The sequence below is a fragment of the Uloborus diversus genome, unplaced genomic scaffold (assembly GCF_026930045.1).
Source record: "Uloborus diversus isolate 005 unplaced genomic scaffold, Udiv.v.3.1 scaffold_11, whole genome shotgun sequence".
NCBI lineage: Eukaryota > Metazoa > Arthropoda > Arachnida > Araneae > Uloboridae > Uloborus > Uloborus diversus.
This window is the reverse complement of record NW_026557765.1, coordinates 8,525,619-8,597,707: the sequence shown is the minus strand read 5'-3', so window position 1 is coordinate 8,597,707 and position 72,089 is coordinate 8,525,619. Positions and strand designations below refer to the sequence as shown.

The window sequence follows — 72,089 nt, the reverse complement described above, 5'->3', positions numbered from 1 at the left end:
CTATTTCTTTTTTCAGCAAAATTTATGTTATAGCGTTATTAGCCCAGTGGTTGGGTAGTTGAATACGGAAGTAATTGGTGGAAAGCTGGAAATTGTTTTAATTTATGCCGTATGGGTCTGTAATGACCATACTAAGTTTTCCCCCTTCTACTAAGTGAGCTTTCGCCACAGCGTCCAAATTAGTGCCAAAAAACACCTGTTTTTTCATTAGTGTTACAATATCTCAAAAATGGCTCTTAAAACGACCAAAAATACATGCAGGTTTCTTGTAGAGCACAAAATACTGAACAAAATGAGTACCTACAACCTGCATTTTTGTTAAATATTAAGCTCACAACTCTATTTCAAAAATTGGCTTAAATTACTAATTAAGCGCTTAAAGCCAGAACGCACCTCGTTCCTACGCTCCCTAACGTAAAAAAATGGCAGGAAAACTTTATTATGTTCATTATTGTAATAGAAATATATCGTAGGTGGAATAAAAGTATGAATGAGAAGGAAGGAAGTTGAAAGTAAGGAGGGAGGGGGGGAAACGCGTATCCAGGTTAATTATGCTAACCCCTTCCCACTCCCACCGGCTCTCCCTTTCTCCACTGAAATACCTTCGTTCCCTCCCTTCCGTTCACTCACCCCTTTCTTAGAGGCCGAATAAACCTTTTTATGCTGAAATTTCTCCCATTCGCTAAAAATTCCGGAGGGTGGTTTCTTACAATCGAAATTTTAATGCATTTCCAATGGGAAACTATTATACAATATATTTAACAACACAGCTTTTATATCTAAGTAATTCTTAAAAGTAATTCTTCTAAGAAATTAAAAATAGTATAAAAGAAAATAAGTTCAGAAATGCAAAATTCGCTTCTCAGAGTATGTATGATGAAATTATACTCGAAACAGTATTCATATATCACTCATAAAAAGTAATCTTCTTTTTATCTAACTATTGACGATAAATAAACAGTCAGACTTATTTCAATGAACACTCAATTTTTGCATTCTAGTAGTGCAAAATGAAATATTGATCAAATTAACACACAGATAAGAGTAATTAAAAAGGTACTAGACACGTAATTGTAGAAAATATATTCAATTACGAAAACGTGAGGTACAAAGGGCAACATTCCAGATTTCAAAACAGCTCTTATTTTCTTATGTTAAATAAAGAAAGACATTAGATATTAAAAGTAAAATGCAATATATACATATGGGTCACCTAAAATGATACGTTGAGCATCGCTAAAACATTTGACAACATGTGAAAGTTTCACATTGTGTGGAATTGTGATAAAAACTACAATAATTTTCTAGCTTAATGAAATTTAACATAAACAATTTTGTTACACATAAAATAAACAGTTAAATGAACTTAATTTTTTTTCTTGACGCTGAAAGTGTGTTGCAAATGTCAGTGTCAGTTTGGTCATTGCCACTTTCATTATTTTGCAAATGATCATATCGCTCCTCCAATGAGTCAACTTCTTCTAAATTGTCCTCCAGTATATCAATTTCCGCTTCTAAGTTAGTTGAGTTTGAAGTGCCGTCATCATCCTCCGGAGAGTTGGTGCATGCGTGCCCTCTGCAGCTGTAGCATATTGCAGAGCACTCTATGAGTTATTAAAAAGCAATTCCTACCTGTGTATAAGCCTGTGTTCTATATGAGATGTTTCGTCCTTGCCTCAAGCTAAAAAATAAATGTATAACCGGAAGTCGCTAATTCCCCTCAATGTTACCATTTCTAAGAAAAAATCTTAATTCACTCTACAAGCCTGGCACACCAAATTTTCTGTTATCTCAACGCTTGCAGTCAAGTTCGTCGATAATTTAGGATCTGTTACCAATTATTCAGGATAAGATTTTCGATTGCATATTGCAGCTGGAAAGTTTACTAGAGTTTTATTTCATAATTGCACATTGCAAACATCGTTTTAAGAATAAACTAGATCGTATCTTCAGTTTTTGATTTCAGATGCATGAAATTTGATTAAATTTATTTCAGTTATTGTATCACACAGCAAACTTATGGGGATTTTTCAAAATGATATAGCATGTAAGCAGGCAACAATGAACTTTCATTTTCAATATTAAGAATTTTGAATTCCTTCTTGCTAAATTATTTCGCAAGAACAGTTAAATATTCTGAGTTAAATATTCTGGCTATTATGTACATTAAAAAAAAAAAAAAAAAGAACATTACTGTATCTGAATGATAGGTTTTAAATGATTTCGAGGAAAATCCACGAAGAATTTATAAAAGATTATAACAAACTTAACGGTAAATATGTCGTCCCCCGCTTTTTTAGTTTTTTTTAAATGGTTATTGTGTCAAAACGAATCGTTAATTATTGAGAGGATGATATAATTAAACAACTTCTTAGCCATAAAAGCTGTTTTTTTAAATATATTGTATAATAGTTTCCCATTGTAAATGCATTAAAACTTCGATTTTAAGAAACCACCCTCCGGAATTTTTAGCAAATGGGAGAAATATCAGCATAAAAAGGTTTATTCGGCCTCTAAGAAAGGGGTGAGTGGACGGAAGGGAGGGAACGAAGGTATTTCAGTGGAGAAAGGGAGAGCCGGTGGGAGTGGGAAGGGGTTAGCATAATTAACCTGGATACGCGTTTCCCCCCCCCTCCCTCCTTACTTTCAACTTCCTTCCTTCTCATTCGTACCTTTATTCCACCTACGATATATTTCTATTACAATAATGAACATAATAAAGTTTTCCTGCCATTTTTTTACGTTAGGGAGCGTAGGAACGAGGTGCGTTCTGGCTTTAAGCGCTTAATTAGTAATTTAAGCCAATTTTTGAAATAGAGTTGTGAGCTTAATATTTAACAAAAATGCAGGTTGTAGGTACTCATTTTGTTCAGTATTTTGTGCTCTACAAGAAACCTGTATGTATTTTTGGTCGTTTTAAGAGCCATTTTTGAGATATTTTAACACTAATGAAAAAACAGGTGTTTTTTGGCACTAATTTGGACGCTGTGGCGAAAGCTCACTTAGTAGAAGGGGGAAAACTTAGTATGGTCATTACAGACCCATACGGCATAAATTAAAACAATTTCCAGCTTTCCACCAATTACTTCCGTATTCGACCTTTTTTCACTCCCCAACCACTGGCCTATATCTCATGTTATAGCTTTTAGGAAAAATGGAAACTTTTCTATTCATAAATTTTAAATAAGTATAAAAATATTCCTATTATGATTTAATATTGCAATTTATCTGTTACCTTTTTTGTTTAATTTGATGACTAAAAATGTCTACGTGCAATCTTTCCACTTTAATTGCATAATTTGTGGACGGTTTCATAGTTTTATTCTTAATGTTTTTTTTTTTTGAATGATTAAACAACATAGTTTAATGTTTTTTAACTATGTTTAGTGTACCTAAATCCATGCATTATTACAACATTACTGAAATCTTAGTTATATGTTCAATTTAAAAAAAAATCAATTGGTTATTAAACAATCTCTTTGTTTTTCTTCTTTTTCTTTTTTTTTTTTTTTTTTTTTGGCTGTTGTTCTTTCTCTTTCATCATACAGCAGTCAAAAAAGGAGAAGCATAACTACACCCTATACAGATTGAACGCAGTACGACCCAAAAGTTCGGGGGACAAGCTGTATAAAACTTTACCCAGAATAGTTCGCATTACCGAAGCACATCCACCTTCAAAAGGTCACTTTGAGGGACTATGTACTTCTGCCAGTGTTCATATAACGTTTGGAAACACTCCTGGAAGCCAATATCCGCTACCTTCTATGATGCAGCTTCATCTTCTCCTGACGGAAAAAAGCGGCGTCTATGCAAATTTTTTTTGCTGGGAACAGGTAAAAGTCACACGGAGCTAAGTCCGACGAAACGTTATGTTATTTCTTTGTCATATCAGAGTATTGACAAATCGAACCTTGCTTCCCCAACATGAAAGTTTCCTTCTTCCTCACGATGAAGTTAAAGCAGCAGTACAAGACAGGAGGTGCTTACAGGAGGTTGCGAAAAATGTCTTCCAGGAGTGCTTCTAAGGCTATACGAACGTTGGCCTGGTGCATAGTCGTTCAAGGTGACTATTTTGTAGATAGATGTGCTTCAGTAATGTGAACTATTAGGATAAGGTTTTATACAACTTGTCCTCGAACTTTTAAATCATACTACGTACGTATGAGTTTTCAACTTACTATTTCATAACGTTTTTGAGTGATGCAAGTTTACGCGCATGAAGACATCACAAGAGAATTTGGGATAATTAACTGAGGAGGCGTTCAAAAAGGATATTTCGGTCATCTATATATTCTTAGGTACATATGCATATACAGATGTGCCGGTAAAACTTGTGAAGTTTAAATTGGGTAATCGTAAAATAGAAATTTAGGTCGAAATCTGATTTTTTTTTTTTTTGTGATTACAATTTCTTATTCGTAGAAAGTAAGTAAAGTGAAATGAGTCAATCATCCTTTAAATCCCTGACAATCTTATCAATTTATTTCTGTTTGATTTTTTTTGCCATCGGCCAACGGCATCGGCCATCGGCCATCGGCAATCGGCCATTTGGAGGAAAACAATCGGCCATCGGCCATCTTTGAACAATCGGCCAACAATCGGCATCGGCCCATCGGCCAAAAAATGCCATCGGTCGAGCCCTAGTAGCTCTAACCTTCATGTCAGTTTGAATCAGAATTAACTCATTTGCATTATTTACACAAATAAAAAGATCCATTCTTTTTTTGGAAGGAGGGGACAGGGGTTAATGGAAAAAACTGATGGGGGATTTTTTGGTTCCCATCAACTAAGAAGTTTTAGCTAATATGAATGATATGATATAGTACTCAAGAAAAGTTGTTAAAAAAGGTATTTGTAGGGATAAATATTATATGTATTATTAATTTATTATTATTCTTTTTAATGCCTACGGGTTTTTTATGAATGAAGGATCCTAGGACCTTCAAAAGATGAAAGTTATACCTTTTTTATCTCGTGTCACTCCTTCTAAGTCACAAAACCTGTTCGTAGCACAAAGACTAAATTCAACCTTGTATAATTGATTGTCATTTTGGTATACTATAGAAAATAAAGCTGCTTTTTTATTTGTAAATCAGGGTTGGGTTTTACCTGTGAGATTGAAAAGAGTGGTAAAAACCAGGCAAAATGGAAAAAAGTAAAGATAAAGTTTCACTTCCGTTAGTCATCTCATAAACTTTTACTCTTGATTCTTCATACTAAGCTTTAAGGAAGTCCTTTAAGTGTTTTTAAATTACAAAATATTTAGTATCACAATAAATGAATGATTCAATTGAAAAACCAAAATACAAAGCAGGGCTCAAAAATAACAGTGGTCTGCTGGTCCAGGACCACTAAAACATCCATCAGACCACAGACCAGCAGAATATGAGCTTTAGTGGTTCATGGGACCAGTGAAGTTTCATTTTATTTCCATTTCCTTCTCAAATTTTTTAAGCATCATACTTTCTTTTGCAACTGATTAGAGGAACTGAGCTTCTTTGTTCAGAATGTTTAAGGGCCATTTCACAGCATTATATCCAAATGTCGAGTCCACAACATGACACTTTTTTGTCGTAACTATTTCATTTACTGTTTGATTTGCATATCATTTATTTTGAGCTCGTTCTACCAACGCACCAACTCAAAATAACTAATCAAATAGCAAACTGAATAGTTATGGCAGAAAAAGTATCATGTTGTGGACTCTACATTTGGGGAAAATACTGTGAAATGGTTCTTTAACCTTAGTAAGAAAATAAGAAATTTCTACTGCATTACAACATATTATTTAGACCACTCTCGCCCAAAAGCAAAGATAGAGGATTTTGTTTGCTAAATTCTTGACTTTTATTACTCTTAGTGTCACACAAAGATGGCTGCTATTTCCTTCTCTTCCCCAGTCACTCCGACATATAGAAAACTATCGATTGACTGTTGAATTTTGTTACATATGTTTGTGTTTTTTTAATTTTTCATAAAACCAGGAAACAAGAATGGACCACTAAAGTGTGTGCAGACCACTGAAATCTTGTAGTTTGACAAGCTACTTAGTTAAAAACAAAATTATCTTTACAGAAGCTTCAATTTTACTTTTGGAAAGCAAGAACAAGATTTCAGTCAATGTATTGTTTTAACTTTTATCTTCATTTCGTAGCAAGATAAGAGTTTTGAGAGCTTCTAGAAAAAATTTATTCATCGGAAATAAATTTTCATATCGAATGAAAGAAAAACTTGAAAATTTTCTTTTAATACATATAGAACAGGGACAGTCAATTTGTATTTGTAAATGTCTAATAAGGTTGCAAAAGGTTTTTGAACTGTCATAAGATGCAAAAGACATTCTCATCATATTTAAGCTGAAAGAGATTCAACAACACAAGTAGAAAAGTGTGTTCAATTTAATGGTAACTCTTTTCAATCAAATTTTATTGGATTCTCCTTTTGTTCATAATTCAATACTTCTCTTTCATATTTTGATTACATTTTTTAGTATGACACTAAATGACATGGTACAACACTGGAACCTTCTAATTTTTCCAGGGGGCATCACAAGGTCAACTTATTGACTCAAAACAACAAAAGCCATGCCTGTGGAAACTAAATTATAGTTGACTAAATTAGTAAACAGTAATTAAAGTTTATTCACCAAAAGCTGGTTTACATTTTGACTAATTACTTACTGTTGTAAATGGATTTGATTTTTAATGCTAAAATTTATTTAAAAAATTGGTGCATGCCTTATATATTTATTTTCTTTCATTTAGACTGCATTAAGTCTTTTTAACCAACTTCTTTAGGCAGAAACATTTCTACTTATTAGAAGAAATGTATAAGGCAATATCAAAAATCATTGTAAAACATATGCTACATCTTTTGGTAATTATAATAAAAATTATTTAAAGATCAAATAAAAGTAGCTTTGTAATTCCTTTTATCTAAGTGTAAAAGTAATTAACCCGTAACAGGGGAGGTGAAAAAGTGGGATGCCACAGGGGACGGGAGGTCTCAGAGACCGCTGTATTTACATTTTTTTTAAAATCGTGTAATTAAGATACATTCCTGTAATTTTCCTTAGATGTTCTTTGAGCTTTTATTAGCATGGCAAAAAAATATTTTTGAATTTTCAATAGAAATATACCTTTTCAGAGAAAATTTTGCTAGTGTCTTAAGATTTTTCGAGAAACTCATATGCTGCAGTAAGTAACTAGCTACTCATAATAAAAATGAATCTATTATTTCTTAATGATTCAATTTAGTTCTTTAATACATACAAAACATTTCAGTACCAGATGATTAATTAATGTCACGTTATGGGAAAATTTTAACAGTCGTTTAACTATTAGTATTTCGCCTCATATTTTGAGAAATAATTCAGCCTTCATTGTCCCTAGAACATCATTGCGTAACGTTTGTGAACTTTTTAAACACTTCTCAAACTCATCTAGAATATTTTGCATCTCTTCCGCATAACATGGATAAGATAAATGAACCTATATCCGCAGTTCTAACATTTAGAGCCATGTCTACTACTGCCGAAAATTGTAACACTGAAAGGAAGGTGCCGTCTCACAAACTGCTTGTAAAGAATGCAATGAAATTTAAACAAGATGCACTTGCTTAAAGATACTGATAAGCAAATGGGGTGTTCAAGGTCACAAAACAAAAAGCCATTGGGAAAAACCATTCAATCGGTCTGAAAATAAAAACGGTTGATCGGATGAACTTCTGAGCAGTCTGTGAGACTGCATCTCCCCTGTTAAGGGTTAAACCCTTCTACATGTTTCCATCTTTGTGACTGAAATAATTAGGTTGTTTACTGGTGAAAAGTATAATTATCTTCCATGTGTGTTGAATAATCTTGGATAACTGCTTCTCCAAACGTTAGCTTAAAATAACAGAAAGAAACTGCTAGGAGTGTGCAAATCACAAAATCTTTCATTCTACCTATGTGTTACTTCATTTGTTCATATTTAGTCATATCCCGTGCACCCCATGACATCAAGAAATTAACTTGTTAGGCTTCTTATGTGACATGAAAGTAGCCGAAGGTTATGAGAAATGAGACAAGAACACTAGTCTAGTCCTCCTGGCATTGGACAACAGCCTACAAGTGTGGAAAATTGAACTTAGAATAGCTGAGGTTTTAAATATATTATTGTAACACGAAGGACTTAAGCAAAAATTACATCCTTTATATCAAAACATTAAGTGTTAAATATGAAGAAGAAAAAAAAATAGGTGAATGCAATTTTGTATTACATACAGAATTAAAAGATGACTTTTAATGTAATAATTGCAACTATAAAAGAGTCTGCAGATCAATAACAGTTCTTTTCTTTTCTTTCACAGGATTACTTTTTTAACTTTGGAATATGAAACAAGTTTTTGTGTGAATTAAAAGTGAGAAAATGTATGCTTTTCTTTTGATTTCCATGCATTGGTAAAATTTTGCATTATATATTGTTATGAATGGGAAAAATAACTACAGTTATGGAAGTCAATTTGGTTTTCTGAAAAAAAAAAGGGAAATAAGACTGCGTAATCTTTAAAAATATTGAAATTGAAGTTTAAATGCAACAAGAGAAGGTTTTATGCTAGATTTCTTTGGAGAACAATATTATTTGTCTCACTGTTTTAAGATATTTGTTTTCCATGCAAAAATATTCTTTGAAAAGCACAATTTTTTGAACTGAGTCATGGATACTTCTAATTCCAACAGCAGTGATGCATCCAACATTTGTGAATACTGTAAAAAGTCATTTTCTCGGCAAACTACTTTGCGAAAGCACATAATGATCATTCATACCAAAGATGCACCCTTTCCTTGTGATTTATGTGACAAAGTGTACCTTTATCAAAGCGATCTGAAAGCGCATCAGGTATCACATTCAGGAGTGAAGCAGTATTCTTGTGAGGTTTGTGGGCATTCCTTTGTTTATGAGAAAAGTTTGACCACACATTTAAGAACTCACACCGGGGAGAAACCTTATTCTTGTCAATACTGTTCCAAGTCTTTTGCAGTTAGTGGAAATTTAGGTACTCACTTGAAAATTCACACTGGAGTAAAGCCTTATGCCTGCGATCAATGTGATAGAGCATATCTGACAAAGAGGAGCCTTAGAATGCATTTGAGTACTCATACTGGAGGAAGGCCCTTTCCTTGCGAACAGTGCGGGAAAGCATTTCCGGTAATCGAAAGTTTGAAGAAACACATTCGTTGTCATAATAGGGATACAACATATTCTTGTAAGCATTGTATGAAAGAGTATGGAACGAATGAAAGTTTAAAAAGGCATTTGAAAATTCACGAAAGAGAATTGCTTGATCCTGAGGACTGCAACGACAATACAAGTATAAAAAAGCCTTTCCCTTGTGGTATCTGTGGGAAATCTTATGGGGAAATGGGAATATTAAAAAAGCATATTAGGATTCATACTGGAGAAAAGGCTTTTTCTTGTCAATACTGTGATAAAGCATTCACACAAAAGACGAATATGCTAAGACATCTAAGAGTTCACACCAAGGAAAGACCGTTCACTTGTGCATATTGCAATGCATCATTTGGCCAGTATGAAACTTTTAAGAACCATGTAAGGACCCACACTGGAGAGAAGCCTTACTCCTGCGAATATTGTGAACGAGCTTTTGCTCAGAAAGGCAATTTAACTGCGCATATGAGAGTTCATAGTGCTGTTAAGCCATATTGTTGTCATCTTTGTACAAAATCTTATACCCAGAAACGCAGTTTGCAAGAACATTTAAAAACTCACACAGAAGAAAAAACTGATGTCTGATATTAACCTCCTTGCAGTTGGACAGTCCCAGATTTACCTGTTAAATGGACGAGATAGCTCGTCATAAATTGCATGGTGGTTAAAATGCATGTTCTTACTTTCAGGATTTTTTTAAAAAAAAATTTTGTTGCTGAAATTTTGATAGAGTTGTGTGCTTTATGTATGCTTTGTAAATATTAAGTTTGAATATTTCTGAAGCTAGAAAGTAAAACATATTTCACGGGGAAAATAAATGAAGCAATGTTGACTCTTTATCATATGTTCTGTATTTATTTGAAGGTTTTGCTTTAAATGGAAATATAAAAATAAAATAACAACACCTGTATAAGCACTGATTCAGATATTTTCGAAAATATCGAAAATATCTGCTATTTTGATATATATGTAAATATTAAGTTTGAATATTTCTGAAGCTAGAAAGTAAAACATATTTCACGGGGAAAATAAATGAAGCAATGTTGACTCTTTATCATATGTTCTGTATTTATTTGAAGGTTTTGCTTTAAATGGAAATATAAAAATAAAATAACACCTGTATAAGCACTGATTCAGATATTTTCAAAAATACCGAAAATATCTGATATTTGATATATATCGGACATTTTGATATATATCCGATATTTTCAATCAGAGTAAACTTAAAACATTGAATAGTAACTGCTTCCTCAAATCACTGTTTATTTTCTTATGCTATTATTATAATACATCAATTCTAAAATTAATGTTTCTTTCATTATTTACATTCGTAAATATACATTTTTAAAAAAATTTAAATACTTTGAATGACATTTATGTATAAATGATATTTACAGTCATTTGTAAAATTTGATAATTTAATCTATTGAAAATAAAATATAGCATAACTGATACATTTCTATTGATTTTAATAGAATTATTTAAGCATTAGATGTTTTACTCATTTTTCTTTGGTTAACTTTTACAAATTTTTAAAAAATATGTATTAGTCAGTACACATCCATAAGACATTTTTTTTTTCTTCTGACCAAATAAAATTGTTACATTATCTAAAATTTTATGAATAAAAATTAAGAAGGAATAGTTACATTATATTAATGATAAATTAATATGTTATATAAATGTACTGTATTAATTTTGATTATTTTTAATAATAAAAGAAGAATAAATTTAATATTTATATTGCAAATGTCGTACTACGAAAAATATAAATAAATATCGAAAATGTAAAAATACGATATTTTTAAAATAAATATCGGATATATATTGTGATATATATCATGATATATATCAACCAATATATATCGGCGAACCCTGCACTGATTGTAATGAAGTTTAACATTACATGTTTAGTGATTGCAGTTTTACAAATCGCTTCTTTTGAAGTTGTTTTAACTGAAAAGCCGTAAAATATCATTTTTTGTTGCATGGTGTAATCATCAGTTTTTGTTTTGGTATCCAATTATCTGCATTGATGCATTTTATTTTCACAAGAATGTCATAGCCTTGGGGTGGGGGGGGGGATATGCAGCAGGTATAGCAAAAAAAAGAAGCAGATTAGCTGAAAGAAACAACAGATTAAGGTTTGTGCACCTTTCAAAAAACTGGAGTTCCACTGTACTTTTATCCAACTAATATAATTAATAATCAATTACATATGTTATTAAAGTTTTGTAAATCTAAATGAGTTACTTAAAGTAATATATGTGGTAATGTAGTTGTTACTTTTTTTTAAATGATAAATTATGCACTAAAAATTAATTTAAGATTTTCCTTGTGTTTCTTGATGTGAGACACTTTTTATGTATTTTATAAATATGACATTTTTGTTTTCCTTTTGGTAGCTGTAGTTCTTGAGGTAGGAAATGAAATTTTAGCAAACATGTTCTCAACTTGTCCCCCACAATATTTATTTATACTTTCTAGAAGCTAACTAAAGACTTCTTCACCATACCTTTATATATTACTAGGAGTACATTTTTTTTTCATACCGCCAAAATGTTGCTAAACTCCAAAATATGGCACGCGTCCTTTCTTCCTTCTCTACCTATTTTAAAGAAAGGGCCCGTTTTCTCAAATGATTGACTAAGATCATTTGTTTGCGGTTCTGACTACATCAAATCCTCAAATTGGAGAAGTCAGGCCAAAACTAGATCCGACTGGAAGAAACTAATGGAAAAGGAGAGGACCCGCAATGGGTTGTCAAGCCAGTGATGTTGTGATGATGATGATGAAAATATTGACCCTTCTATTCCTTTATTTGAAACTAGTGGTACCCGCACGGCTTTGCCCGTAATAGAAAAATCAAAAGGTCGTTTGGTTCGCCTGTATATTTACAAATAATGTATGGTGAATTTTCTCGCCAATTGGTTTGTACCCATGTTAGGGTTCCACGTTAAGATAATTTCATATCTCGCCAATTGGCTTGTGCCCATGTTACGGTTCCACGTTATGATAATTTCGTAATTTATTCGTCCATCTTATATTTTTTTCTTAAAATTGGAATAGAAAAAGAACAAAATCGAATTTTCGAAAAATCGCTTCGAGGTGCACACCCCTATGCTACATACTAACTTTGTGCCAAATTTCATGAAAATCGGCCGAGCGTTCTAGGCGCTACGCGCGTCACAGACATCCTACAGTTATCCTACAGACATCCAGACATCCTCCGGACAGAGAGACTTTCAGCTTTATTATTAGTAAAGATATACACTAAAAAAAGTAAAGGACAATTGAGGCAGTGAGAAGCAAAGGCATGTAAGTGGACATTTTCAAGTTTTGAATAAAACGTGTATAAAGATTGTGTCCTATGTAGGTTTTCATTGATTTTTTTTCCCTAAATCATTCTGCACAGCAGCACCTACCAGGGCGACTAGTACTATCTCTTGCCCCAAGACAGAGGAGGGATTCACCTACTATTTGTACTGGTCATCTCCAAGTCCATCTTTTCTATGTACATATACTGATACTACGAGCACTTCACATAACTTACTTTGGGAACCACTAATACAGTGATTAGATTTAAGTTTTCCAGAAGTTGTACTGAATGTAATCAAGTGCACGCTCAAGGATAAATTTATCCTAATTTCCTTCACCATACATCCTTTGAACATAACATTGGACATATATTATCTACAAGGTTTAAATTGAAGCTTTTGAATAACCATGGCAAAGCTCTAATATTGTTGGGAAAATACTGGACTATGAATACATCTACCATCTTTTTGAAATATCCAGTCTTCTATTATGTCTCATAAGAAAGAAGCTCCAATTCTAGCACTAACAGGTAATCCTAATGGTTTTGTCTACTGTTTAAAAACATTAAACTAGTTCATCTCCCATTGCCTATAGTTCAACACAATGTTGAACTTTCTCCTCTCATTTGATGGCAAATTGTTAAATTAATTTTCATCCTTAAGATTATGTGAGAAATACTAATAACCACTAGGATCACCCAAATTTAATTCATTCTTGTAAGAATAAAATGTGCTGGTCCATGACGTATTAATTGGCACAATCAAATCTATGTATTTTAGACTACTTTGGATGATTTTTTTTTCTTTTGGACTGGAAAGTTGGAGCTTCTTATGGTGTATACAGTTTGCCTAGAAACATATTTTAGTCCTGCTTGTGTTTTGGCCTTTGTAATGATTTCACCTACTAGGCATGTCTTAGTGAAAGTTGGAGCTTCTTATGGTGTATACAGTTTGCCTGGAGACATATTTTAATCCTGCTTGTGTTTTGGCCTTTGTAATGATTTTACCTATTAGGCATGTCTTAGTGATTGGGAAAGATAAGAAAACAACAGCCATCTTTCTGTTCACCCAATACTCGTAAAAAATATAATGGTTATTTATTATTGGGAAAATTTACTTTTGCCTTTGTTTTGGGAACAGGTATTTGGGTGGTAAAAAACCTAATGTTATAATTCTGTAAAAATTTCTTAACCTATCTTTTCTTGCAAAGAAAACCTAAACATTGTAAGTAAAGATAAATAATCTCAACAACTTCATATAATTATGATGCTTAGAATTTTTGGAAGGAAAACAAGAATAAAACTCCACTGGTCCCACAAACCACTAATATATAAATTGTGCTGATCCAGCATATGTTTTTGTGGTCCCAGACCAGTAGACCGCTGTTAATTTTGAGCTCTGAATAATGTTGTTAAAAATTTTCAAAAGGAAAACAAAGCTTTACTGGTCCCGTGATCCCATGAACCACTAAAATTTATACTCTGCCGGTCTGATGGTTGTTTCCATGATCTCAGACCAGCAGCAGACTGTTATTTTCAAGCCCTGCTACACAGAGGCATGCACAGAAATTTTATCTGTCATAAACGACTTTTCTGGGCCCCTTTCATATTGTTTACCCCTATATTTCACCCCTAATTTTGAAAATATTGGGCCCCCTTCAGGCTCGGGCCTTTTGGCAACAGGTGTCCCTTCTCCCCACCTGTGCACGTCCCTGCTGGTGTATATGTATTTGTTTTTAAGAGTCACAAAGCAATGAGTTGGTTAATCATGAACTCAATTGAGTTGTCAGTTTAGAAGGCATACAGTTCTTGTGAGCTATAAATCAAGAAAGATTTTTGTTTAGAGGTTGTTCATTAATGATATAACCCTTTGAGGGGAGATGGGCTTGAGTAGCAGTAGCACACATAGTGGGGAGATGGTTGGCTAATGGTAGAATCTGTTAGGGAATGGTCGGTTGGCAATAAACCATGAGCCAACAATGGCCCTACAATTTTTGGGCTTCGTCGGGCCAACTGTGAATATTTTTCACGGGTCATCCTTGGGAAATTGTTAGGCACCGTAGCAGATCATTTGCAAATGGTTGATTAGGTAACCGTTGCGGATATTTGACTACCTTGAGCTTATGGTGACCTTTGGTCACCATGAGCTCTACTGTTGACCAACCATCTCCCCACCGATTGTGCTGCTAGTGGGTGGGTTGGTGAAATTTCGAGAAGGGAGGTAAGGGAATACGAAGAAGTACTTACTAATACAAGAAGTATGATATCATACATCTTTTTTTAAAACTAAGCTTATGAAGATATTGTGTCGCATGGAGGGGGGAGGGTAAGATGACATTTTGTTGCGAAGTTGGGGGGGGGGGGGGGGTCAAAAGTATTAACAAAAAGTGTGTCACCATTTATGAGCAACCCCTTATTGGATTGCTATTACTTTTAAGCATTTGCATAAAAATTGAAAATTCATGTTTGGAAATTTGTTTCACCTGAAAGAACTGAAAAAAAAAGAAGAGTCGGAATAATAAAACTGTTGCAATGAATGAATAAATAAATGAATGAATTTTTAAACTGTTCAGAATTAATTAATCAAGGTTCTGACGTTAAATGTAAAATTTTGTGTTTAAAAAATCTTCAGTCATTAACAGTTTATTTTCTTTCACAGGAATACTTTGCTAGTACAGAGTGTGAAACAAGTTTTTGATTAAAAAGTGAGAAAATTAGTGTTTTTATTTTCATATATTAGTAAGTTCACATGTTCTGTTCTCGAAAACTTTTTTATGAATGTGAAAGCTAACCAAAGTGAAATTCTAAAGGTCAATTTAGTAAACTAAGATAACAGAATGATTTAAATAGCTGCTTATTCTTTAAAAAAGCTGAAGAAAGAAATAAGCAATCTTGTCTCTTAAAGAATTTTAGAATTTACACATTTTTTTGCTTTGAAAAAAACGAACATTTTTAAATCTTGAACTTTTTATCTTGAACATAATAAAAACAATTTTTGGATTACACTTGGATATGAGTACCTCTAAATCCAACCGTAGTGATGCATCCAGAATTTGTGAATATTGTAAAAAGTCGTTTTCTAGTCAACGTACTTTGCGAAAGCATGTAATGATCATTCATACCAAAGATGCACCCTTTCCTTGTGATTTATGTGACAAAGTGTACCTTTATCAATGTGATCTGAAAGCTCATCAGGTATCACATTCAGGAGTGAAGCAGTATTCTTGTGAGGTTTGTGGGCATTCCTTTGTTTATGAGAAAAGTTTGTACACACATTTGAGAACTCATACTGGGGAGAAACCTTATTCTTGTGAGTACTGCCAAAAGACTTTTGCAGTGAGTGGAAATTTGGGCATTCACATGAAAATCCACACTGGAGAAAAGCCTTATGCCTGTGACCAATGTGATAGAGCATATTTGACAAAGAGAAGCCTTAGAATACATATGAGTACTCATACTGGAGGAAGGCCCTTTCCTTGCGAACAATGTGGGAAGGCATTTCCTGTAATTGAAAGTCTAAAGAAACATATGCAGTGTCATAATAGAGATAAAATGTATAATTGTAAGCATTGTATGAAAGAATATGCTACGAATGACAGTTTAAAAAGGCACATGAAAATCCATATGCTTGATTCTAAAGAAGGTAGTGGCAATGTGAGCGTTAAAAAGCCTTTTCCTTGCGGTATCTGTGGGAAAGCTTTTGGAGAAATGGGGATTTTAAAAAAGCATGTGATAATTCATTCTGGAGAAAAGGCTTTTTCTTGTCAATACTGTGAAAAAGCATTTACGCAAAAGACAAATCTGATAACACATTTAAGAGTCCACACGAAAGAAAGACCGTTCAGTTGTGATTATTGTGATGCAACATTTGCTCAGTATGAAACTTTTAAGAACCATACAAGAACCCATACTGGAGAAAAACCTTATTCTTGCGACTATTGTGAACGAGCTTTTGCCCAGAAAGGCAATTTAACTGCTCATATGAGAGTTCATAGTCCTGTTAAGCCTTATTGTTGTAATCTTTGCACTAAGTCTTACACTCAGAAACGAAATCTGCGAGAACATTTAAAAACTCACGCAGAAGAAAAAACTAATGTCTGATAGTAAAATGCATGTTCTTACTTAGTTTTCTTTTTTTTTTTTAAATTCTTTGTTAGTACAATTTTGATATCTATATAGTAATCAGAATTGTGTGCTTTATGTATGCTATAGTAAGTTTGAACATTTCTGAAGCAAAGAAGCAAAATATATTTTACAGGGAAAATAAATAAAGTAATGTCAACTCTTTATCAGATGTTCTGTATTTATTTCAAAGTTTTGCTTTAAATAGAAATACCAAAAGAAAATAACATCTGTGTAAGCACTGATTGTAGTGAAATTTTATGCAATATGTTTAGTGTTATGATAAATATGCTTTTTTACAAATCACTTTTTTTAAAAAATGGTTTTAACCGACAAGGCGGAAACTCATTTTTTGTGCCATTGAAGTTTGGATATCCAACAAAAGTTGGATGTCTTTTTATCCATAAACCCATTTGTTTTGCTTTCAAAAAAGAAGTTCCTTGTAACGCTGAAACACATGTCTGCAGTAATTGGCAATTTGTGCTGTTTAACATTATTTCTTATTTTACAATATGTTGTAATGTTGTTGAAATTTCTTAATCTATTTTTCTTGCAAAACAAAGCTAAACATTATGAAAAAAGGTGAAAACGTTCCCTCAACAGTTTCAAAAAATGATGTTGCTAAGTTTTTTTAAAAAGAAAATAAATGAAACTTTACTCTGGTCCCATGATCTCATGAACCACTAAAATTTATATCCTGCTGGTATGTTGGTTGTTTCTGTAGTCTCGGACTGTTATTTTCAAGCCCTGGTATTGGTTGTTTATAAGTGTCACAATGCAATGAGAGTTGACTAGTCATGAACTCAATTGATTTAGTCAAAACGCCATGCATTTTTGTGACTTATAAATCAATGAAGATTTTTGTTTAGAGGTTGTTCATAAATGATGTCCCCTTTGAGAGGAGAGGGGGGTCAGTGATACAAGAAGTGTGGCACCACACATTTTTTTTATAACCATGCTTATGAAAAATCAGTGTAACATGTGGAGGGGAGGGGTTAAGGTGACACTTAGTCACTAAGATTGGAAGGAGAATATATTGAAGAAAAATGAGTGCTTTGCCATTTATGAGCAACCCCTTATTAGAATGTGATCATTTTTGACTATTTGCATAAAAATTGAAAATTCAAGTTTGGAAACTTGTTTCACATGAAAAGACTGAAAAAAAAAAGTCATTAATAAAGGTTAAGGCTGGTCAAGCAGTTACTGTTACTGACGTTCGATTTCGCAACACGGTAATGAACAGGTGGTTGTGGACTTGGTGACATAGACCTCTACTTCAAATAACCCCATAAGATGAAATCTAATAATGTTAAATCACATGATTTAGGGTGCCAATTTTGATCACTTAAAAGAGAGAGTACACTACAAGAAAATGCCTCATGCTATAACTGAATTATTCCACTGGCTGTACGGTGACAAAACACTCTATTTTTACTACCCCTAAATTTTCAGCTGTCAAATTGTTCTTTTTTCATTGTTGCCAACAATTTTCGGTAAAAATGGTGGCAAATTCAAATTTTACGTTAATTTTGGGACACTATTATAATAAATGAATGAATGTAATTTTAAAACTGTTTAGATTGAATTAATCACGGTTTTGACTTTAAATGTAAAATTTGGTATTTAAAAAGTCTTCCATCATTAATAGTTTCTTTTCTTTCACAGGAATACTTTTCTAGTACAGTGTGTAAAACAAGTTTTGATTAAAGTGAGAAAATTCAGGTTTTTTTTCATATGTTAGTAAGCTTACAGTTCTGTTCTGGAAAACTTTGTTATGAGTATAAAAGATAACACAAGTGAAGTTATAAAGGTCAATTTAGAAAACTAAGATATCAAAATGATTTAAATAGCTGCCTATTCTTACAAAAAGCAGAAGAAAAAAATTAATAAAAAAGAAATAAACAAAAACGTCCCTTAACCCCCTTGCTGTTGGACAGTCCCAGAATTACATGTTAAATGGACGAGATATCTCCTCAATAACTGCAAGGTGTTTAAAGAATAATTTTAAATCTTGAAACGTTTTATCTTGCACATAATATTTTTTTTTTTTTTTTGGTTTAAACTAATATGAATACCTCTGAATCCAACAACAGTGATGGATCCAAAATCTCTGAATCCAACAGCAGGGATGGATCCAAAATTTGTGGATATTGTAAAAAGTCATTTTCTCGGCAGAGTACTTTGCGAAAGCATATAATGATTATTCACACAAAAGATGCACCCTTTCCATGTAATTTATGTGACAAAGTGTACCTCTATCAAAGCGATCTGAAATCTCATCAGGTATCACATTCAGGAGTGAAGCAGTATTCTTGTGAGGTTTGTGGGCATTCCTTTGTTTATGAGAAAAGTTTGTACACACATTTGAGAACTCATACTGGGGAGAAACCTTATTCTTGCGAGTACTGCCAAAAGACTTTTGCAGTGAGTGGAAATTTGGGCATTCACATGAAAATCCACACTGGAGAAAAGCCTTATGCCTGTGACCAATGTGATAGTGCATATCTGACAAAGAGGAGCCTTAGACGGCATTTGAGTACTCATACTGGAGGAAGGCCCTTTCCTTGCGAACAATGCGGGAAGGCATTTCCTGTAATCGAAAGTCTAAAGAAACATATGCAGTGTCATAATAGGGATAAAATGTATAATTGTAAGCATTGCTTGAAAGAATATGCTACGAATGACAGTTTAAAAAGGCACATGAAAATCCATATGCTTGTTTCTAAAGAAGGTAATGACAATGTAAGCGTAAAAAAGCCTTTTCCTTGCGGTATTTGTGGGAAAGCTTTTGGAGAAATGGGAATATTAAAAAAGCATGTAATAATTCATACTGGAGAAAAGGCTTTTTCTTGTCAATACTGTGAAAAAGCATTTACGCAAAAGACAAATTTGATAACACATTTAAGAGTCCATACAAAGGAACGACCATACACTTGTGATTATTGTGGTGCATCATTTTCTCAAAATGAAAATTATAAGGCTCATGTGCGAACTCATACTGGAGAAAAGCCTTATTCCTGTGACTTTTGTGGACGAGCTTTTGCTCAAAGAGGCAATTTAACTGCACATATGAGAATGCACAGTGCTGATAAACGCTATTCTTGTTTTCATTGTACCAAATCTTATACTCAGAAGCGGAGTTTGGAAGAACATTTAAGAACTCATGCTGGAGATGAGATTACTTGTTGATAATTACTTGTTACAAAGGGCTTTTTTGGTGTTTAGTTTGACTAAGTCCTATACAGTATAACTCCAACTATTCAAATCAATTGAGAGCAGACCCCATTCAGATAATCAGAAGTTTATATTATTCGATTTTTTCTGAAAAAAGGGTCTTGCATACTGTCTGTTAAAAAAAGAGAAAACTTTTTTAAAGAAATAGTTTTCACATGATATTAATCTGCCAGCCAACTCACAGCAGATGGCAACTAATAATAGAGTTAATGATAGCACTATGAAAAACTTAACTATACATCCTTAGAAAGTTTGTGTTGTACCTACATAAACTTTGCGGAGGGAAGGACAATAGCGCATGTAGATAAAATCATTTCAAGAATCACTGTGCGTTTTCATCTTACTTTTTTTTGTAACTCTAAAAGTGAGTGGGATAATTAGCCATTCAGATAGTTGAGGTTTGGATAATTGGAGGTATGCTGCATTTTTTTTTTTTTTTTAACAATTTCCGACTGTGTATTTCTTTTAATGAATTTTTTATAAAAAAGGAAATTGGTATATTTTTAGTGTTTTGATTTTATCTAAGTTATTTTATTTTGTATAATTTCAGGAAAAAAGTAGCTTCTCATAAACAGTTGTTACGTAAACTTTGTTTTAAGGAAGAAATGTTCTTTCATGTTTTATGTTATAATTTGAATCATATCTATATTGTTTTCATTTGTTTGTTTGTAGAAAATGTTATTAATCAACACTTATTTTACAAATGCTTAAAAGTAATTGTAAACTAGTATTGTTAGAAGCTTTCAGTCTTAAGGTATGAGCTATTTTGTAACACACATGCAAGTGTTAATAAAGTTTTATTTTGTAGCTGAACGTTTTATCATTTTTAACCAACTGCAAAAGGCAGATGGTGAATACTTGTTTTTTTAGTATAAGGTTGTGGGCTGACAGTCTAATTTTTATGTAAATCAGAAAAGCTTGCTTCAATATTTACTTACTGGATACTCTTCTAGGTACAACATGGTGCATATTAATTTTGGTAATTATTTTTCATTTTATTTATAGTTGCAGTGTTTAGACAAGTTACGTAGAAATGACTTGTTTAGTGGTACCATGGATTATCTTTTTAATGTACCTTTAAGATTAAATGTTCTTCAAGTTACGAATAATTGGCCAACTAATAATTAAAAGACAACAAAACATTAAATAACATTATTTCTATCAAAACAATTCATTAACTAACTAAAATAACATTTAAAACTCATACAATGCAAAAAAGTTCACTAAGTAAATACATCAATCTTCCATTAAAGTGTAAAATTAAAGCATGAGGAGCAAACATGGTAGAAATGTAAGCGATATTTTTCTGTTTTTGGAAAATCAGAAAGTAAAACCCCTCAGGCCCTAAAAAAATATCAATCACGCCACAGTGGGGCGAAAATGGCAAAAAGCGCTAAAAAATGTTTTTCAACCCCTCTCTGTTTGTTTACACAGGCATGTAATTAACGAGTTTTTTTTTTGGGCTCAGGGTCCAAAATTCGCAGGTTTACGCAGCTAAATTCCTTTTCAGGGTCTTTCCACAGACCATTTATGACTAATTAATATTAATTTCTAAGAGGACATAAGAGGAAATTTTCTTAGTAGAGTGTTTTGAAAAAAAAAAATCTTGAATTCTCTAGTTTTCGGTGCTGATCAAAACCGATTTTCGGATTGAATATTCGGGTATTAATTTTTTTCGTCCTATTACTATCCTTGGACAGGACAGAAGTTAAATATACCCGCCTTTAATAAGAAAAAAATTGACTGCTTATAAGCAATTTTCTTAAATTCCCCTGCTCACGGTTCTTCAACTTTCTATAGGCTTTCTTTAGCTTTGTAATGGGAAAAGGGCTCTAAAATTCCAGTTCTGATTGGCCTGTGCAAATTTAATAATCCTCAATTGGTTGAATACAGGAAAAAAAAACCATTTATAAGCGCTTTTTAGCGTTTTTGCACCACTGTGCGCCATAGAGAAGCCTGAAAAAACAGGGAATTCAAAAATCAACAATTTGAAAATTTCCTCAAAAACCTGGAAAGTGCAGGAAGTTTTTTCTCTCTTTTTTTCCATTATACAAAATTCCATGGTCCAATATGTAACCTGACAAAGAAATCAATGCAATAAAAAATGGTAATTTTACTTTCAATGTCCCCCCCCCCCCTTTGTTAGTATTTACATTTCTTTAGTGAAAACAAAAATTATTTAATGTTTTATTTGTCACAATTTTTAAATTTATGCTAATTTAATTTAGAGATCATGAGATCAGTCAATAGCTGTTCTGCATAACTTATTTTTTTTTTTAGCAAAGAGAAGTATTTTTCTATAACAGTTAAATATAAATCAGAAAACCATTTTTTTATTTTAATCAATTCTTTACCTCCTCTTATTTTTTATTTTTTTCTGTGCTATACATTCATATAGGGAATCCCCCCCCCCCCAAGAATTGAGTGGCAATCCGGTGTGCTTTAAACACAGAAGCTCTCCATATTAAATAAATAATTAAATTCGAAACACTGTTTACAAGAATTTGTTGCCACAAAATAGTAATATGAATAGCAATCATAACAACAGTTTGGAATGAAGACCTTCTCTGAAAGATACATTAGATTTATAGAGTCTCTCAGCTGTTTTGGGTTTTTATTTTTATCTGCGCCAAAAATTAGTACTCGAATCTTTAAGATGCAGCGAAACTTTAGCTTAAACCTATGCAAATATTATACATTCACAGGCTTGGTTAAAACCTTTGCAGAGAAGGATTTTGCAACATGAAATTAATTAGTTAAAATGTTGTTTAAATAATTTTAAAAACTAAAAATATTCCGTCGTAAGCAAAAGACGTGGCAGATTGTAGTGTACTATTAATTAAACATTCACAATCTTTTCTCCTCCACTAATTTGTATTTTAGTTTGGTTTTAAAAAGCACAATAGGCACTTATATGAATTAACTAACATAATACTGAATCACTTTGAAACACTACTATGAAACAAAATTGAGAATTTATTGGACAATTAGATGGTTTCAAATAAATGAATATTTTACACATGAAGATAAAAAGTTCAACTTGTCGAAAAGTGACTTGACAAATTCACTCTGTAATTATAAGCTCATCCACTCCCCAGTCTTCATAACTGCCATCTGGCAAGTATCTTCTTATGATAATAGGAATTTTTCTGACCCTAAAAAAAATAGACAATATGTTAGAAAAATAGCTTTTTTCATACCTGTATCTCAGAGCCAGACTGACATACGTTCAAAAATTGCAGTTTTCCGTTTATATATTATAGTTATATAAATATTTATATATTATAGTTATATAAATATTTATATATTATATCTTTACTAATAATAAAGCTGAAAGTCTCTCTGTCCGGAGGATGTCTGGATGTCTGTAACGCGCATAGCGCCTAGACCGTTCGGCCGATTTTCATGAAATTTGGCACAAAGTTAGTATGTAGCATGGGGGTGTGCACCTCGAAGCGATTTTTCGAAAATTTGATGTGGTTCTTTTTCTATTCCAATTTTAAGAAAAAAAAATCATAAGATGGACGAGTAAATTACGAAATTATCATAACGTGGAACCGTAACATGGCACAAGCCAATTGGCGAGATACGAAATTATCATAATGTGGAACCGTTTGATTGGTACAAGCCAACTGGTGAGAAAATTCACCATACATTATTTGTAAATATACAGGCGAACCAAAAGGCCTTTTGATTTTTCTATTACGGGCAAAGCCGTGCGGGTACCACTAGTATATAAATATTTTCCTCTCTCCTGTAAAGTTGCGATTATGTAACTTCCGTTTGTCTGGCTCTGAGGTACAAATATTTCTTTCAAGTACAGTATAATATTTTGAATCAAAACTAGTTAAAAAATTTATAAAAATCGCAGAACTTCTTTAGCAACATTTTTTTTCTTGCGCCCTTTTTTCCTGTGTTTTAAGGCTAAAATCAAGCTTCAACTGGATACGGATTTTTACCGTACATATTAATTTCGTCGATAATAGTAACTACCAGGAGAAAAATAGCCAGCAACTTACTGTGAGAACTAACACAATAATAAATTTTGAAATTTAAACCATTTGTGTAAAAATTTTTGTTTTTAAATGGAAAAAAAGTTATAACTTTTAAATTTACTTTGCTGGCTTCATTCTTAACTAACAAATGTGAAAAATAGCGTTTTTCAAATTCAAAGGTTCATTGTGTAGTACTCAAAAAGAGCTAGTTACTGGTTATAACTATTTCAAACCATAGTTGCACGCTTAAAGTTATCTATAAAAACTAAAACATTAAAAATAACTGTATGTGTCAAGAGGGGAAAAAAATTGTTTTGACTCTCTGAATGGTGCCAATGGTGCCCATTTTCACATTTTTTAATTGAGCATGGTGCCCAACACACTTTTCAACATCAATATAATTTTCAGTAAGTTACCGCCCTATAGCCAGGGCTAAGGCAGAAATACATGAAATATGCCGCGAGACTGAGCTGGTGCTGTATTTCATGTATCAATCTTATTATTTTTGCAATGAAGTTTTGTTGTGGTATAATTTCTCTGCTAGAGGTAATCCATACTTGATGCTTAACAGGAAAATAGTATTAAAACACTAGAACTGAGGATCTTTCAGCTCACATGAATGAGTTATTTTCTTCAGTATAAGCTTATGGTCAATCCAAAATGTTTCTAGCTAACATTTTGCCTAACCCGTTGAAACTTCATCACAGAACAAAATACTTTTTGCTTATGTGCTCTATAAAACGCATCAAGTGAAATACTGGATGTCTGCCTAAAGCCAGAAATTAACTGTAGATATCATCACGCTTATAAATAGCCATCTTTGCTAGAAAGGAGGTACTGCTCTCACTTTCAACTATTTACCAAATGTTCTAAATTGCTACAAGAAGAAAATTTTTCTGCTATGAAAATTTTTAGCATTCTTTCGGCCCCCTGATTTGTGAATATAATCTGAAAAGTTTGTACTTATTTTTTTTTAAACTTTGGTAAAACAAAAAGGTATAAAAACTTTAAAAACTTTCAAAGATGAGATACTTATGTTTAACTGCATTTTTGCAAAAAAGCAAAATGAGAAAAAATTACTGCAGTTCACATTAATATTATTGAGAGAAAATTAACCACAACATTTTGACATGGATCTATTAAAAAACCAGCTATAGTTGGGGAAAACCTAACCTGGCAGCATTGTGAAAGCCAAGCAGATTCTAATCACAGTGTTGCAATGCTGCCAGGTTCCCCAACTATTAATGAATCAATTATTTCATAAAAGGTGTAAGTTCTACAGGAATCCATTGAACTTATGCCGTTTTGAAAATAATCAGTTCAGATAGTAACATTGATTGTCAGGAAATGGTACAACATTTTGGGCTATAATTTAACCACCTTGCAGTTCTTGACGAGATGTTTCGTCCGTTTAACATGTAATTCTGTTCCAACCGCAAGGGGTTAAAGCCCAAAGTATTGTTTCAGAGAAATACAGGATCTTACTACAAATTTACTCTCCCATGAACAAATACTTATAGTTTAACTGGTTCAAAACAGAAACTACATACTCTCAAAAGATAGGATGGTCAACTTGATGAAAATCTCCTTTTAAATATGACTTTTCAAACAGCTGAACCTTACTTCGAGAAAAAATCCTATACAAAGATGAGTATGATTCTGTCTAATGACAATTTTTTTTTTTTTAACAAGGAAAGACTTACTCTTCCTTGAAATTCAGTATGAAAGCCTTTTTACACAAATTATTTAATTAAGAAACTTCTTATGTAAACAGTTGAATGGGGGTGTAGGATATTTTTTTTTAAAATTATGTTTGAACACTTATTACATGAATGTCTGTATATTCTGAAGTAAGGCATAATTTATTAACTAAGAAAAAAAGGTTTGTGAGCTGATATGAATCCAATGGGTCAAAAACGTGTTGAGATTTGTGGGACAAAGGAAATTATTGAGAGAATCGAAAAAGTTTAGCAGATACCACATGACACGCAAAGCTTTGCCACATACAAATATTGACTGGTAAAATAATGAGCAAGTTCAATTTTACTCATTCTAAATTTCATGCAACATTTCATACCACACTTTTCACATGAAATACAGATCTAATACATATTTTGTACATAATTTTGAGTTCAAGCAACACAGAATTAAAACAAAGTTGATGACAGAAATCAAGTTTTTTTTTCTTATTAATAACAGAAAAAAATCCATCAAGTATTTACAGCATATTGAAAAGTATTTTAAAAATTCTTTAGGCACACTGAGATTTGCAAATACACAGGGCCTGATCAAGCCAAACTGGTGCCCAGGTCCTGAGTAGATGTTAGTGCCCCTCCCCCCCACATGAGAAAATCCGCGCCATTTTAAAGTCAATGTTTCATACTAGAAACTTAAATACTAGAAACAACATTTTAAAGGTACATTACTACATTTGAAAGGAAATCTGGGATTTGAATACCAAACACTTGATTGTCACCAAACTAATCACAGTTAAAATTGCCTCTTAAGGCAAAAAAGAGTTAAAAAGCAATTTAAAACTGCAAAAAAACAAAAAAAAAAAATCTTACTAATTCTGACATCAAGTTTTAAAAAAGCTTCTTTCTGGCTTTAACAGAGGCAAATGTGTCAATCAAATAATTGAAATCTATGTTTGATGTCACAGAATTTTCAACGGTCAAAAAGGAAAATGCCTGTAAATTATCCTGAGAAACGCAGCTTCTCAAATGATTTTTTATTCTTTTCAAAAATGAAAAAGAACGTTCACTGGAACAGCTGCTAATAGGCAAGGTAAGAAGAAGCTGCAGGGGTGAATCCACATTCGGAAATGTATGTGTAATGTTTAGGGATCTTATCCTTTTAAAACATTCTCCAAGAGAAGGGTTACCTTTTGCAAAAACTTGAAAGTATGTTAATTCTTCTGGAAAATGTTCATCTATGTCATCCGAGTAATTATTTTGAAATTCCAGAGCTAAGGGACAATGACTTCTTTATGCAAAATTTTTTTAACTTTATGAGGTTTCGAGCTGATTTTTTAAAAAATTTGAACTTTTTCTCCCTTAAAGTTGAGAAAAAATAAAATGAGCTTTAAAATAAATAAAAAAAGGAAGAAAGTAAGTGAATTTAGGCTAGGCTATTTTGGTGCCCCTAAATTTGTGGTGCCCAGGCCCGCGGACCCGCCGGACCGTGCGTTAATCAGGCCCTACAATAATTTATGTTCACTCCTCTTCACCTGACAAAAAGCTATTCTTTTTTTTTTTTTTAACACATTACAGTGAAATCCTGATACAACTGTACAAGCAAATACAATTTACATTTTTTAAAGACTTGCTTAAAAAAAACACCTTGTCAAAATAAAGAATTTTTGTTCAAAATTAAGTACCTTAAAGGGCCCTTTGTCACAGGTCACTTAAAGTACTTTCAAGGACACGTAGGAACCCGCAAGAGCTCACCGTTAGGTAAACGCTCATATTTTCAAAAAAAATATCATCATTCGTCATTTTCGGAGGAAAATCTATATTCCAAGAGAAAAATCAACCTCTGGTAAAATTATTTTTTTAAAGAAGCAAGGTCTGCGTTAAGCACCTGCCACGGTGCAAAATGCGACAAAATCGTAAAATTGGCAAAAGAAACTGGTTTGCTGAAAGGAAAATTCATTGCAATTTCCAAAGAAAGTAGGTTAAAAGATTGTTAAAAACCCACAGGAGAGAAAAATGAACGCTGAATGTTGAATTTATTTGAAGTCAATGTCCATTGTTATAAAAGGCAGTCTTAGATTGAAAATAAAATATCTTATGTACTCTTGTTAAGTGTCTTACTTAACCTAAGCATATTCTGCATATTTAAAATTTAAGTATAATTATACTTGGCTTTCTGATTGAAATTTTTTTAAAGAAAAGAAATTCACCACTAATTAGGCTTTGGTTAAGCATTTTCAGAATTTTGCTAGGACTTAAAATTTGGCTAATTTACTGACTAACAATCCCTTTCAAGACCTAGGACAAGTAATGTCAAGATATAATAAAATGTAGTTTATGTTCTTAATAAGTCTTACTTCAACTCTTTCATTGCAAGTTGCAAAGGATCTGTCTCTCCTTCAAGTTCTACCATAACAGGAGCATGCATGCTAGAAAGAAAACACAAATTAATGTCTTGTAAACCAGAATCTACAAAAAATATTAATAGATAATTATCTTTCAGCCACTGAGTAGCTGTAGACCTGAGAGTAAATTTCAGGCTATTTTGTAGTACCCTTGCATGAGAGCTGCCTTGGAGGGTGTGATGCACAAAGTAACAAGAAAGCAGAATAAATTTAACTTGTATGCTCTTATGACAGTAAGGTGAAATCCTGTTACGACAAAATAAATTTTATGTCCCAATTTAATTTCCATTATATTGCTCAAATTGCCATCACAACGAAAAAAAATACGCTCCCTTGAAGTTTGTTATTACAGGATTTCACTGTATTATCTTTGTTTACAGGGTGGGCACAGTCTAGACTTCCAGGCTTTCCAGAGTAAAATTTCTAACATTTCAGACATTAGGAAACGCATTTTTCAATATTTTAATTTAATTGATTTTAAGACATAATTAAACCACTATAACAAATAACATATCCATATGTACAGAGATACATACAGATATATTGTCAGAGCAACAATAGGATATCTTACTATTATTTCTACGATTAGGTGTCTTACTGTTGCTCTGAGGCAATGATATGTTTAACCCCCAAAGCAGAATAGTACTAAATTTGAGACGTACACCGCAGAACAGATGCCTGAGCTGCAGAACAATTCTGTTCAAATGTGAGGGGAAAACTCAGAAAAATCTTCTGCAGAAATTTTATATTTCTGTGAAATTTCTGCAGAAAATTGTAGCTCTTGCAGATTTTCTACAAATATCTTCCCACTTAAGATAAAATTTTGCACGAAATCTGCAGATTTCCTTGAATTAGAAGAAAAGCTAAAATTCTCGGAAATTATAATAATTCGTCGGAAAGCTCGCAAAAAATGTTGAATTCGAAAAGTCATCTGCAGGAACTTTAGATTTACTTTGAACTTAGAGAAATCTGCAGAATTTGTGCAAAATTATATCTTGAGTTGGAAGAGTATTGTAGAAAATCGGCAGTTGCTGCAGAAATTTCATATTCTAAATCTGAAAAGATTCCAATTTTTTAGCATTTCTGGTTCCCCTTTTGCTTATTTTTCCCAATCGAACTTCATTCATTTCAATTTCATCCATAAACATATATTTTGGAAATGTGCCAACATTGAAACACATCCATTGTGGAAAATTGCGTGCCTTGTTTGAGATTTCAATCTTTTTGCATCCTGAAAATATTTCAATTTCTTGTTTAGAAAGTTTTAAAGTGTTTTATTATTTGCTACCCTAACTCGACTCATTTTATTTATTATTTTAGTAATTTATTTATTGCTTTAATTTCTCCTTCATGCCCTGTAAAATTAACCCAAAAAAAACGTAGTTTGACGCCTAGGTTCGGATTTTTATAAAATTTTGTAATTTTGCTCTTTCTATGCATTTTAGAAAGCATATAAAATATTTTTGGTGAATCTCAATCAGTTTAGGTTCCACAAAAATGCATGGCAACAGGAAAAGTTTTAAAAACGGGGGGGGGGGGACCTCCTGTATGAAACTATTGATTTAGGGGTTACGATTTGTGGAAAAGTTCACGTTGATTGCTTTGTGTATACAATATTCCAAGTACTTGCAGAACAATTTTGGTCAAATGATTTTACATAGCGGAGCATCGTCAAGTATTCTGCTTTGGGGTGTTTAACGCTCCTACAAATAAGGCAGTGAGAAGCAAAGGGATCTAAGTGGATATTTTCAAGTTTTGAGTGAAACCTGATAAAAGATGTTAAAAATTTAGCACAGTGGAAAATGTGAAGAAAAAGTAATTAAAATTTTTTGATTTACATGTGCCTCCCTTTTGCTTGAGTACTAATAAAATTTAAGATGCCATACAGAATGCATATTGTTCTTTAGACCTGTTCAAATAACATTGCAGTCATTTTGCCAAATTAATTTCTTTACATTCAATTTTACTAAATTCATAAATTCATAGCTGCCAACCTCCAGATAAAACAAATAAGAAAAAAATAAAAGTGCTAAATGAGTACTAAATCATGAACAGGAAGATTTAGAACTAATTAAATACAGTTCTGATACCATATTTTAATTTTCCTTACTTTGTAAAATTTTCCTGTTTAATCAAAAAATAAATAAATAAATAATAATAATTTAATTTAACTGGAGGCACATACAAAAAATATTTTTAAAAATATAAACTGATTTAGGTGTTAAATGGCAAATTCAAAATGTTCCAAAAAATAATTTAACAACTTTGAGCTCGTTCATTTAAAATTTAGCGTACTCCCACCAAAAACATACATTCAATAGTTTACAAGCTAAAACTAAGAATGAAATGTTAAACTAAAAAATAAAATAAGCAGATTTAAGTTAGCTCGTAGCATATGTTAAAATAGCTCCCAACTTTTAAAATAGTTCAAATATTTAAAAAGATGCAAAAGGATTGAAATCTCAAACTTAGCTTACAATTTTCCACAAAGCATGACTTGCACGAATGTTCTTTTTGAAAGATACTTAGTGCATTGTTTAAACTTGAAAACAGTAGTTAATGTACTGAATAAGATAAAATTTTCAGTTTAACACAAAACTATAACTTAAAAAATACAAAATAATCACACAACTATAGCATACAGATTTAAAGACACGATAAGTCAAATGCAATGTTCAATGGAGAGTCTAATGTGAGAAGAGGTACAAAAGCATTCAAAGTCTGAACTATACTGCCGTGCTAAGCACAAAATTCGTATCTGCAGCCAAGTTCAAAATGAGAAATTGCTGTTTAAAGTGTTGCACCTCTACTGTTTTGGAATTTTTAAAAAAAATACTTCCCATTGACAAATACCGTAAAACAGTGTTTAAGGGAAATGTGTGACAAAAAACCACCTGGTGACCGTAACTCAATTTTGATGAAAAGTGCAGATATGACTTTTGTGCTTTAGCATGACGGTATACATCTATACTTTTTTTTCAGTGCATTTTAAAAATGCAGTGATTCGAAACAATAGCACAAGGTATGTCTTATTTACCAATTGTGAAATGTTATACATAGAAAAATAAAATTGAAGGGCAAATTAGAAGCATAGAACAGAATATTACAAAATAAGGGACTATGAACTTATTTAACCATAATGTAAAAATACTTTTTCTGACCGAAATTGTCATCAATAACAATTTTGTTTAGACAAAGCAATTTCATTTAATGAAACAATGTCATAGGCTGCAAAAGAAATTGACCACTATTTATAAATAAAAGGGATCTGTTTTTAAAAAGAAAAGATTCAAGTACTTTACAGTAATAGCTTGAAATGGGGAGCAATTGGTGTAACAGCAAAATCGGTGAAAGTAGTTTGTCGCAGCTTTCAGAGATTTGCAGACTGCAGTTTTTCGACTTCACTGAGATTGAGATTGGTTTTGGATACGTAATTACACTGTGCTTTTACCAGGCTTGTCATTTTGAAATTTTCTACGAGAGGAAGGGAAGCAAACAGTACATAATACATGTTATAGGGGGGGGGGGGGAAACAATGAAATGCATAACTGCACAAGGTTTCTAAAACCCAAAGGGATGGGGAACTGACCAGGCATGTGTTGCACAACATTTTTAATTAATCAGGCATTTACAAAGCAGAGGTGATAATTCAGAATAAAAAAATCCTGAACATTTGATTATGAAAACGAAATAAGCTGTAGTTCATTACAGGAGTTTAATCATTCATAGGAGATTTAACGCTGACAGCTAAGAGCTTTATTCAGAAGATGTCTTAAAGAAGGACCAGGAAGTAGTACAAACAATAATACTCATTGATAACAGCACCTCTTATGGTAAATGAGTATTTTTCAACCTTTTTTGACCCAGGGATCAATTAAGATTTTTGAAATTTTCTCTCTTGTACAAAAAAAAAAAACTTACTAGGCATTCAAGAACTGTTACTTAAGAATTTAACTGTGATTCACAAGCAAATAAAGCTTAAATGTGAGGATAAGTAATTATTATAATTAGCATATTAAATTGAATAAGCCTCTGAGGACATCACAGAATATTATGAAAAGTAATTGTAAGGTTAAAGTAAAATATAGTGGAAAATTATTAATATTTCTTCAAAACTTTTTTTTTTCTACTTTGACGGGTAAAAATCTCAGAACTTTCTAAATCTTTCCACAATTGGACCAGCGGGTGAGAATTGCAGAAGTGTAAATCATATTAAATACAGTGGAATCTATTTACGCAGACCAGCTGCATATTCAGACCAAACCTTAAAGAACCAAAACAAATTCCATTACACTAGCCTAGTATTATTGGCTTATTGGGACCAAAAAACTGTTTAATCGAGGCAAGGAACATGAAAACACATTGGAAAAAAGATAAAATTTGCATGTTTGAAACAAGTTTAAGTGTGTCAATGAACATAATAGTGCAATAGAAATTAATAATGATTTTTCATAACTTTCAATTAAATTCAGCAATATTTTCAGGAAAAAAAATGGTTACCGAAACTGCCATTGCATGGCGACAGTTCCAGCAAAAATCAGTGCCACAAAAATTTTGGAGTAAAAATTTCAGTAAAATTTTAAATTTTTTCAGTTTAGTTAGCGCATTCAAAAATATGTAATTTTTTTGAAAAAGAAAATGTTAAAGAGTAAAATATGTAAATTACATTTCATTTTTAATGAACAATTAGTACTTTTTATCACTTATGTTTTTACTCTCACATTTTTAGTTCTGGTTGTTGACTTGAATGATACTGACTGAAAGGAATAACTGAAACCATATCGATCTGAATGAACGCGTTTCTGAAAGAGATTATTCGCATTATTTTAATTTATTTTTTAATGGAAAAAATTTGCAGGCAGCAATTTTTCTTCTTTGTATGCTCACCATTCATATGGGGCTCACAATAGTCATAAGAGCATTTAAATGTTTTGTGTTCGATTAAGCTACACAGGTCCTGTTCACTTAATGGGACCAGCTAATTATTAGGACTAAAATGGCCTTTTCCCAATGTGGTCCTATTAACTGGAATCGACTGTATGTGATAAAAACGCTTTTTTAATCAAACAACACTTATCTAACCATGTGACCAAAGAATTAAAGCAATTACAGTATCTTACTACAGTTAATTGCACACTTGGGTTCTGGAAAATATGGAAGTTATGGAGTCGGTCCGGATAAATGAAAATAAGAGTAAATAGAAGCAAACTATCCCTTACGCATGTAGTAATTTTTGAAACTAAACTGTTAGTGAGCAAAGACGAGGCAACTTACAGAAGTGGTTCTCAGAGTTCCGTTTGAAGATTAGAATGAAATAAGTGGTTTTCGAAGTTAAGTGACATATTTTCCTCTCCAGCAGGTTTACAAGTGTGAAGTAACTGGTTTGAACTAGTTTTACTTTTTCCCACATTGCTCCACCTCTGAGCGATGCACCTTAGGTTACAACTAGTTTACTTGCTATGAGAACGGTTTCTTAAATATTTATTTATAAATTTCACCTTCACAGCTCTTTTTAAGAGCAATTGAGGTTTTTACGTTTATCTGATATATACTCTAGTCTGAGGCAAATGGAAACAACAAAATTTTCATTCTTTGGAAGATTAAATTTTGATGTAAACACTTAGTGATTATTTTGCATAAATTATTTTTCTTTGTATGATTTTTCTTTTTAAATGATTTCAAAACTCATTTGGAAGACCCAGCTGGTTGCATGCAACCTATGGGCCACAGATTGAGTATTGCTGATGTAGAATTTCTTAAGCTTCTAAAAGGATTATGTACAGTTCAAATATCTACAGTCTCATGGGGAAATAAAAAGGGTGTTTCCATTTACCTCATAGTCGTTAGAATAAATGTAAGCAAGATTTAATTCGCTAACAAAGTCATAAAAAGTCAAATTTTTCATTCTCAATTACTCTCAGAAAGTGTAGCCTTGGACACGATGCACGAAATGTTAAGCCTTGACTCAGGAGTCCCTAACCTTTCTGTACCAAAGAGCACATCGTAGAATGTCACTCGAACGGTGGGCATCATTATTTTCAAAATGTTATTTAGAGTTCGATAAAGCTAATAATACATACACGCAATGTATAAAAAAATGCAGTTTTAAAAATATAAATTCAGCACTTATAAATTGTTAATATTCTTATACAAAATAAATAACTACAAAATGATAAATACAAAATCAAAGAAGTCTAAAATATGAACACTTCGAATTTCAAAGCCAATATGATTTTTAGAATTAATTTTCATTAATCATTTTTTTATAATCAGAAGAGTAGGATGATTTTACAGGTTTTAAGCAATCAAGCTGCATTTCTGTACGTCGTGAAATGTAATTTGATTTTATACACTATACACTGTCAAAAATTCTGATTAACACAAGTATTTACGAAATCGGAAAACAATTTTAATTCTAAATTTGTTTCACTCGATAATTTTTCAGAAATTCTCAGTTAATATACAAAACATGTCCAATATACAAAATTTCTGTACCTCCCGTTCTTCAATGCTTATAGCAATGTGTGCCTTTATTTGTATTGTTCCCAATTTCTGTTTGGCTGTTTAATCTATATAGACAAAAAAACTTATGCATAAAATTAAACTTTTTTTCAAAAATACTAATCGCTGGCTGTGGGCACATGAAAAACATTCAGAGGCCACCATTGTGCCCATGGGCATAGGGTTGGGGACCCTTGCCTTAATTAATTCTAAAGAAATCGAGGGATCTAAAGTTGAAATATAAGTAATTCCCTGTCAATTGAACTAATTTTTCCAAATCATCCCTGCTCGACCATCCCTGAATTGGATGAAATTTTATAAAGATGTAGAGATTTCTCTATGCAAACCTGAACAAATTTTCAATTTCTAAGATCCAAATCCTAAGGATCTAGGATGTCCCAAAAAAGGGATCCAAAATGGCAGATCAGCATTTCATGACAAATTGCCATGTTAGGTTAAGATAGCAGAAAACTCACACTAGACTGAAAGTTTAGGAGTTTAAAGAACATAGGCTGTTAATATTCAGGTATTTTTGCAAGTTTGAGCTAATTAAACTTCGTGTAGCATGAATGTAAATTCATGGAAAAGCACGTTGGAGAAATTTTTACGTGGATTTAAAGGTGTCATAAAATTTGGACAAAAATAATTCAAAACCTGTTGTTTTTTTAGTAGGTTGGTACTACTTGAATGCATTACCAACCAAACCTACTTTACATCCCTAAAATTTCAGGCTTCCAGCAAAGGCACTCATATAGGGGGCAAGTGGGGCTACCTTGCTTTTAGTGCTTTTTTCTTTGCAAAAATGCATAAAAATTCCTTTTCCAGACATTAATGAATAAGTTATTAAAAATGTGAAATTTTAATGCAGCGAAGCAGTTTATACGTTTTTGAAGGGACAGTATGAAAAAAGCATAAAATTGAAAAAAAAAACCTATAACAGGTATATGTTGATGCGCATTCGACTCTGTAGGGACCAATTTATAAAATGTCGTACTGAAATCGGTTTCCATGGGGAAAACATTCTGCTAAACCACAGGGAAAATTTTTGCCCCCCCCCCCTAAAATTTTGCATATGGACACCCTTGGTGACGTGATAAAAATTTTCGGAAACCTCAAGCCCAAACATGGCAATTTGTCAGAAAAAGCTGATTTGCCATTTTGGAGCACTTTTTTGAGAGATCCTAGATCCTCAGTTTTTGGATCTTGGAAGCTGAAAATTTGTACAGGTTAGTTTCAAAGACATTTCTACACCTCTATAAAAATCATCCGAATCGGGGATGGTTGAGCGGGAACACTAGGTCACTTGACATGGAATGACCCAATATTGAAATTCTGTTCCATTTTACTCCAACTGCGTCTAAACCAAGAAAACCTTCAATACAACCTGACGGTATTATTTGTGTGTGATTCTCAATAAAAAGATTCAAAATTAATCACTATCAGTAACTTACGCTATTTGCAGAGCTCTAGTGCCAAGAACTCTCGCTCTTTCATATTTGGTCATATATGGAGTCGTGATGCGTTTCTGATTCAGTTGTGGTTGCTGGTCAGTTGCAGGTAGAATATCAATATTATCCTCCTATGCAAAATAAAAACAATTAAAAATGAAGTTAACAAATAACATGCACACAATATTTTCTTCACAAAAGTTTTACCATCAGTCAGCAAACTGTCATGGTTTTACTAACAATACTGAGAATATTTCTTGTGGCACACACATTTATGTTTCAAAACCTCAGAAAACAAAACAAGTTCAATGTGGACTCTTAAGAGCAATTGCTTTCATTTGAGTAAGAGTTATTTTCATTTATCAAAGGGATTTTCCTTTACCAGCAAAAGAACAGGGTTACATTAACCATACCAAGAATATTTTGTGTCCCACAAAAACTTAAGTTTCAAAACCTTTGAAATACGAAATAAGTTCAATGTTGACTCTTAAGAGCAATTACTTTATAGCCAAAGAATGATTCTGCAAGAGGACTTTTCTCTGCTCTGTAGCAATGTACGTGAAAGAAAGATTACGTTAGTTTCATACAGTAAATACCTTCTGTTAGTGCAAATCAATCAGTTTACAAATTGCATATTTTGAGATTATGATCATTTGTAAAGTCCTTAAAACTACAATAGAGAAAAATATTTTCAAGAAACTTGCTTGCAATTACAATATGGTTATAAATTACTGTTAACAAGTATAAGTCAGTGAACACAGTGAAGCACGATTTATATGTTTCTCTTTTACATTTTTATCAATTATAAGTTTTTAAAAATAATCCCTGCAAAGTCTAATACACATTAACCTATACCTATTCTACGTTCTTTCGTTTGTACGCTTTTTTCATACAGTCCCTTCAAAAACGTTAAACGGTGCTTCACTGTATCAATAATATTTTGAGTTAGAATTTGAAACAGATGTTTAATGCACATATCACACTAGCACGGCTGTAATTAGCTTCTGGAGGAGGATTTTTGATCAAAAGTCTTTACATGTCTATAAATAATTGTTTTATAATTTGTTATTTGCATGACCTAACTGTTTTGGAATTAATGAAGGGAATTTAATAACATTACACTTTAACTAACAAACGAACATTTTAACTAAACCCAGAAGGTTTTTTAACAACATAGTGCATAATTGCTATCTTGCAAGGTCTTGAAAATTCAATGTGTAAAATACTTATATAATGTTTCAATAATGAACACGTACATCAGCCTTATGAAGATTATAAAACACATCTATACTTGATTTTCAAAAACCTTCCTTAACAAGTTTGCAGCCCAAAGACTGCCCCTTTGCCAAAGCTCTCGGAGACAACTTATATACCATACTGATTGAAGGGGAGAATCTGTTCAGCGTATCGCTCTGGAGCGAGATCAGTAAAGAAAGTGTTAAAAAGAGCTGAAAATAATCCCTGCATTTGAGTAACTCACCATTTTTTCTAGCATTTTGCCTAATTTTCGCCAAAGCACAATGGAATTCCTTAACTCTTTTACTAGATCTATCTTAATGTAACTAGATATTTAATTAAAAGACTTTGACACTTCTCAAACAAACAAATTTTCTCCAACTCTTCATAAACTAGACTTTTAGTAAGCCTGTTTTGACTGAAGGCTGAATGTAGCAAGTAATGTTGGTTTGAACTAAAATGCAACAAGCGAGAAATTTTTGATGGGCATGACAAAAAGATGAGCATGTAAAGCTCCCAAAATATAATATAAAGGAAGTTAAAACAGTAAACATTTACTTCATCAGGTTAATCTATTTTTAATAATCAAAATTACTTCATTTTGTTCTATTTCATCTAATGCTTCATCTTCCGGCTCACCTTCATCATAATCTTCACCAACAGGACTGCAAGACAAGAGATATGAATGAAAACCAATATTTTACTCCCATAAATAAGGATGCACATAAAGAGCTAATATATACGCATTTAAAATTGCTACATATAAAAATAAACAAGCAATATACAGCCAAACACAAGATATAATTTTATGCTACTAAACTCTTGATAACAAATTGCTTCAAGTCATGCTTGCACATTTATTTTTTAACTTAAAAACTGTTAAAAAAATATATTATTGAAATGTTATGAAAAAAAAAAAAAATTAAGTATTACTATTTTGAATAAGAAATAGGATTATTGGTGCAGCAAATGTGTAACAAAGAATGCTCTTACCCTCCAAAGAGAATGGTGCCCCCCTCCCCCCATCTAAAATGAGATTTAAAAAATCCTTCTAAAATTCCCGACTTACGTAGTAAAAAATTCAATGCTGCGTTTTGCTTCTGAACCTTTCTTCTTGTAATTTCAAATGGCTTAGCAGCTTTTATAGCTGATACACTGCTATAATTTTTTTTCACAAAATATTTTTTTCTGCAGAGCCTATTCAAAGTTCACAGTTGCATAAACAAATGCTGCACAATGATTTGTAAATGCTACTCAGGGGCGTCCCAAAATTAAATTTTGAGAAGTCGGAAATAATTCTTAATGTGCTGAATGATGATAATTTTCCCGAATGAAACTCCAAACTTCACCAAAAGAAAATTCTTTTTTTTTTAAGGGGGGGGGGTCACAGTGACCTCTCATCAGAACACCCCTAACTTTAGCGAATTGCACTAAACCTACAAAAAAAAAAAAAGCTCACAGTAACAATTATTTACTTAATAACCATAATTTAAGAGAACAAGAAAACAGATGAAATATGTACATCAAGCCATTAATCGTTTGAAAAGTGTTGATTTCCTCACATTAAAATTTTAAACAGCAATTCTAAATTCCGAAATCCAGAAATATGTTGGATTTGGGATCCTATCTTATTTTTAATTATGAAGATAAAAAAGCAACGATCTGTTTGTTTTTTCTTCTCTTGCTAAGAAACACGTCTGTAATTTCTCTGGAAATTTCCTTCAATTTCATACTTAGTCACTAACACCAATGGCTAACTTTTAGAACAATTGCCGCCGAGGGCATTGGTCGAGCTCTACATTCAAGGAATATTATCACACACAACAGTACAAATTTCAAAGATTGCTCCCCACAAAAGCAAAACTTGTCTTAAAAATACAATTTCTTTCAACCAAAAAACCAAAAGCACATGTGAAAAGATAAAAAAATAATGGTAATTCATAGAATAGTTAAGTAACACTTAAATTGGGAAGAAGGTGAAGAAATTAAAATGTAAGTTTAAAGAGGCATGTATTTTTTTTGACAATTACAAAAAAATATAAATTATTGTGCAATGAGAAAAGCTGTAAGGTTTAGTGTTATAAAACATAGGCACTCAAACTGACTGAGTGACTAGAACTAAAATCAGAAAAACTTACTCATCTGGTTCATAGTCATCAGCCATGCTATGACCTAAAAAGATAACATTTTCAATATATTTAAAAAAAGTCAGTAAACATTGTTTTTGAAATATGTTTTTTTTTTTTAATTAAGAGTCAGTAATCCAGTGATCAGTTAAACACTTTGACAGATCTTTAGTACGGGACCCAAAATTTATAGATCCAGGAACACTTTCAGTTAACACAAATTTATCGGGGATACTTTTCTGGTAAAGATACGTTGCCGTTCACTTCGTTCGGCGACTTGTTTACTTCCTATCTTGGGGACAATAAAAAATTTGACTTTCCCTAGAACATAGAAATTTGTTGTGGCAAAGACTACAAATCTTTAGTATCCAATAGCAATAAATAAAATAAATCCCAAAAGATACAAAATGTGCCACGTAACATACACTCCTTTAAAGAAAAGGTACTTTTATCTGCTTTCAGGGTTGCTATTTTGTCCACTTCTTTTGTAAAAAGTCTGCGACGCCGGAAGAAATTGGACAAAACTGGATGAAATGAAAAATCAACTGATTATATCCATATATAAATTTATTGTTAGGTAGGCCTATGGTGTAATAAAATTTGTATAATTCTAATACAATATCTATTATGAATTAATCATTTAATTATAACAGAACGATTGTTAAATTTTGAATTCAATAAATCCATTAAAACTTTTAATTACACATTGGTGCAGTTAATTTTAGATCATAATTTACTTGAAAAGTAATAAAATTTAACAATGTGAATAAGGTATTGGGCTCAATTACACTATTATATTTTACAATAGTAGAAATTAAACGCAATAGAAAAGTCAAATGAAATGCTTGGAGACATACATACAAAAATAAGATTTATAGACTAAAAACATTTTAATGCTATATTTTTTGAGTTTTTATTGATGTCACCCCATAGCAAGATATTAATGTACTCTGCATGTTTTTATATATATGTTAATCTCATACAAACTACTACTTTAGTAGGGTTGTGGGTATTCAGAACAGTGTATCGGAAAAGACTATAATGAGCAAGGGGGTAGATAGTTTTAAAATGGCCATCAATCCTCATAGTTACAGCCTAGCTCGGTACAGAGCCTGTTGCTGATCATCACATTTGTATTGGTATTACAAAAACAGATTCCACTTCAATATTTCCTTTATTAATATAGTTTCTTTTTTTTTTCAATAGAATTTTTAATGTTTTCGCACTCAAACTTTTGAAAACTTTTTATTTCTACTTTTTAATTTTACAAATGCAATATGGGCAATAAACCTCCACATCACAGATAAACATCTCAAAATGTACAGCTTATGTGTTTGTTTTTATAAATGCTATTACATGCATTATAACTTGATTAACACTCATTTGATTTATATGCACACTTACATAAACTTCAACTGATCTTAGTTTTTTTATTTTCACTTTTAAATATTTTTCAATCAAATTGTTTATATTCAAATTCATGCATGCTCTATTTTTATATAAAAATATTACTTGAATAGGAAGAATCTATATAATTATTTATTATTTTCAACCTTCAAATTTTTTTTAACTTTCAGTTTACCAAAAAAGTGGACGAAATGGGCAAAATGACATTTTGTTCGAGACGGTTTTTTTCCAGGGTGGACAAAATAAACCAACCCTGTCTGCTTTATCAATAAAATCCTTTGCATGAACCTTCTGCTATGATACAAAAATTGCTTTAAAGATAAATTATAATAATTACATAACAAATTGCAACACAGCCTATATATGTTATTTGGGGTTGCTTTTAAAGTATCTAAATATCTACATTTTACAAAAGCTATGCTTACAATTTAAAATGAAAAGAGGTCAATATATTACTGTACATGACTATGAAAACAGAACAAAAGCAGAAGTGAAGAGATAAACTTTGTCATGTCCGAAACACTATTCTACGCTTTTCATTTCCTTTAAATACATAAACGATGAAATGTAGCATAAAATAAAAATTCTTATTCGAAAAATTTAGAGAATTTACTATAAGTTGAACACACCAGTAGTGGTTAGTGTTTAGTAGCGCTTCAATAGTAGCCACTTCAAGGTTTATATTTAAAAAAAATAAGATAATGGATTCAAACGTGCAGGACCTAACACCTACCACATGTTTGATGAACTTTTAAATAATTTGGAGACCTGAAATCCTATTTTTTTCAAACATAAACCTTTAAGTGTCCACTACTAGTGTGTTTAACTTACAGTGACTACTCACTTATATGCAACCAAAGGGGATGAACGAAATTTTTGAGCACAAGTGAAATTAGCGCATAAGTGAAAAACCCAAAAATAAGCTTAAATGCAAAAAGTTATTAACAGTTATAGTGATACTAATAGTACACTACCAGGGGTCTGGCCAGGGGGAATTTGAGTCTGTTAACGGACCCTTCACAAAAATACGATCACTCAAAACGGACCCATCACAAAATTCCGATCAACCAAAACGGACCCTGATTCAAAATTCTAATCAACAAAAACGGATCTTTCACAAATCATTTACTGTAAAGGCAAGTTTAAAATCAAAATAATGGCTAATTTTTCAAAAGAAATGTCGGCATATTTCTGTGATGCTTACTGTTTCTTTTATCACAGCAGAATCGAAATAGCCAGCAACGATGTTGTTGTTATAGATTTTTCTGAAAATCTTATGGCCTATATTGCTGCCTTAGCACCTTTCTCTCTCTACTCTCAATCTAAACAATAATAACACATATCAGCGAATTGAACTTGGTACTGCTAACAAATAGAATAGCTATAGGTTGGGGAAGAAATGTGATCGCGTCAGTTATGGTTACCAACAATAAAATTAACATTGACGCTAAATAAATAAACGTCTAGTAAACGTTTCACAGGAACTTGGAAAATATTCCTAACATTTTCCAGCTTGGCAATTTTTCTGCCTTTATGGTGTGATGTTTTAACGTTATCTTGAGAAGAAATTATATTAGTATTGCATTTTTTATGCTAACAGGGGTGCTCGTGTATCGATTATAAACCAGAATTCCAGTATTTTTTCCTATGTCCATATCGGGAATCTGGTATCGTCCATTGTTTTACATTACCCCACCTTTTTTTTTCTTATCTAACTACGAATTTTCGGCGAAAATGTCGGTGGTTGTCAATAATAATCATCATGTAAACCTTTTAAAATACAATTCTAAAATTGTTTTACTTAAATAAACTCTTTTATTTGCTGTTTTTCACTCTTGATGCCTTTGAAAAACGCGATCTCTTTGCATCCGGTATGACAATCAAATCTTACTCATTTTTCATGCTAACTAAGCTTTGTTACGAGGCAAATAAATAAAAATTCTCATTATTTTTAGTGAAATCATTAGTTTAAGCAGAATTCCGTGTTCTTTTAAAAGTGTCAAGACGGTTCGATGGTTTAATTTTATTTTTGCTTCAACTATGTTGATAGACATTATCAATATGTTTATCATTAACCTTTATTATGCAATTTGAAAAGATTTTACTAATATAAATTCTTTTATATTCCGTTCTTATACTTTTGATGCCTTCACTTCAAAAATTTCAATCTTTTTGCATCCACTATGGGAATGGAATTTTTTGCATTTTTTTAATGCTTACTACGCTTTATTCAGAGGTAAACAAATAAAATTTAAACTTATTTCTGTTAAAATTACAAATTTAAAACGAAATTTCGTGCTCTGGAAAAATTTCATGCGCCAAAAAGCTAAATACTGAACAACTGCCTGATTTTTTTTTTTCCAATTATTTTATGACTTTACTCTTCATACAAAAGCTTCAGAAAAAATTTCTAGTACAATTTAACAAGATGTGGAACGGTATATAGATACTGATACATCAAGGTTGACTATCCTCTGGAGAATGATATCTCCCTATTGCTATGAAAACCTTCGAAAATGCCCGAGAAAAGACAAAAAATACTGTAAAACTCCCAACAAATTATTTCAATGCCGCAGTTTGCGCCATGAGCCTCCCCCTTCCCCAAACGCATTTATTAATGTTTATAAATTTAAATTTTTCGTTTTTACAAAATAATTTTATTTTACAAAAAAAAAAAAAAACGATCTTTCACAAAATTTTTTTGATTTTTCACACAAAACTTTTTTGTTTTTCACAAAAATATTTGATTTTTTACAAAAAACGGACTCTGTGAAAAACCCTGGACAGACCCCTGACTACTAATATTAATTAATATTAGTGACAAACATAATTATATTTATGCCTTTTATGCATTGTAATTTAATAAAAATGTAAAATTTGAAGTTGTACGTTTTGTAATTTTATATACACTGTACAGTACGTAAATCCCCAAAATCTAAAAAATGTCGTGCGATTAGAGCTATAATCTACGAGGATGCAAAAAATCCTCAATAGGCTACGTCAATGCTTACCGCTTCATCACGACTGTTAGTTAAGATCCCTCTAGTGGAGTTATACGGGGTCTAATTTTAGTGACGTTTACCTTTTTGTATGTAACCCGTTCTCCCATCCCGATGTCAATTGCAAGACTAATTCCACCCCCAATCGCACACTTGTGCAGAAAAGAACAGGTTCTTGAAAGAATCCGAGCAATGGAATAAAGGCGTGTGAATGCATTCCAAGAGACAGAACAAGATCGTTACAAATCTTCGGATAAGCAAAGCGTGAATACGAGATAAAACTAAAACTTGAAAAAAAAAAATTTCGTGCATAAGTGAAAGGTGCATTTTACGTTTCACGTATAAATGAACACGAGTTAACATTGTTTTCCTTCATCGCTGGCAGGACCATTCAGAAAAATGCGCATAAGTGAAAACACGTATAACAGGTCGCATATAAGCGAGAGATCACTGTACTTGTTTTATTTTTAAATTAAATTAAAATCTATTTTAATGCATAAATGCATTATGAATTGCATTGTGTACTGACTTAATTTTTTTAAGAATTCGTATTGTTTAATTTTGTGACGAGTTACGGTTAATCAAAGCTTTTTAATGTCCTGTCCGTAACAAGCGCAAAATCACTCAGTACACAATTTAACATTCCAACTGGGAATTAGAGAACTTCCACCAACTGCAGGTTTCTGTATTTTTGAGCTTTCGCGTAAGATACGATTGAAACCCAAACCTAAACCTATTAAAAATTTATTGCAGGAACTAATGAGACTCAAAAACTAATCACTATTTTTACAACGATGAACTGTTGTTAGGTAGACAATCAGTTGCGGATTTACTATGCCGCAATTGAGAGAGGCCCCAGGACCAAGGGACTTTGGATGGATTCAAATATGCACAAGATAAATGTTTTATAGTTCCGTGATAGTCCAAGAGGCACCCAAACGTGTATACGCAATACCGACATCAACGTTTAATCAGAACAATAACGTAAATTTGACAGATAAGCATTCAACAAACATTTGAAATAAATGAAAATATTATTTCTTTTTTTTTAATGTCGTGAAAAATATCCACTTTAGAAAGAACTACTTGCTTTTTCAGGGAGACAACCACACAGGATTGCTACTAATTCTCAAGCAAAATGAGGCAATAACAACACAACTCCAGCACATTGCCAACATTTTTCACAAAACTGAAAAACCACGGTTACGCAACATAGACGTGTTCGAATGAGACATCTGATGAAAGCCTCGTAACTTCAGCGTCATTTCTACGATCACTGGCTCCAACTTGATTTTGACTGAAAGGGACTCTATCAAAGCAATTAACGCCAATGTTTATTTAAAAAGAGTGGAACGTCATGTTATTAATAAGGTTTTCTTAACTAGCGATTTATACAAATGTTTATCAGCTTTAAGAACAATTGAGGCAGTGAGAAGCAAAGGGATATAAGTGGCAAATTAAAAATTTGGAGATAAACAGTATACATATTGGAGGTGAACCTCTCCTTTGTCTCGAGGCAAGAGATGGTACTAATAGCGCTGGTAGTTGCTGCTATACTGCATGAACTTCAATGAAAGCCTACCTAGAATGTTATCTTTAAACGCATTTTACTTAAAACTTGTAAATGTCCACTTACATCCCTCTTCACACTGCCTCAATTAGTACTTCAATATTCACAACTCCAGAACTCGAATACGCAACCTTGCGGTGATTAACAATACTAAAGAAAAAGGTAAAACATTCAATTTCACGTGTTTTCCGTGGAGGTAAATTACAGGCTTCAGACAGTTTGTGATGTAATGTAATGTTAAAAGATTAGAAAAGAAAGCTTCTCACAAAAACGATGAACATTTACTGTCATTCACTTATCGTCAAAGCAAGTTATAAAGTTACGGCATTTGTTTGTTTTACCTCTTTCATCCGCCATTAGACAGTGGCTGCAGCGCCCAATATAGTTTATTGGAGTTGCGAATTTATTAGGTGAGTTGAGAATTAGCATAAGTATCATAAGTATATTTCCAGAGGTGCCAACCCAGGGGGAGTACGACTCAGACTGCGCGATTGAAATTTTTAAAGGGGGTAGGGATATTTTTCTCTTTGAGGGGGTGGCTCTTCTTTTGGGGGTCTTTGGGATATTTAGGGGGTGCCCCTAATATTTTGTGTTAAAATTGAAACATTTCTAATTTATTGAGAAAGTTAGAAGAAGCTTTATTTGATGCAGAAAAAGAAACTTTTTCGAAAGACATGAAATGTTGAGGAGTGTGAGAAATGTCTCATTCATTTAATTGGCAATTTACGCGAAATTTTAGCTTAATAAATTAATTAAAAAAAACTAATTCGAGGTTTAACATTTAAAAAAAAAAAGGTAATACCCATAGAATTGGAAGTAATTTTGTACAAAATTTCAAGGCTGCAGGTGCAATGGAGACTGCTGGATGTAGGTCACGCCACGGACTTCCTTTCACAATTTCTTTGACGTTATTTTTTTAATATAGGATCTGGTGGGATAAAGTGGTGATAAAATACAGGTTTTTCAATTTAGGTAAATAATGAATAAATGCATTCCTTTTAAGAGGGTACAGAACACATTTTGAAAAAAAAAAATCAAACAGTTTAAGGTTTTGAATTTTTTGCACTGATTTACCATTTTTTAATAAGCAAATAAAAAAACGTTTTTTAAAAAAAATATTTAAATTTATTTGTATTTTTATTTATTTTTTTAATCTGTTTGCTTTAAATAGCTAAAACTCAAAATATTCTTGGTTTTAATTTTTATTCGGCGATTAAATGAAATATTTCTTAAATTAAAATAGAAAATATTTGAAGACGAATTCGAAAATATTTTTTTTATCACGTATTTTGCAGTAAACTTTTTTTTTTCAAATTTGCCGAATAAAGATTAAAGAAAACTATTTGAAAAAGATATGCTCCAAATTTCATTACTTTATCTTTATCAGTTCTTGACTTATAAGAGTTTGAATAAAAAAAATCGGGAAAAATTTCATCATGGAGAAAAACGCGTTTAATGTTTTAAAGTTCAATATAATATTAGCTAAATGCATGCAACAAAAATTATTGTATCTCTCGTTCTAATTAAGATAAAAACACGATTCAAACGTCCTTTTAAGCAGAAAAAAAGCGAAAAAGTTTTTTAAATGATGAAAAAAAATTGCAAATTTTAATTTTTGGATCCCGGACCCTTTTAAAACTTCAAAATTTTTTTGTCGTTATTTTACATTACAATACATTAATAAAGAACACGCTGCACTGAATTTTCGGAAGAAAAACATTGTTTTAAATAGCTTAATGGCAGTTCCTTTTTCATGTGTTAGTGACCTAGGGCGGGGTTAAGTGATCATGGTAAAAAAAAATGATCCACCAAAACCATCTTAAATAACCGTAATTTTTTAAATGCTCACCACACCTAGTTCTGTTGAAAAAGTTGATTTTATTTAAATAAATTTTTGATGGTCAGTTATGATCAAAAGTTGGTTCACCAAGAATGTTAATCATATTTCACTCTGGATTTCATCAATATCATCTGGTAAGGTGTGATAATTTGCAATGGTCTATTTCTTTAGGAATATATTAAAGATAGCGTCTGAATAATGTCTAAACTACCTAAATTACATAATAAGAAAATATTACACTGAAATAGAGTTCCGAAAATGTATTATTTAATAAAGAAACAATAGGGAAGATCACGTTTTATTTATTCAATGTATGCGAAATACTTCTAGTTATACATTTCTAATCTTTATTGATATTTAAAACATCATTTTTTTTTTTTTTGAGAAGGAAAGGGGTGGCATAAATTATTCTACTAGAATAAATTGAAACCTGTGGTAGTAGAAAAAAAGTCTGTTTTTTTTTTCTCTTCAAATACGGTAGGAATTACAATGTTGCTTTAACTCAATCGATATGCTATGTAAAATTTCAACTCAGTTGTATTTAGTTCAGTTTACCTTAAAAACAGTAAATGGTTAGTAAACTCAAAATTTAACTGATATCTGCCTTATAAGTGAAGATTAAATTATTTTAAATGAAGGATATATGTTAAGCTTAACCTATGACCACTTTACCTCATCTTACTTAAGTTATTCTAAAATATTTAAATGATTCCAGCTTAGCTGTTTATGAAGACGTGTTCTAGAGACATTCAGGATGCTGCCTGCACAACCAATCTACTAAAAATATTAACAGAAATTTTTTTGCATAGAAGTTAAAAGAGGTGTTCAGATTTTAAAATGTTTCATACGTACATAAAACGAATTTTTTTCACTACATAAAATACTGCCAGTTAGAAAATTTTGAATTCGGAATAATGTTCCTAAATGCTAAATTCTAAAATAAAAAAATTACCCTCATTCTTTCATTTATTTCAAATATATAACTGTTTATTGATTTCTGACCATTTACCCTATTGACCACTTTCTTCCACAAAACATGTAGAGATAACATTTTTTCCTGCAGTACATCTATTTCCTCTGAGTAAAGAGTATTAATTCTAGTAACTGTCATGATGAATAGAACTCGTTTTATGCAGTAAACACGATTATATTACGATATATATTAGTGATTAATTACAAAAAAATCATCAAGAATGCATATTAGCAACAGGTTTCATTTGGAAGATGCGCCACCACTTTTATGGAGTGAGAAACCCTGTCTAAAGTATTTGCATATTTTAAGAACACGGATCAGCATTCTGCCATAAGGAACATCTATCGGTCATCTGGAGCAATAAATACTCCAGCGACCGAAAGCCATCGCCTTACCATTGCGAAGACAAAAACATTCGTCATCACAAAGCTGAAGTACGGTTAAAAAAGATCAAATAAAACTTTTCAGAAGGTATGAAGAACTTAAAACAAATCCTGGTCTAAAAAACTTCATCTTTTGTCAAAATGTTGTTTAAAATTATACGAAATCCAAAAAAAAAAAAAAAAAAGCCAAGAAACCAGACGAGTTCAGAAAAAGTCAAATTTCCCGAATTTGGCTTTAAAAAAAAAAGCCAATTTCGGAATTCTGTTTACTTCCTGTAATCTCCCCATGCATGGAACTGCTTGCTTGGTTTCGAATCTGAAGAAGCGCTATCAGCGGTCTCTTATCATTGGACAAAAGCACGACGACCGTGTGTTGTCATAGCAGCACCCCTTCATATCTTCTCGCGCATGGGTTCGACTTCTCGCAGAGTGGTTTTCTCTTTCCTTTTCTTGGGGATATGTTTTCCGAGGAAATCATCGTTTGAGTGACTAATAATTTTTTTAAAACTTATTTTCAGTGAAATTCAATATAAGAAAAAAATTTGTATGAAGTATGAAACTTGGAAGTATTAATTATACTTCCTGTCAATTATGAACATTCAAATGAAAAAGTATAATTATTTTTGGGGTAACCAAGCTCTGCTTGGTTTTTCTGGGTGGAAAACACGTCACTACCTTCAGTCCAGGTGCAAAAACAAGCACCATAAGGACTTTGGTGCTTGTGACTACCGCGTTACCATGGTAATGAGCATAGTGCAGAAACAAGTATTTTAGAGATTATTTGCTTAAAATTGGTTTTGTATGAAATGAAGCAGATCCATGCTTGCTTATTAGAAGAAGCAAATAGTTCTGTATGTTGACGATGGTTTGGTTGCATCAACAAGTAAAAAACACTTTGAAAATTTTCTCGGAGATCGGAAGAAATAATTCAAAATAACAACCAAACCTGCGGAATACTTATTAGGGTTTGAGATCGTTAAGAAGATGGTCTTATAAAGTTATTTGAAACAGTCTGCACGAAGAAAGTTTTAGAAAGATTTTGTATAAGTCATTGCAATCAAGTGTCTGAACCCATTATCAAAGAGAGTCTTCAATCCAGGAAAGTAGAGTAGTGAATACTGAGACAATAACTCCCTATAGGCAAGCCGTAGGAGCTCTAATGCATATCATGACAGGGACTTGACCAGACATAGCTGATGCGGTAGAAGTGGCTTTTAGAAGGACCAAGTAAGGTATGGGTCTTATAAAAGGAGCCTCCTAAGTATATGGGTAAAAATATTTGCAAATAGTTCAAAGAAATTCTGATACTTTTAAGGAACATTAGATAAAGGATCAGTATACAAATCAGTTTGGAAGAACGGCATTCTTGGAAGCTAGTGATGCTGACAATGGAGGAGATACCACAACAGGGTGTTCAACCAAAATTATAGTTTGCGTTTATGCTGGTGGAGCAATATCATGGTGGCAAACAGAGGCGTAGGAACTTGGTGGAAGTAGGGGGAGCTGGGATATATTATGCCGCAACCAGAAAATAATTTGGGGGGGGGGGCACTTCAATTTTTCCCCATAAGAAATTACCTTCTCGTAGAGCTTCTCTCTCTCTCTCTTTCTCTTTCCCAGCAAAATTTTCAATTATATTTAATAAATACATTGAATATGGAGAGAATCAGGTGATAAAACTCTAGTTTTGAAAGGGGGTTGGTCAGTACTCGAAGATGAGCACGTAGAAAAAGAGGGGTTCCGGGGGACCCTCCCCCGGGAAAATTTCAAAATTCTTGTTCTAAAAACGAGTTTTTAAGCGACTTTTGGAATGTTAAGGGGAGAAAAGGTTCGAATAAACTTCCCTGAAAAATTTTCGAAATTAATGTCCTTAAAACGGATTATATACCATATTTCTTGACGTTAGTGAAACTAATATGACTTGAGGGATTGTCCTCGATCGAATTTTCAAATCGATTTACATCTCCCTCCCAATATTTCAAATTTGAAGTTCCAAAATCGTAATTGTAGGCAATCTTCTATGATGTCAGGGGAAAAGGCTGTACTAGAGCTCTACTCTGATAATTTTTCAAAATTGTCCTAGACTGCGCGTTCTTCATTGGTGTTATCAGAAAAGGTTCCTTCTACTTTTTTTTTCGAAATTGTAATCTCTAAAAAACGCTACTGCGGATGATATTTGTCAGCGTTAGGGACAGGTCCCGACTAACAAAACTTGAGGAGCTAGGCCTACAATAATTTCAGGGCTCCCTGAAGACTATATTATCCCTGTCGGAATGCATTTTCGGGGGCCCCCAGAACTATAAATTATTTATCATATGCATTCACGAATCCCCTTCGGGGCACTCGAAATTGTGACATGGTAAATTCGCTACTGGCAGAATTAATAAAAATTCTCCTTTAAGAAAGTTATTTTCTAAATAAAAAGTCATTATTTTTTTATTATGACTTTTAAAAATACATGGATTTTTTTTCCTATAGTTGAATTTGCTATGCATAGTTCTTTCAATAATTTGGGACCCCTTAGGAAGATGGGGCTCCAGGCCCAGGCCTAATTGCCTGTGAGGTAATCAAGCCCTGGTTAGGGACCGAGAATTTTTTGAAATTGAATTCCCAAAAAGGGAATATTATTTAAATTCCCATGTTGTTGGAGAACAAGGTATTCAGGGACTCTCTTTCGGAAATTTTCAGGGAACCGAGCCCCGAAAACAAAATTTGAGGCGCTCAGTAATAATTTTGAAGGAAAGGGAGGACTTCGGCAGCGTGGCATTAGAAGACTCTCTTATTTTCTGAGAACTAGAAAAAGGGAAAAAGATGAAATAGGAGGGTGGAGAAACAGAACGTTGGAAATTTATTAAAATAAAGTGTTCGTTATATATTTTATTGTTCAGATAAATTTTAGTAAAAGTCTTTGGGAGAAACTATATAAAATATTGTAGGTGTTTTTTAATAAATGAAAAATAATAAATGAAAAGTTACAATTTTGGCATGAAAATATATCTGTAAGTGACAAAAAAATCGTAACATTAGGAAAGAAAAAAACATGAATAACTCTAACTTCGTAAAGTATTATGTTCAAAATTTTTCATTGCAATAAACTCGCACTTTTTAAAGCTAATTTTTACATAGTACCTGTTTTTATAATCATTGAAAGATTTTAAGAATATCATAATAGTGAAGATTTCACCGATTTTGATTTATGTGATTTTTTTTCCTGTAGTGTAAATACCTTTAGTATTCTTTGAATGATATTTATGTTTGCAGTTTTATACCTTCATTAAAAAATCTATCCCTTTCGGTTTAAAAGAAAACAAAGTAATGGGCACATTTTATTTTTTTTTTAAATTTTTTACCGCTGGATAGTTCTAAAAATTGCGCTTTTTATCACAGCAATGATTTGCGCCCCCAAAAGTAATTTCTGAGTACGCCACTAATTTATGTTCCTTCTTTTTGTAATATTTCCCTTCAAAAAATAAATAAATAATTTGTTTGAATAATATCTATTTCGGGCACTACGGGTTCTCTATCTGGCAACAGATTACTTTCGGTTTCGATAGATCATCGAACAATGACATTTTTGCGATCTGATGGTACCTTTTGATCGAAACATAGAATTTAAATCCGAAATATATGTACTTTCATGACTCCTCGAAAATTAGTTTAGGACTGTTTCTTGTTTTGTAACTACATAATTAGACTTTTGGGAAATCTCTAAAGAATTTTCTTTGTTCAGGGTTTATTTTTTTATGATGGAGCGAAAAATGATAAAAGAGAGAAATAAACGACGGATTAAAAAATAAATAAATAAATAAATTTGTTTGTAAATGGGGCTCCCCCCCTACACGCGTTCATTTTTTTTTCTTTTTTTTAATGTAGGTAATTGCGATGAATAAAGAACACGACCACTTGGTCTTTTAGTTTAACTTTTACATTAAATTTTGCAAGTTAATTTTAATCAAACAGTTTTAAAGGACTCCGCTGGAAATTCTTTACATTGTGCCTAAGGAGTCAGATATCTTAAAATGAGATAAGTTTCTGGAAAGTTGAAATTATTTGATTTGAACAAGTTGCTTACCTTAGTTACCTGTTTTATAGTTATGTCTGTAGCACCTTCCATATTTTTCATATTTATATGACAAACTGATTCTCCATCCTTTTTGTGATCACGCGACAAAACAAACGGCATGCGAGACAAAACTAATAAGAATATGAACTAAATTGCGATGCGCTCCCGAAACACGAGCTCAAAGTGGGGAGCAAGCCCCCATCGGTACTGGTACTGATTTTTGCAGGCCGCGGGGCAAAACCCACTTTTCAGCAGCCAGATACCTTGTTTAAAATTCTTTTATTTTTCTTCCGGGAATCAAGAGGTGTGTAAACATTGAGAAAAAGGGTAAAGGTGGACTCGAGTGCGCTGACCACTTCGACTGTCCCCTGCTTTTGTTGCTTATTGGGCGGAAATTCTTAGAAAAAGAAAGATCACATTTTGAAATCGCGTTTGAGGTAAACAAAAACCGACAGAAAGTAAACCGACAGACTTTCTGTACGACAAAAAACTGCAGTGCGAGAATTTTTTCGGGGGAGCTGAGTTTGAAATATTCCAGGGTGAGCTCAAGCTCCCCCAGCTCCCCCGGTTCCGACGCCTATGGTGGCAAATGCTGTACAACTTCTACTACAGAAGCGGAAATAGCTGCAGCTGCATATTAGCCAGAGCATTAGTTTGAATAAAAAGACTGTTCAAGGAAATAACAAATCTGAAACTTATGTCTGAACTTCAAGTGGATAACGAGGTAGCAGTTAGATTATCTCAGGACCAAGGACAATACCATAAAAGAACAAAACACATTCAGATTAGACATTTCTTTGTGGGATAGATGGTAACGAGTGAAGAAATTTTTGTAAAGCGAGTTCCTACTGAGCTACCATTAGCTGATCTTTTTACTGAGACAGTTTATGGCCTTAGGCTTCTAAATCTGTGTAACTAACAGGGCCGATGAGTGGCCGTGTCATCCTAGTCGGAAACTAGAGGCCCGTCTCTTAAGGGGGCCCGCTCGGAATCGTTGCAATCTAAGTGTGGCAGTTTTAAAGGGTGGAGAGTGTCTCGTTGACCAAAATGATAAGGCGTCCGCCTGGAACCTCGGCAGCCATGTAGTAACAAAATGGGACTGATTTAGAATTCAGAGCTACAAAAAGAAGAAACACTAAGCATAAGGTCGGGTGTTAAAGTTGCACTATATTGTTTATATATATTTCTTTATTATTGCTTGGCAACACTAAATCATTTTTAAAGAAGGTTTCATAATGGCGATTGTCTATTAAGTTGGAATAGAGTTTCGTTTGTAATAACTCCGTCTCTTCATAGTTATGGCTCATCGTGTACTCTGCTAAGTTGGCAGACAATCTGAGTATGATATGTGACGTTATCAGGTTATGTAAAAATTATTAGTTAGTTTTTTTTATCCGACTGATAATTTTATAGTTTGATGGCTTAGTTTAATTATTTGGGGGAGTGTTTTTCATTATAATGTAACTTTTAGTTTTGTTTAATGTTTTGTTTTGCTTCAAATTGAACGTTAAATTTCAAATTTCGGAAAAATTAGTTCTGGCAACGTTTGACAAGAAGAAAAGTACTTTCTTTTGATTAGCTTGGCCGAAATATTTTTGGAAACGAACCAAGTGATGGCTTCATGATAATACTCTCCCAGACTTAAATAATCTCCCATGGACAATTTGTTGCCATTGCCTACGAGAAGGTCGGACTTCTGCCTGTTAGTCTGCGGAAGGTATTTTCATCCTGATCTGTGATATTAAATGCAAATTGAGATCTTACTAAAACTATGGGGATATTTCGATAATTGGGAATCTGGCGATCTTCCTTCATTGGCGTCAATTTTTGGCTCCAGCGCCTGCGAGAAAGGCATTTTTCTTTGCAAATCTAAACAAAGAGTGCGGAAACATCTATTCACGTAGGGTTACTATAAATCAGCCGGGTTTACATAATAAAATTATTTACGCCCAAAAATGATCACCCGCCATAGAGCTGATCATTTTAGAGGTGTGAGGATCCAGAGAGATGGCAATAGAACCTTCCGTCTGTGCAGTAACTGTGATGATGTCTCACTCACTCCAAATCATACTTTTGGGTGCCCTGCTATTTTAAGATCTTTGGCTCGTCTAGGGGCATTCTCTCTCATCGACATCAGTCTGTACTCCGGCAACATAAAGGAGCTGGCCGACTGTGATTTGCACACACATCGATGTGTATAGTTCTTCCTATTTACTCGACACCACCACCACCCTCCCAGACGAGTACTACAGGACATAACAAAATGGATTAATTTATAAATTAAGATTTGGTAACCAAATGTTTAATTTTTCGTGCAGCGTTTAAAAAGGGATGATCAAAAGACGTTGGTCTTGACCAGACTCGAATATTTCTTCTCAAACTACGTGGAGAACTTTCCATTGTACGATGGAAACGCAGGTTCAGGCGTTGTTTTCATTTTAATTCCCCTTTCATTTTGCAAAACATGGCAAATGTATCAGACTTTCGCTCTTTTTTAAATTTAAATACTGCTTTTTTTCACTTTAAACTGCTAAGATATTATGTTCCGAGTCCAACGAAAATGATAAAATCTTAGGGAGCCAGGAAATTTTTTAGTCGCCACACAAAACAGATTATTTCTCAGAGGGACGGTAGAACCAGAGGAAGGAAAAAATTTGGAATGAATTGGGCATAAATTTTGATTTAACTTTTCCATGAAGAAAGTAATAACTCACCGTATTTTTCTTCCTTCCAGTTTATACCTGATATAAAGTAACACTAACTCATATCGTGTTCATCTGACTAGAAACATCATGGATATATCTTTTGTAGTCATAATATTTATGATATTAGCAGAGTGGAGTTTTGCTACAAGATCTGCCTACTTAGAGAGAGAAATGCAGGAGAGCATAGATAAGGCCATGTCTTGTCAAAGCAGGGACTTAATGAGGAAGCCAGTTCTTGCAATGACGCCGGGACGATTTGCACAGTTGACAGCTCTTCTAAAGAAGAACGCAGAAAGTAAGGTTCCTGACTTTCATACTGTGCTCAATGTAGCTAAGTTGACATGTGACTTTTGGTGTGGATGATTTTTGGTGACATTCAAGGAATGATGTGCGGGAGAGCATTTAGAGTACGTGCCCGGCCCATGTCTCCCAACTTGTTAGGGGCTCCCAAAGTATGTATGGAAAATAATTAGTAGAGACTTAATGCAACTATCTTGCTTCTTACATAATTTCCATCATGTTCGTCAACGTCTTCGGGCAACGGAAAGTGTGGCCAAGTGTCACCGAAAAAATTTCGTCGCCTAAAGTTTCCAAAAATTTAAACCGCTACAATGCAAGAGCTCCTTCTTCGGAAAGCGCTCCCCTCCCTCCCCCTCGAAGGACATGTTTCACCGGTTGAGAATCACTTGTCCTTGTTGCGAACCAAGGATGCGACAACAGATAGCTGTAAAATGCTTAGATAAATGTAACATTTTTAGGGACGACTTCATTGGTTAGGAGGGCAGTATTGTTATTTTAGTTCATAAGTTCCATTCTACGGATTTTTCATTTACTGAAGTAGGGTAGTAATATTAATAATTATGTATGTATATAAATGTATAGTGGACGTTACTACGTGGAGGAGCGACAGGAGGGGAGCGTCCACCCGGGTGGCTCCTATCTGGGAGGTGACACCCGAAGTAGATTTAATAATTTGTAAAAAATATAAACACTTGAATCTTGAAGTTTTCCCCCCAACACATCATAAATTATGTTTTATAGATAAAACTAGAGGACCCGACAGACGTTGTTCTGTTCAAGCTTTGTAAATTGAAAAGTTAAAAAAATTCAATAAACTATCAAGTGTTTGAACCGTTTTGTTGAAAAAATATTAGTAAAAACAAAATGATTTAAGCTGCTTTTGTCAGAATGAATATATTTATTGCAACTTGATTTATCTAATGCCCACTGAACAGTTGTTTTATTAACTATTTTTCCTCCCGTACGTGATGACTTGTTCCGTCAGCCATACTCAAACGATAAAAAGCGTCCTCAGATATTAAGAGTAAAAAACTAACTACCCATCTAGAACAAACGGGAAATCCCGTTGCAACATCAAAGGAATCAACAACACAACGAAAGAATCGAAAGGATATCGTTTAAAAAAATGATAAAGGTAAAAACAGTTCTCTGAATAAGCGAAAATCATCTCCCTCCCCCTCCCGATGTAAAATAAACATCCTTCAACAAAAATGACTAGAAACTCTTTAAAAACGAAAAGCAATTATTTGCAGATTGAAATATTCCGCCAAATAAACAAAAAATACAATACATTACATTAACAGTAGCTTTAAAACGTAAACGAATGATCTCGCAACTTTATTGTTTGTAGCCAAAGTCGCCAAGTCACTACGATCAGGGAGCGAAGCCATGTGCGTCTAAGGCAAATTTTACTCAAATTACATTCGTACTCGTAATTTATACTTTTAATTTGAGCTATCGTTTCATGACAAAACTATATGTCATGAGTTGGTACGGGAGTAGTTTCGGTAAGTTGCACAAATTTCATGTTTACGTGAAGAATTAAAAAAAAAAAAAAAAGAAAATCTGGAGGTGAGAGGGAAGTAAGGGGGGGGGGGGGGGCTTACGCCACAAATTTGTCCCCGGTTGACACCCGGACTATGAACGCCACCGATATAGGTTTTTATACATATTATATTAAACTTAAAAATAAGGACAATTAATCAACTAGTACTGAATTGTATAGCACGATAACAATTTTCTTGCATCTTTCATACATTTTTTATTTCCTGTGTTTTAACAATCGATCTATCTATCTAAATAGCTATCAACACTATTATTACATTTATATTCAAGCTCCTCCTTGTGGATTTCAAACATCAACAGCTCTTTTCGATCTCGAAGACGCGCAAACATGGCAGTTTTGTGCGATAGGGCAATGCGTGCAAGGAGTAAGTAATATTTATTCCAGTTGTTTGCAGTTATTAGAATTACTTTTTCCAGAATCGTTACTTTTAATGCATCAATTAGCAGGATTAAGAAATATAATGTTTGCAGTTGCCTTTAGGTGTCAGAAATCGTTTACCGATTTGTCTTGCCGCTAGTTTGTCTTTTACTTTTTATGCATAAAGATATTTATTTTACTCACTTACTGTCCGACCACAGATTGTATGGAATTTTCAAACGTCCAGATAAGACGAATCTATCTGAATGAGGGGGGAAAGTAAAAATTTGATGCCGGTATTCCGCTCATCTGAATGAGACTCTGCTTCTGCAAAAGCTGGCATCGCTAAAAAATAATAGATTCGTCCATTTCCGGATGTAAAACGGATGTTTGTCTTTCCATACAATCCGTGGTCAGACAGTACTAGTACTTTTTTCATGAAAAATAGAGAACGGCAAGCAATTAAAATTTTAAAGCATTGAGCTTCTTGTCTACCAACCTAGAAACTGTTACCTATAGTGAATAAAGACTTAGAATTATACAGTGAAATCCCATTACAACGAATATCAATACAACGAAATTACCGTTGCAACGAATAAAATTTCCGGTCGCATGAAGTTTGTTGATACAGGATTTCACTATTTTTAAAATTTAATATAAATGGTTATAGTTCCAGTTCTATTCAAACTGGATGTTTCCAAAGAATTTTACCATACGCAGAAAAATTCTTTCTTTTGTTTGGTACTATACTTTTAAATGTGCTGCCGTAAGTGTTGTGCCGTAAGTGTGTAAGTTTTCACTGCCGAAATTGCAAAAGAGTGCTAACTTGGTTTTTAACTAATAGGTATATCACGTAATTGAAGTCCTACAGAGTAGAGATCAAGTCATGAACACTTCCTATCAAATTAACATTTGAACAAAAGTTGAATGATCAAGATCGGTTCATCCGTTTAAGAGCTACGATGCCAAAGACCCACAGACACATCAAACTTATAACCGCCTTCTTTTTCACCCCGGGAGTTAAAAATAAACCAGTTAACAATATACATTGAAGATAATACGTTCTCTAGTTCCAATAAATAATTGTCGTTAACGTGCGTTCTATTAAAAGCATACAATTTTTATAAACGAACATTGTAAAATATTGCTACGAACCAAATGTGGCAAGGGAAAAAAAAGCACACGAGATGCTCTCTTTTGAGTTTCTCCATTCGAGGCATTCAGAATTAAAGTGGATAAAATTCATTTCGACTGGATTCACTGTAGCTCTGAAAGTCGTAGATTTCGGCTATGAAATGCTACGTTCATAAATAAAGCGTTCAGAGTAAAGCGGATTAAGTCGAAATAGACTTGATCCACTTCAGCTCTGAAGGCTTCATTTCACCATATACTCCTGTGAGAAATTACAACTCAAATTTAGGGGCGCAATGCCCTTAATAGCGATAAATTTCCGATCAAGAGTTCTTGATCACCACTAACTCTCTCAGCAAATGCATGTAAATGAATCATAAAGATTTAAATGCCGGAATGAGCAACTGTGTCATAATCAAAGAGATTTTGGTAGAAGTACGATTTGCCTTGATTGGTTTATTATGTGTCTTGTGCTCTAATGCAGCCAGATTTGTCTCATGACAAAAGGTTTGTCACACACAGGGCATCAAAGCCGAATCGGACTGATTTTGGGGTAAATGATTTGAAGTCGAAAGTGGAAGTTTCTCTTAATTCGAAGAGGTCATTCCTCGGTCATTTTGTCCGCAAATCTGCCCGGACTAATAATTAAGAGTCGGAGCTGGAATGATTTTGAGGTAAAGCAATCGGAGTCAAGGTCGAAGGTTCAAAAATTCTTGGAGTCGGAGTCGGTCATTTTCCCTCCAAATTCGCGACTTTGGTCGTACCAAGCAGGAATTTTCCCCTAGTGGGGATCATTTGGTCGTATAGTTGTAGAGAATACTAGCATACTAGGTGTACATTGGTAATAGGGCTTCAGTGATGTTCCCATCAATTTTCTGAGGGTATACTCCCAGTAATCAGTTATGCACAATATGTTTATGCGATCATATGCATAATGTCATAATATGAGAATTTTTGAAGCTTGAGGGCATACGCTATATGTCTAAAAAATGTTTGAGAGTGTACGGCGTATATGGAGTATACACTATGGGAACACAACTTTTTGTAGGACTTGAAACTAAGGGCTCAGGTGAGTGCGTGAGAGGAGAGGGGGATTCTCCAAAATCTTCTTTCTAGCTGTGCTCCTGGCTTCGATTAATTTGACATATAAACTAAAATATTGGTGAATTTTGCAACAATAGATTTCAAATAAAATTGAAGAACAATTTTTAAACATATCGAATATTTCGGTGAGTAATATAGTGTAGGATAAAACGTTTTTATAACTTCCGATCAAATTTCCAGGCCTCAAATGTATGTAAGGTGTCTGAAAAACACAATAGCAAACTTTTAGAGGAGGTAGATATCTGTCAGTGGAATGGGAATTGCAGCAGAATACACATTCGGAAACGCCAGGAAGAGAGGTAGCAGGGATAAAAATTATGAAAGGATAGAGGACAGTGATTAATGGAAAAAAAATCACTTACATAATTAAAAACCATCGATTAGTTAATAGACGTAAAAGAAAGTCACATGGGGTCTACATCTGATTTTCTAATTTTAACATGTCTACCATACAATCAATAAGGACAACTAATTGTTTGAGAAAATTATTTGATGCTAATATTATTGAAAACATCAAAGACCAATGTAAAAATTATATTTCAGCGATGTAAATGCTTCTCTTCTTACGTCGGCGAACAGTGTGCGGAGTACAGTGGGAGGTGCTGGCTCATGTACTGCTTTCTGACTACTTGCCGGCTGGACCATCAAAGTATTTACTGCAGATGTGATCCGGAGTTTTATGGGAAAGAAGTTATCAGTAAGTGGGACTGAATGTAACACAATCAATAGTTTGAATATTAATCGTAATATTATCATGTATGTGCTATTTACTTTATAAAAATTAATTCATTCGTTAGTTTAGTCAAGTCTGCTGAGTGTTTTGGTGGTTTGTTGACCTCTTACATCAGGGGTTAGCAAGTCATTTTAGAGGGGATCCAGGAACTTTTGAATTTTTTATCATCATTTATAAAGATAAATAATTAAATAAACAAATGTATAAGAAACACGAATTATGTAATGAATATAATGATTTGTTTACATACTTTTATAAATACAAACAAATGTAATATAAAATCATTTGCATAATTATACTAATTTATATGATTACTTTTCTGCATGCAGTGATCAACTTAAAAAATTAAAAAAAAATCAAATAGCAACATTTTAAAGGAGAGACAGAAAAGCAGAGGAAAATGGTAGTTCATAAACATTGTCACAGTTACATTAAGGAAGACTTGAAAATAAATAAATAAATAAATAAAACAAATAATAAATAAATAAATAAATAAATAAAAATAAAGAAATAAATAAATAAATAAAAATAATGAATAAATGAATAAATAAAATGAAAAGAGAATTTAAATTACTAACTACAGAAACAATTAAATTAAAATGCCGACATGGTTCGTAAAAATTTGTAACCACTGAAAACACCTTTAAGTAGAGGTATAAAAAGACAAAAAATGTATCAAATCTGATGTGCGCTTTTTTTTTAAATATATATATATATATATTTTTGCCTGAAACGTTTCTACTTTTCTTTTCTCCACTGAACGGAACTATCGTTATCGACCTTATGCTTACATTACATTTTCAGTTTATCAGTGGACAATATTTTGCCTCCTTGAAGATATTCCACATTTATTTTGATAGCAGCAAAACACGCCACTTTGGATATTAAATTTAGAGCGAGGATATTAAATTTATCTGCTCCATATAACATAATTTTGCAATCGACAAATTTGAGTCTTTTGGACGAAACCAATTTTTAACTTTAAATAAAAAATATCAACTAGTAAGAGGGTGGGTAAATTAACTCAATTTCAACCAATGACGTGGTCCGTAACTTAGTTGTTGGTGTCACACAATAATTTGAAATTATCTCTGTATATGCAGCGGGAGATTACTGGTACGCGGATGGCCGAAGTTCTGTATACCAACCGCCACCATCGACGTGGAAAGACAACCCTTTTGACTCGGCAAATCTCGTTGAAATACATCCAGCGCCAGTGAAAATGTCAGGTAAGAGAACGAAAATCTCGCTTTCATTTTTAAAGTAATATCCTGAAGTGATGTAATATATATATATATATATATATATATATATATTAATTTGAATTTTTGGCATCTTGAACTCAAATTGTTTTTCGCAATCACGAGCGTGTGTGTGTATGAATGCACATGTGTGTTTGTGTAGGAGCATGTGTGTGGGTGCGTGTGTGTGTATGTATGTATGTGTGTGCGTGTTGTGTATGCAGTGCTGTGTATGTACGCGCGCATGTGTGTGTATGTAGGCGTTTGTGCTTGTGTGTGTACGTAGGCATATGTGTTTGTGTCTGTGTGCAGACATTAGTGTGTGTTTGTGTATGTGTGTGTAGAAGTGTGTGTTTGTGTCTGTGCGCATTCATGAGTGTGTGTAGAAGTGTGGGCGTAGGATATGGACGCAACCTAAAGACTGTTTTCGCAAGAGGAGCAGCATCGTGAGGCCGGTCGACGCGACGGTGGTGCTGGCAGAGGGAGGTGGTGGGAAAATAAAATGATAGGAATTCAAAACAGTCAATTAAGAACAATAAGCAATCGTGATTGCTCAAAAAAAAAAAGAGAAAATATTATTTGAATTTTGACATTGTGAACTCAAATTATATGGGTTGTTAAAAGTACCAAACGATACTGTGGGTCTAATTGACGACTTCATTCAAAGTATGCATCATAGGCCTGTGCACCACGTTCCCACTGATTTACTAACCAAAGGGTTCCTTGTTTCCAGAATTTCTGTGACTGTGACGATGCTCAGTCTTTCACTGTGTATAATTGACTTCGTCGTCCGATTTGAAGCGATTCCCTTTCAAATGTTTTTTTCAGAGCATCAAATACATGGTAACCGCAGGGCGATTTTTCTGGGTTGTAGGGCAGATGGTTAGGTCGCTACTACTGAAAAATCCCCACCCAGGCGGTTAGGGCCACCTGGGTGACCCTGGAGAAGTGAGGAGGCGCGTCATCACGGAGCAGAACCACTCTTCGTGAGCAACTCTGTTTTTTTGAGCAATCACGATTGCTTATTGTCCTCACTTGACCGTCCTTGATGTTGTGGTTCCTTTTTTAGCTTGGACAAGGGTCCTCTGCAGGCGGCGCGGCTGCTCCGGTCCTGAGCTATCCGCTTCTCCTGGTAGGAGGCGTCCATGTCCTACACACACGTATGCTCACACACACATACACACGCACGACTTCACGACTTCACACACACGACTTCATACACATACACTCACACATGCCTACGTGCATACACACAGGTCTACGCACACACGCACAAGCCTACACACTTACACACACAACTAGGCACATGTAACCGCCCAGGAAGAGGGGCAGGCTTGGGGGGACATGAGCCGTTTCTAGAAACAATAACTCCAATGAGTAGGGTCCTGTCGCCGTTCGTGATTGCGAAAAACATAATTTGAATTCAAAATTTCAGAATTCAAATTAGATTTTTTTTTGCTCTTGATGAACCTGCTTAGGCTTTGAAGTGTCTCACAGTACACATCGGAAATAATGATTCTTCCGTTTTCAAGGAATTTAAAATGGGAGCAGCTTGACCATCCGCCCTACAACCCGGACTCGTCGCCCTGCGATTTCTATGTGCTTGATCCTTTGTAAAAACATTTGAAAGGGAACCGCTTCAAGTTGGACGACGAACTCAATTGCACTGTGAAAGATTGAGCCTCGTCTCAGCCACATAAATTCTGAGAATAAGAAATCCTCCGATCAGTTAATCAGTATGATCGTGGTGCTCAGGCTTATGGTGCACACTTTGAATAAATTCTTCATTTAGACACAGAGCATTTTTTAGTACCTTTTAATTTGAACAACCCCAATATGTTTTTCGCAATCGCGAGCTGCGATAGAACACTACTCGTTGGATTTCTAGTTTCTACAGATGATTCCCGTCCCCCAGAATCGACGTTATTTGTACCCGATAGTCCCGACTTTAAACGATCCTCCTTGGACAAAAACAGCATCCTTGGATGCCAAATCTCCACGAGCATATTCCTCCACTTAGGCGGTGGGGGTGTTTTTTCTTTGAGCAATCACGATTTCTTATTGCTTTCATTTGACTGTTTTGATGTGCTATTATTTTATTTTCCCACCAGACCCCTCTGCAGCACCACCATCGACCGGGTGTCGCACCTCACGATGCTGCTCCTCTAGCGAAAACCGTCTCCAGGTTGCGTCAATATCCTTCACTTACACGCATACATACACGCACGTACACACACAAAAACACATACACACACATACATACACCTACTCACACAAACACATACACACACATACATACACCTACACACATACACAAACACACACTCAAACACATATACACACGCATACATACAGACACCTACACATACACACACAACTAACCACACATTCATGCCTGCACACAGACACAAACATATATGCCTACACACACATACACATTCCCCCCCCACACAAACACTCATACACACACCTGCACGCAGACACAAACTTACACGCGTACACGTACCCCCCTACACAAAAACACACATACCCCCCACACACACATAAACACATACGGCTACATGCACACACTCGTGATTGCGAAAAACATAATTTGAATTCAAGATGTCAAAACTCAAATTCTTTTTTTTTTTTCTTTTTGTGGACGCATGTGTTTGTAGGCGTATGTGTGTAGGCCCTTGTGTTTGTATGTAGGGCATGAACATCACCATACGTGATCAGTAACATTTATTTGTTGTTTTATGCAGTTGGAGAATATACAGAAGACCTAGATTCTAACCATCAGTCCGCGCCGTCGGATTGGGGAGATGATCTCTACCAGAATTTAGGGACAAGCAAAAGCACTAGAATACGTCCTGTGTCATTGAAAACATCAGGTAAAAGCGTAAACAATTTGTATATTTTTCATAAATTAGTTCATCAAAATTTACGGTCTGTTGTTGAGCAGTTGCCATGGGTTCAGGAGACTGGAGAAAATTTCCCCTCTCTGCTGCCTCATACCTAAATTGTGGAAGCATTTATATCTTGTGGCACCATCTCTGGATGGCTTTAACTAGTTATTACTGTTATGTTAGAAGTTCAATCTATTAAGGCAACGTAATCTTCAATTTTTCATGTATAGTGATATCCATAAACATGTCAACAACAACAAAATATATGGTACAAGATAAGATTGGTGATCATGGTCGAGATTAATGGCTTTGATGAACAAGTGTAAAAAAGCAAATAACGCATTAAATGAGACAAGGAATGATGTTTCCATTATTTTACTATTTCTTAGGTTTTTTTTCAGTGGTTTTATTAATATCATATTTTAAAAGCGAGTTAATAATTATTAAAGATAATGTCTGGAACTTTAAACATACTTTTTGTTTTCATCTCGGATAGATAGCAAATTTCTGTTGTTGCTTTTCTGCGCATGCGCACAGCAAAGCTCTATGTTCATCACTATTGTTGTAGCTGATGGTTCACAAACACCAACTTTTTTGCCTCAAGTCATCCAAAAGAAAGGGAAGGATCTAAAGCTAAAAGATTTAAGTTATGTTTCCATTTACACAATCGAATCTGTAATAAAGGAGAACACGTTAGGGTAAAATGATCCACGATTTCATTCGCTAACAAACAGTTTATAAAATAATATTTTTCATACCCTTACTCTCAGAGACTGTCGTCTTGGACACAATGCACAAAGATGTATCTCTGAGTTGATCCAGAAGAAACAGAAGGATCTGAAGTTAAAACAATGAAATTATGTTTCTTTTTACCCCAACTGACCCTACTTTATGAAGAAATTCTGTTTCTTTTTACACCGTAAAAAAATTCCGAAACGTTACTGAGTATTTCCTTGTTCCGTTTCGGGATTTTCATGGTTTTTATCCACTTCCTGGAAAATTCAAGTATCATCGTCAAAAAAATTCCTGAATTGCTACGAGTTGCAGACTTTTCACTGTTGTGCAAAATATTTTTAGCTCCCAGTTTAAAGATTAACTGACCGTATTTATAAAGTGTATCAGTTTCGGATCACTTACGGCCCGTCCATGATAATTAAGCTCCGAAAGGGAGCGAATAAGTACGGACTAAGTTGCTTTGCAAGAATTGCAGTCGAGTAAAATTCTCGTTACTTACCAGCAATTCTGGCTTCGCTTTGGCCATGCTTGCAAAAATGTTCTCGGAACTTCCTTGATAAATCAGGAAGATACCAAGCAATTATATTATACCTTCCAAAATTTATTCTAATTTTCCAGAGCCACGACTGGCTTTCAGCGGGAAGATATTTGAATTTTTCAGAAGGCTTCCAGGATAACATCAGGAAGGTTACTGAATTTAAGCGGAAAACGTTCCTGGTTTCTTCAAGATATGTTACTGGCAGAAATTGGGAACATCAGCTGCCTATTATTTTCCAGGAACGTTTCTGAATCATTTTTACAGTGTACCATAACTGATACAATCTTCTGATAATGCAACAGAAATATCTTTCTGCTTCCTCAGGAAGGACAAGCATTTCGAGTTATCCAGTGAAGTCTGCACCTGGTAGAGGTGGTCAATCATCTCACCAAGTTGATGGCATTCGAGATCAATATGAACTTGGCACGAGCAAACAACAAGGTGCTGTGGTGTCATCAGAAGGTAGCCAGAAGATGACAGACGACAGACAAGGACATGAAAAGCCGCTTCTATCAAAAACAAAAAATCTGAACGAGCAGAAAAAGTTAACAAAGATGGAGAAATCGGACGATCTTGATGAACTTGCAAAAGAAGCTGAAGACACAACAACTGAAAATATTGATGACGTACTGTCTGAAATCTCGCAAGGAAACAACCATTTAAAGCTCAGTGTATTATTAATAATGCTACACTTTCTTTATATAGTTCATGTAATTCTTAATTCCTAAAAACTTTTTCTCTGGTCCAAACAGTTATAAGTAAACTGGAAGTTAATTTATAATAAATCAGTAACTGTGCATTATTCTTTATTTAAAGTCACACATTTGTGATCACTCAGTGTAACATTAGTAATGATACAAGTTCTTCATATAGTTCAAATAATTCTTAACTCTTACACTTTATCTCTGTTATTTAACAATTAAAAGTAAACTGGAAGATGGCTTATAGTGAATCAGTATCTGTACATTAATCTTCCTTTTTAGCCTACTTTCCCAGTAAAAGTCAGAAAAAGAAGAAAAAAGCATGAAAGAAGGCTTAATGCATCTTAAAAATATCGCAAAAAACAAAAAAAAGTCAAGAATAAATAAAATAATTAAATAAATATCGAAAAATTAAAAATTGGAAAGTAGGGTATTGAGATGGGGAAAAATGTCTGTCGATCTGTCTGTCGGTCTGTCTGTCTGTCCCCCCCTAATAACTTTTGAATGAATAGTCCGATTCGAACAAACTTTTTTTTGTTCGAGAGATCTTGGCAAGGACACCTCATTCCCTTATTTCACTTTTTGATTTGAACTATTTTTTGTTCAATTTTGAACAGTTCAAAAAAACTTAACATTAGCGCCTACGGGGAAATTCAAGGCAATTCCGAACTGTGAAGCGAATTTGCTTCAAACAAAGTTTGTAGGAAAAATCGTTTGATGAAAAACTTGTATATAAAATATCTTTTTGATTTGAACAATTTTCCGTTCAATTTTGAACAGTTCAAATCCCTTAACATTAGCGCCTATGGGGAAACTGAAAATCAATGTAGATTCCGTACTTGAAGGCGGATTTACTTCAAACAAATTTTGTTGGAAATAGCTCTTGACGCCAAACTCCAGACTTCGTTTCCGAGAATTTAGGGGCACTTGACTCCGACTCCTGTGCCCGACAATTAATCGGACTCTGACTCCCCGACTTCGACTCTGACTTCGTAGCTTTGGCAAAAATTTATACACACAGGACAAATGACTGACTCAGATTCTTGGATATTAGACTCCGACTCCTTTACCCCAAAATGAGACTGACTCCGACTCCGACTCCGCAGCTATAGTTTTGACTGTGAAATAATTATTATTGATTTGACTTGTTTTTATTTTTACGATAAAGTTTTAATTTAGGTATTCAACTTTCGGCGAATAAACTCGAAGTCATTTATGTTTCTACATAAAGATATGCGCAGACGATTTTTTTTTTTTTGACAATGAAAATTATTTCTTTAAGTTGACATTTTATTGTTTTTATTTATTCTGGTAAGTGCATTAATTCATTTAAAAAATTGTTTTTGGCAACAGGGGACAAAGAAACGATTTTTTTTATATGATGTATTTATTTTAATGAGCTTATTAATTTTAATCATTATTTTTTCGTTTTGAAAGCTGCGAAAGAATTTTTTAATGGAAAAAAGTGTATTAGCTGCTTTGTTTATTTTATTCCTAGAAATCAGCTTAAAGTATTTTAAAAATATGTTTGAAAAAATTTGCGATTTTAGCTATTTTTGAGAATATTGATCAGGTACTAGAAAGTAGTATGGGTATACAGGAAAGTAGGCTCGTCTAGTTCTAGACAGAATTTCTTGTTTAAAATCTCATTTGTGATCCCTCAAATCAAATCATTTTTTAAATTAAATTTTTAAAGCGTAAAATAGCTAATTGATGAGAATAGAACTGAGAATGATATGCTATTTTTGATTAATAATAATAAACAATATGTGCTGAGTCCTTGTGTTCATTACTCATGATGTAAGTTCCTATGAGCTTCTGTTTGCTATAAGAACTTTCTACAACACATAAATAGAAGCTACCAGAGAAATTCTAAATATTGAACGCATCAGATGCTAAAAGCAAAAGGACAAAATTAAAAGTATACTAAGCATAATTTTAGAAAACTTTCCTACAAAACAGATGAAGAAATTGTACAGTTTACTTCAGTAACTACAACAATCTGCGACAATTTTAAAACTGCATCATCGACATAGCGTTATTTATTTTACATGTGGGTTTTTCTCTAATGTTCTTTAATCTTCTATTCTCCGTTCTGTATCACCTTCACATTTGTATATGGCTTATTTTACCCAAATTGTCAATGGTGTAGGAACGGGAGGAATTTTTGTAAGTGGAATATTTATGCGACAAACAATTTCGTTATCAGGAAAATTTTTATCTTATTAAAATCTTTAAAATGTTCTTATTTTATCACTATTTGACATTTCATTAAATTTGGAAAAAGAACTAAAATAATAACATTACCAAATAAATCAAGCGAACTAAGAGGATTCTCAAAATCAATAGGTAATTACTTTCACCTGGAACTATCATTAAAATAGGGGACAGAGATGACAGGGACAGAAATGTCATAGTTTTGGTCCCCACAGATGAATATCATTTTCATTTCTTTAATTTAACTACTCATATTTTTTTAAGTATTTTATTTAACTTTCAGAAAATCCATTTGTTTTTACTTACTTTCAATTTCTTGGAAGATAACTAGGGGAACAAAAATGAAATGGAATAAAGTTATACCTTGTTTAAGATAAAACAAGGCTCATAGACCCTAGAGGGTGTACTACTTCATTTACTTTCTGCAGAGAAGAACGTTCTTTGCACACTAAAAAGTATCTTATAGCCAGTTCACATCACCTGTAGAACTTTATTACCTTTTTTACTTCCTCTTACAAAAAAGGAAGTATTGTATTCGCGAAAAAAATTTCACTGAAAAATCGGCCTTAATTTCCATTTTGCTCACCCCTGAATGAATGTTGAGTTTTTTTTCAACCCGATCACACGTGGATAAGTGCCTAAGAACGTATAGACCAACGAAATATCCATTTTGACAATCTCCGAGTTAATTACAACGAGTTTTCGCGTGACATCCGTATGTACGTTATGTATGTTAAAGAACGATACCTACGTTTACTATGATGAACTTTATTAATCACCCGAGACAAAAAATGATGATTAAGACTTTAAAAAATGAAAAAAAAAAAGGTAAATGATGGAGTAAAAAAAATATTTATACAGTTTCAAGCAGAGGACAACGTGTAGTCTCAGACAACAACAGGTTACAGCAAGTTTTCAATGTGTTTTCTAGGTTGAAGTGAGGTGGCAGGGGTACAACTATGGGCTCACGGGGAAAAACTTCCCCTTCCTCTTCTTCAAAACTTAGATTTTTTTAAAACATTTCATTCGAAAGACGAGATGTATAGCTAACATTGCTAAAGTCTTCAAATTTCTAAATCAAAGAGGTACAGGGAATTTTCATTGAAAACATCGAAAAGTGGCCCATAGTTGGACCATTTTACGGTATCTCAAAAACTCATTTCTGCCGCTTCACCATTCCACGGCGACAAAGATTTAAGTCTATCTCGTCATTCAGGCATTGCAAGTAAAGTCAATCCCAACAAAACATAAATGTGAAAAAGAAGCCAAGTTCGGTTTAAATGAGGTGCGGGAAAGACGGCGTCACCGACAAAAAAAGTTCAGATCTAAACAGTTACCAAGTTCCATAGCAGTTCCTCATAAAAGTTGGATTTTCTCATGTTCTTCAATTCATTTAGAAAACAATTTTTTACTTGCTTTGATAATGGATTTTAGACTTGCGGCAAGTTTTAGTCATCAATATTTTTTTTTTCAAACTTGCCAAGTTTTGAGTCCAATATCAAAGAAAGTAAAAAATTGTTTTCTAAATGAATTGAAGAACATGAGAAAATCCAACTTCTATGAGGAACTGCTATAGAACTTGGTAACTGTTTAGATCTGAACTTTTTTTGTCGGTGACACAGTCTTTCCCGCACCTCATTTAAACCGAACTTGACTTCTTTTTCACATTTATGTTTTGTTGGGATATCATTACTTTTTGAAAAGCTAAATCAAAGGTTATGTTCTAATTTAGACAGTTATAAAAGCAAAAGCGTATATTACAAATATATGATTTCCTTTTTTTTCCCCTGCTGTTACGGTGCACTTGTTTACGGTTTCTTTTTATTAGAAGTTATGAAAATATTTTGATAACTGGGGACATCGCGCGATCGCCAATTTTGGACAATAATCATCTGTTTCCCCATTTATCAGCAAGGCCAACGTACATTAGCTCTTAGTCTTCCCGATTTTGGTTAGAAATTAGATTGTTAATTTAAAACTTCAACAACCTTGTTTTGGCAACGTTTGACGAGCCCATTTGTTTTGATTTATTTGGCGAAATATTTTGCAATCGCGCGGTGAAATGATTACGCCGTGATGCTCATACCAAATAGCGTAGTTCTTGCTATTTTAATGTAGTTTTTTGATTTTTTAGATATTTCCCTTTACATATGCATAAAAATCTATCTTCATGCCAAATTTAAAGTGTGTGAGACACTTGGAAGTTCGTAAACATTTTGATGAGTGAGTGAGTGAGTGAGTGAGTCAGTGAAAAAAATGACACTTTTCAGATAGTAGTAATAATTCCATAACTATAAGAGGTACATTCATGAAATTTAGAATTATAGGTCTGCTAGGCAGCTCTATTAGACATACAAAATTTCAAGCACGTAGAAATAATAGATTTTGAGAAATGAGGAAGTCAAAAGTAGTTTGAAATGGTTCGTGTAAGATACACACTGGCAGATGTATCGCCTGATTTCCGAACTTGGCTGACACACTGCCGTGTGTCTAAATGTCCCCAAAGTGCTATTCAGCTAAAGCTACGCCTTTTAATTTTTGTTTACTTGAAGTGACAGAGATTGGTACTCTCGAGGTTCAGTATTGAAAGTTCCCGAGCTCAAATGCTGATGTAAACAAAACATTCAAACATTGCTCCCTCTCAAAAATACTTATAGTTTTAAAGCATTTAAAACCTTTTTGACACTTTAAACTATAACCAAAATAGTATTTCATAATTTTTAACGATATCAAAGGAGTAAGTATTTTGATGATCTCGAAACAAAAGGAGAATGTTGAATAATTGTACATATATTTTAAATTTTGATTTAGACAAGCAGTAATCATTAGTTTATGATTTTAAGGCTGGGTACAGAAACTCGGTTGCTTGGCGAGAGGATATTTAGATGATTGGGAAAGTGGAACAGCTGCCAAATTTTTGGCCTAGATTGTTTTAATTGGATAACCCAGTTGCTTTACGGTAACTATCTGCAAGCGGATCTTTCCCTATTCGTTGCTTACGCATGCAAAGAAAAAACGTTCCTTGCGCAAGTATTGGTGCCAAAAATTTGACGCCAAAATTTAAAGATTACCGATATATCAATTATCTAAATTATCCCTTTGGCAAGATTGGCAATAAATAATGATACATATCCTATTTTTTATTTCTCAAAGGTTGTTGTTTTGTGACAACGGTGTTTCTTTGTCCACTAACTCTCTCAATCCTCTTTCAAATTTGACAAGTAAGGCATTTTAAAGATATTTCCGCTTTCGGTGACAAATTAACACATAATTTACAATTTGGTTGTTTTGTTGAAAAATCCGATTTATTCTGTTTTCTTTATTACGCATCGCTACAATGAATAACGT

At 33.3% G+C, this 72,089-nt stretch overlaps 1 protein-coding gene across 1 annotated transcript; it reads right to left on the bottom strand.

Moving 5' to 3' along the window:
* Positions 1–22,839: 22,839 nt before the first annotated feature.
* On the bottom strand, positions 22,840–44,882 carry LOC129232139 (DNA-directed RNA polymerases I, II, and III subunit RPABC2-like). Its single transcript, XM_054866379.1, has 6 exons — positions 44,783–44,882; positions 39,299–39,332; positions 37,756–37,825; positions 35,928–36,055; positions 27,928–27,999; positions 22,840–23,036 (listed from the first exon to the last, which is right to left on the bottom strand). The coding sequence occupies exons 2-6, from the start codon at positions 39,322–39,324 to the stop codon at positions 22,946–22,948; spliced, it is 387 nt and encodes a 128-aa protein (XP_054722354.1). The 5' UTR covers positions 39,325–39,332; positions 44,783–44,882; the 3' UTR covers positions 22,840–22,945.
* Between the last annotated feature and the right edge of the window lie 27,207 nt (positions 44,883–72,089).

Bases quoted from the DNA above. Each gene is read 5' to 3' on its own strand.
- LOC129232139 (XM_054866379.1), bottom strand. From the start codon at position 39,324: ATGGCTGATGACTATGAACCAGATGA. The intron at 37,826-39,298 runs GTAAGTTTTTCT...CTTGTCTTGCAG, and splicing joins GATGACTATGAACCAGATGA to TCCTGTTGGTGAAGATTATG. The intron at 28,000-35,927 runs GTAAGTTACTGA...TTTTCTTTCTAG, and splicing joins ACTAGAGCTCTGCAAATAGC to CATGCATGCTCCTGTTATGG.